The sequence below is a fragment of the Castanea sativa genome, chromosome 2 (assembly GCF_040712315.1).
Source record: "Castanea sativa cultivar Marrone di Chiusa Pesio chromosome 2, ASM4071231v1".
NCBI lineage: Eukaryota > Viridiplantae > Streptophyta > Magnoliopsida > Fagales > Fagaceae > Castanea > Castanea sativa.
Window position 1 is genome coordinate 30,410,181 of NC_134014.1, and position 71,879 is coordinate 30,482,059.

Sequence of the window (71,879 nt, forward strand, 5' to 3'; positions counted from 1 at the left end):
CGAATCCCATCTCCTCCACAGCGAGCTGAGAATGATGTGGGCTAATCTCCTGGCAATATTTTGCGTGGCTCTGTTAGCTTTGCCATTGTACATTTGTACTTGTTTCTTGTTGCTCTGTTGGTTTTATGCGATTAAATAGATAAGGTTCAAGGATGATGGCTGTTTATAAATTTGGAATAAATGCACCTTCGTGTCTCATAAATGCACCTGCCTAACTTTTTTCCTTAAATTGCTAATATGCCCTCAACTCCTCTCCTTCTTCCTTAAATTGCTAATATGGCTGTTTGATTGAGTATGATTTCATTTGTACTAATTCCTTTGGCATTTAATCTTTTAAAATGCAGCACTTTTGTTACCTTTTTGAACAAATTTAGACGAATCATTAGATTAGAGCCAGACTAATCCTTTTCAATTTTTAATGTACATGCATTTCATGGAGAAATCTTTTTCTCAATGCTAGCTCCTAAAAACAAAAAGTACGGACTTGTATGGCAAAAGCTAATAATTAAAGTGGATATGGAATTTTGTAACAATAATTTGTTGCACCATTCTCTTTCTCTCTGGCATATTTTAACCGTCGCGGACTTTGTCGTTGTCCCCATCTTTTACGTTGACAGACAGGCCTTTTTTGAACTACTACTTACTATGTGGTTTGATCTGTACCACAAATTGAATTTTGTTCACTCATTATCACGGATTTGGAACTCCTTCTTCTGTTGTCCCAATGTCTTTACTTCACATCCTTTTTCTTTTCTTTTCTTTTCTTTTTTTTCCTTTTTTTTTAGTACGAAAACCTAACAATGACATTTTTAATTTTATGATTTTTAGTTCTGCAAATTAAAGTTATGTGACATATTAATACAATTGTTGTTGACTGGCGACAACTATTAGGGAAAATAAAATAAAATTGATCAGTTCTTTTTGTTCATTTCAGCATAATCTGCAACACATGTTGTTTGAGTATAGAATCAAGAATTTGTCCTTGGTGAACCCAAAAGATTAACAAAAAAAATCTTATTTTTCATTCAAGAATAAAAAAAATATATTAAGATCTAAAACTAAATTAATGTATGAAAAGTAAATAAAAAAAAATTATCCATTTTATTTATTTATTTTTGATAATTCATAGTTGGGAGTGGGGGAATTTAATCATTGGATATCTCCATTAAAAATTATACCAATATGTTATAGTTAAGATATCATATAATACTCTTAGCATTATCCATTTAATATTAACAAAATATAAATGGTGCACAAATAAGTATTTTTTTAATACATTTCAACCCAATTATTTTTTATATATCAAAAATAGAACGCAACTTTTTTTTTAATCTTGAAAATCACCTATAATTAATTATGTACTCAATTTCGCAACAAATGTTCTTTTGATGTACAAAATCAAAGAGTCCTTAGAATAGCATCTTACATTTTGTTGCAAAAACCTAACTTTGAAGGTATTTATGATTGAAATGTTTGTTCCATATTTGCAATAAAAATTAGAAGAATATAAATGCAAATACGACCATTATTAACAAATTAGTAGGCTATTGAATTTATGGTTCTTACTTAACCATTTGTACAATTCAAAACTATTTAATAATTTTTTGAAGTTCATATATCAAACTATATTATGCTAGTGAGGTTACATTTCAACAAATAGTTTTTCATGAGTTATGAATTCTTGCATATAAAACTTATTTACTAACAAATAAATATCATCAAGTCTAAAAAGAGTCGTATACCTCTCAAAGATTAGAGATGAGTTAAGAATAAACAACTATACTATATTTTTACTAGACTGATTATTTAATTCTTGTAATTGAGAATTTATTGGAGCATAAAAATATAACGGTACTCAATTGTGTAGTCTTCTTGCTTATGTTGAAAAAAAAATGAAATAATTGTTTAAGTAGTGTTAGACAGCAAGGGTAGCACCCAAATCCTGAAATCCCAACCTTTAATTTTGGGTCTTAGATAAGTTAACAACTAAAATGTCATAAACACAGATTCAGATTCTCTAGATTTCTTAGGGTATTCTACGGGTAGAATTCTTTAAATCCTAACCACTCTTTTATGATTTAAGGGTCTAAATTTTGCCATGTTAGCATTCCACTAACAATACTTTTAATTGTTTTGTTTGCAACATTATTTTATTATTTTAAGAATATTGATAGTAGAATATTGACATGGTAGAATCTAGATCTTTAAATCATAAAAGAGTAATTAGAATTTAAAGAAATCCACTTCTGGAGTATTTTAGGAAATCTAAAGGATTTGAATCCCATAAACACATAGTTGTAATACATAAGTCATTTGCTTTTTTTTTTTTTTTTTCCTGACTTTTTAACAAAAAAGGATTTTCTTGTTAGTAAAAAAGAATTTTTTGTCTTGCATGAAGGTCACCAGCCACATATATAAGTTAAGTGGCCCCTTAATTTCTGGGTCTTTGTAGATTGATTTTCAACTAGAGATGGGGCTTGTGGGGACTAAAAGGACTTAAGTAAGTGTTTGGGCCTTGGGCTTTGTTGATGGGCGCTAGTTTGTTTTAGACTAAAAGCCTCCTAGAACTGTAGGTCGGCCCATGAGTCGAGAGTCCTAGGATTCATCCGAGGACGAATATCTCCTCGGACAGACCCACGATGACCCTGGGATTTGTCAAAAAGATCAAGACAGAGTTCTGGAAAAACCGTTGGTTAAGAGAGGGATTTAAGCACCCTCCAGACGCAACGGTGTGAGAGAAATATCTTAGAAAAAGGCTGTTACCTCCACATTAAAGACCCTGCACCTACCTCCCTGGCCGCATTAATGGGGGAGTGACCCTTGAATAGTAGAAGTCAGCCTTCTTGCTATAATTTAAAGACTTCCAGAGGGTGGTGGATGGGACAGGTGTCTAATAGGGTGATTTGTGTTACACGTGGATAAAGAGGGAAAAAGAAGAAGTATTTAAGGAGGAAAGAGAGTAAAGAAAGGGTGGAGAGACAAATATTAAGAACTGTGACCTTTGAGAGAAAAAAAGAGAAATAATATATAATTTGTCATCGGCTTACGTCCGAGGAGGTTTATTTTGCCCCGTTTGTCTATTATTTGCAAATACTGTAATATTTTAGCCTGTTCATCAAGTTTCAAATATCACTAAACTAGATTGTGAGCCCACACTCTACAAATTTCATTGTTTAAGGCTCATTGGGCCTGAGCCCACGTGTGTTTTTGGATCCAGACGCAATTGTGCACTTACAGGGCTAAGTATGAAATTTTTTGAATGAAAACTTGAAAATAGTATACATTATTATATATTAATAAAAGAAATTATGTTCCTAGTTCTATCATCGCATTCTACAAATATATTTCTCTTCATTTATTAGAATTACAATTCAATAATCCGTAAAATGTACAAAAACTTTTTAAGAAAAATATGATCTTCTCTCTCTCTCTCTAAATTATTGAACTTGATTATTATTGTAGTTGTTAATAGGCATTTATTATAACTGTGTTTGTATATGAAACTATCTATTGTACTATTTAAAAAATATATATGATGTGGCAAAATTCTAATAGAAATGTTTTATAAGAAATATTTATAAAATTCAAACTTCAATAAAAATTATATATTAGAACAATAAAGTAAAATATTTAGGGTTTTCAAAAGCTTAAATGTCAATGTTAGAAGAAATTAACAAAAAAGACAAAGACTTTTGATGTTACATGTATTATAGATATAAATTATAACATTTTAAATTATTAACAAAATTAACTTTTTTTAATTATATATTATATTAAAATCGAATCACAATCACAATCAAAATTCAAATTAATTTATCTAATTTTACATTATGTGTCCAATTTATTTTTATTAATTTTAATATCAAGTGAATCATTCATAATACTTATTGTAAAGGTCAAGATATGCAAGACCACTTAATTTGTAGGTAAGCTCGAGCTAGAACCTAGCATTAGGATATATAACAAGAATAATAAACAATATATATATAATATAATATAATAAGAAGAAATAAAGAGCATAAACTTAATACAGCAAGTAAAACTTTTAATCTAATTTTCAAAACCTCCTCTGCTCTCTTCTACCAATCAAATTTTCTTTTTTAATAAAAACATCAAATTAATAATTCTAGCTAAACAAAATTTGCCAGTTGCCAACTTGCGATCCAAATTCTTTATGACTTTTTATTTTATTTTATTTTTGGTTATTGTTTGAAGTCAACAATCTTGATCAAAGTCAATAAACAAATAATCAGTTCCCATACCTCTTAACAATAATAATCATTGCCCATTACCCAACTCAGAAACCAAACCAAGCCCCTCCTTTCTTGGTCTCTTCTCTCTCACCCCACTTTCCCATCTCCAAAACCAAAACCAAAAGCACCTCACCCCCTCTTTCGTTCTTTCTTCCCCATCTCTCGATAACCATACAATTACTTTCCCCCACCAAAAAAAAAAAAGAAAAGAAAAAAATGAATCCAGATCCACAGGAATCATCACCACAGACACCCAAAAAAGAGGTCCAAATCCAAGGTCCTAGGCCGCCTCCTCTCAGGGTCAGCAAAGACTCCCACAAGATCAAAAAGCCTCCACCACATCCACCACCTAAACTACCTCTAAAACCCTTCCAAAACCCATATCAACAGCAACCACAACAACCACATCAGCCAGTGATTATCTACTCAGTCTCTCCCAAAGTCATCCATGCCTCCTCAGCCAGTGACTTCATGTCCATCGTTCAACGCCTCACAGGCTCTTCTACTTCATCTTCATCTGCATCTGCATCATATTCCGGCGCCGGAGACCTCTCTCCGGCGGCGAGGCTGGCTTCCATCGAAAAGACAAGCCCTTCAGAAAGAGACAGAGAAAGAGCCAACAGTACTAATACAACTACTGCTATGTTGGAAGAAGAAGAAGTGGAAGTAGTAGAGATATTGGGTCAAGCTGCTACTCATCCGGGGATATTATCGCCGGCTCCGGCGACTTTAGCTCCGATCCCAGATGGGTTTTTCTCGCCGTTGATTGAGCCGCAGGGTTATTCGCTGATGCATGAGCTGAGTCCACTTTGGCATAACGCGTTCATGGCCAGTCCTTCTGGCTTGTTCTCAGCTCCTTTGGTCTCTCCATCTCCATCCTCCATGGACCTTTTCAACCATTTTATGGACTTTTAATAGTCTAAATTTGCTTTGAAATTGGTAAAGTTTTTGCATTGACTGACTTTTGGTTTTGGTGGAAGAATTTTCCACAGCAACTTTTTTTTTTTCTTGTAATTTATTGTAGTCGTTAGGACGTAGAACTTACTTTACTTGGGTCTTGGATGGAAATTGGCAAATGGGTTAGTTCCAATTTAGTAAAAATGTAAAACAAATGTAATTTGGGGAATTTTATTTCTTGTAGTGTGTTTTTGTTGTTGTATTGATCTTTAATTGAGGCAGCCGAAAATGAGATTGTATTTAATAAAATCTTTTTTTATTATTATTATTTTAAAGTAGGCCATGTGGTCGGAATTGTTTGTCATCTATCCAAATATTGCTCAATTTTTGGGGTGTGAATTGTAAGAAGATGACCCAAAGGATATCTCATTTTGTTTTGTTACTTTGCACGATGTAATTGGTGTTATATTCCCATTCTACACGACACAAGTCTTGGGCAGTATATGCTACTTCGTTCTTTTGTCCTTGTATTCTTCTTTGGGAAATGATTAAAATCGATGATTTTATGGGATGAATTGACAAAGACGAGAAAAAAAAAAAAAATCTAATTGAGGTAGTAATCGTAGTATTGGACTGTGAAGAAAAGGAAATACCGAAATAGAGAGAAGAAATTTTATGCTTTTGGAGAGAATTTGGGCAATTGAGAAAACTTAAAAATGCGGTAAAATATAAGTGTTTAGATATGTCAAAAGAAAAAATTTCAAGAGAAAATTTTAGACAGAATTTAAGGACTTTAAATTCCGATTACAAATTCCTTCTCTTTAGACCTTATTGCTAAAAGTCCCTTGTCTATTCTCTTTTGCTTCCTTCAAAACATAACTTAGATGACTCCCCAACTTCTCCTTCATTCAAAGGGTTATAGTTATAATGAAGCACGGGTGCGTTTCGGGATTCGGGTGCGGGTGCGGGAGCGGGTGCGAGACTCAGCAATTTTTGAAAAAGTAGGGTGCGGGTGCGGGTGCGGCAGGGTGCGGCGATTAAAAAATTATTAAAAATATTTTTATTTATATTTATAATATATTGCTAAACATACTTTTTTCACATTATATAAATATATACCAAATTTAAGAGCAATGGTAAATAATAACTAGAATACAAAGAATATGAGAGAGCCTAGCTGAAGAGTGAAGGTAGAGAGTGGGAGAGAGGCTCAAGAAAAATGAAGAGGGAGAGGGTTGGGTCTTGGTTTTTTTTCCAAACGGTGCGTTTGCACCTTTTTTTTTTTTTTTTTTTTTTTTTTTTTTTTTTTCAGCCATACGCACCTGTTGTTGTTATTATTTTTTTTTTTTTTGAATTTCGGCCGGTATCGGCCGATTTCGGCCGGACCGATTTCACCCGATTCGGGCCGAATCGGCGCGATTTCGCGCGCGTCGGCCCGAATCGGCGCGATTTCGCGCGCGTCGGCCCGAATCGGCGCCATATCGGCGCGAATCGCGCCGAAAAAAATGATTTTTTATTGCCGGACGCGACACGGACGCGCAGGCAGTGGCGTCGCCTGCGCGTCGCCGCGTCCGGCTGCGTCCGACGCGGGTGCGGCGGCCCAAACGCCGCACCCGTGCTTCATAGGTTATACTTGACAAAATTGATGGATTTGACTAAACCAAAACTAGAGATCGATCGATGCAATGGTTGATGGTGGGTTTCCTCCTTCAAAATCCGGCAAGCCCAATTCGACCGACAAATCCTTTCTACCTTCGTCGATCTCTATCATTCATCATCTTGTGCTGTCAATCATTGTCGATTGGTTGAGATTCTAGCGAGATCTCAACCAGAACCAAATTCGATGAGATCTCAACTAGACATGATAATTTCAACCGATCCAGCCGTTGCAATACTGAATTTATGGCAATCGAAGACCATGGTGCAATTCGACACCTGAACTTATCAAGTTGAGTGGCAAGTGCACCTCGAACTTGATCTAACTCGACACATGGACACCTCTTCAAAGCATTACTCTCTAAGACAAATTATTATAAACGACTTTAATCTGTCATCAACATCATTGGAGTAAGAAATGGTAACGAGACAAGATGGGATCAAATCAGTGGTGCCCCTAGTCAGAGTTGATAACCTCATTCCCCTTCCTTTGACTCCTTAATATGGGCACTTTGGTCTATTTATGGTTCTCCCTTTAGATTGAGTTACTTTCTCTTGACAACATGCTCAGATAGACCATATCTTCGATCATCTCATTAAGGCCATGTTGACAGATGTTTTTAGGTCTGTGCCACTAATAACCCTAGAAATCTATTCACTCTAATCAACCCCATCTCTTACAACATCATTATGATTGTTCAGATCTTAGCCTTGTCAGTTTTGGTAGACTCACTTGTATGTCAGATCATTAGGGCTCTTGGTTTAACAATGATGTTGAACATTTTGATTGATTATAGCAGTTCGACTGTGAATTCGGACCAAAAATCCCGACTTGCTCCCTTCCTTCTCAATACCATAATCCCATCATAACACAACTATATAGGCCCACCATTGCTTTTTATTGTTTAAAGGAAAAGGCTTAAACTTAGGGAGTGATGGAGGGTGAATTTGAGCAAGACGGATTGTTGTACATTGAGACCTTAGAGCATTCTCATCTAGTGGTGTAAACTAGAATTTTTACTATTATATAAGGCACTATAGCTAAAAGGAGGGGAAAAACTTGCTACATCCGGTTATGAATTTAGCAAAAAATTATACAAATGCTATAGTTGATTGGTAAATATACAACTTCACTATAAGTCCTCTGTCCCACTAGTTTTTATTTCATCCCTTTTATGTCCTCATTTTAAAAACTTCACAAATTCTATTTTCTCTACCATTTGCGTATTGGGGGGGGGGGGGGGGGGGCTATTAGGGCTGGCAAAATTTGACACGACTCGCGAACCCGACACTACATGACACGAAATTAGCAAGTTATGAGTTGAGGCTTAACAAGTCAGTATCATATTCAAGTTGACACAACTAACCCGTTTAATAAATGTGACAGGTTAGTATCCAACATATGGAACTTATTGAAATATGTTTTAATTTTGAATAATTATTTGTGATGCAGTTACACATTAGTTTTAAATTTCATAAATTTTTTTAATATAAAATTTGTATATATATTCTTTGCTTTGATAAAACCTGATATATTGGTTGATATGACTGACCCGTTTAATAAACAGGTCGTGTTAAGGTTAAAGAGTCTAAACCTGTTTAATAAACATGTCGGGTTAGTGTTGATCCATATAGTTAAATAATCATGAGTTGACACAACATGAATCTAACACACGAACACAAATTACCACCCCTAGTTGCTATGGATAGTTATCGATTCAAGTCGATGACATAGGTTCCGAATTAGCAAAAGAGCTTAAAGGCGGGGGATTTGGTTTCAATGGTGATAGGGTTCAATTGGCTTTCAATGGTAGTGATGACTTGGTTTCAATGATGGTGGGTTTCAATTTGTTTTTGACAATGGTGGTGCCAGGATTTTGATTTAGTGTGGGTTTGGATCTTGGTGGTAGGTGTTGCCTCAAATTTGCAACCTTATGGGTGGTTTTTGAATTGGGTTGGTTTGGGTGCCCTTTTTTTTTGATAAACTGTTTGGGTGCCCTTACCATCGAGGGTTGTTAGGTTTGGGCTTGGACAAAGGAATCGAGATGGGGCTAGATGGGTGTTAGATTTGAATTGTTGCTTTGTTGGTGAAAAAATTAAAAATAGCTATTTAAGTTTATTTTATTATCCTATATTGTAAAATGAAGAAGGAAATGTAGTGTGTGGGGGGTAAAAATGCTTAAAGGCACGTTTGGGTATTGGGCCTAGTTAGTTGGTATAAGTCTGTTCAATCAGAGTCTTCTGGGCCCACAAGTTAGTCCGCACTATAATGGTCCAAGGAGTAGTCCGAGGTGGAGTATCTCCTCGGACAGGCCCAGTAAAGGCCATGGGACTTGCTAAAGGGCTTAGAAACTGAATTCTGGAAGGTCTGTTAGGTAAAGGCGTGATCCAAGCACCTGTTAGAAGCAGGAATGTGGGAGAAATATCTGAGGAAAAAATTGTTACCACCGCATTAAAGGCCCTGCATCTACCTCCCTAGCCGCATTAATGGGAAAATGACCTCTACACAGTAGTATTCAGCCTTCCAGCTATTATTTGAAAACTTTAAAAAGGTGGTGGATGGGACAAGTATCTAGGAGGAAGATCTGTGTTACACGTGGATGAAACAGGGAAGAAGAAGAAGGATATAAAAAGACGAGAGAGGAAAGAAGAGGAGGATCTTTTTTTTGGAAACTAAAAATTGTAATCTTTTGCTTAGAGAAAGAAAAGTTATACAAATTGTCCTCGGCTTACGTTGGAGGAGGGTTTTTTGTCACATTCATTTATTACTTGCATAGACTACGACATTCTAGCCTGTTTATCAACTTTCCAATATCCCTAACCTAGGTTTCAAACACATACTCTACAAATTTCATTGTATAAGGCTCTTTGGGCCTGAGCCCATCACTCGTTTTGGGTCCGGGTACAAATTGTGCACTTATATAGTGTATATTATTAAATTAGTTATATATACTCCTAGGTAAAGTGACTTTTTGGAGCTGTAAAATAGTTAACTGTTTTACAGGAAAAAAAGAAAGAGAAAGTAAAATGTTACAAATGTTTTTATGTATTTTAATCAATTTTTTGTTGATTTAGATGAAATTTTCTTAGTCACGTGGTTTAGTGGTATTACATAGTCTTTTATATAAGGAAAATTACAATCATTCATTCCTTTGTTGTAACTGTGAGGACACTAATCGGACTTATCCGCTTTGGGTAGCCAGTCCCTCACGGTTTAATCTCAAGCGACATGGGAGGTACGGATCTTCACCCTCTGGGAGCTTTACACCGCAGTCCCACATCGGCAAGAAATCCCTCCCACTCATGGTTTATAAGCTTCTGGAGCGACCATGTGTAGTAGTGGTACACTCATGGTCGCTCCAGAAGCTTATAAACCATGAGTGGGAGGGATTTCTTGCCGATGTGGGACTGCCGTGTAAAGCTCCTAGAGGGTGAAGATCCGTACCTCCCATGTCGCTTGAGATTAAACCGTGAGGGACTGGCTCCGTAACAATTATATATATATATATATATATATATATATAAAATTCAACTATAACATTATTAAAAACATTTATGAGACATTTAATTATACAACAGCATAAAGAATATAGAGTTTGAGGTGAGTGTTGCCAAAGCAAATATCTAGTAAACCAAATCTTAGTGCAGGGATTAATTTATAATTTTTGGGTCATGTTAACCAATGCTCTTAGGAAAATTGTTAATGAACCATAATAAAAAAAATTTTATACGACTTTTATTGAAAATATAAAAAGTTGTCAATAAAATTTATTTTTTTATTATTTTTTTAATAAAATATTTATAAAAATAGCTCCTAAATCAATGCTCTAAAGTAACATTTCTCTAGAATTTTTTTATCCAAAATTGGTAGCAGATTTTCCTTCATGGGATCAAATCACATTGTGCCCACTAGCCCTTGCTTTTTTGACGTTCGATGATGATCTTGCATAATTGTCAAAGCATGTGCATCTTAGGAAGAAGAACGAGGAGGAAAAGTCAGCTCTCATTATCTCATCAATTGTCATAGTTAGCACCTCACCTGAGGTGGCAGAGGATTTGGGTAGAACTGAATTAAAAAAAAAAAAAGTTTAGTTAATGAACTATTTTAAAAAATTTATCATGCCATTTTTGTGAAAAATATAAAAAATGGTCAAAATTTTTTTGTTTTTCATAAAAAATTTCTAAAATTATTTCTAAAATTAAATTGCCTTTAAGACTTGCATTAACAAAATACAATTACAAAAGAATAAAACAGAAATAATAAGTTTTTCCATTATTGGTTTATTAGAGTAATCCCAGACTTTCAATGTAATGCAACCCCCCCCCCCCCCCTACCCTTTTTTTTAAGGTTATTCATAAAGAAGACTATCTTGTCCAATCATTGGACAAAGCTTGCGTACATGTCAAATAACAAGTTTTGAATTGACCAAGAGCAAGAAGGCATGAATTCTCGGGAGAGAAGCTGTTTTTGACTTCTAAAAAGTCAAATTTATTTCAAGCATTGTTAAATCTTCCAAATTCTGGGGGAATATCTACTGATGAATTGTATGTTAACAAAATGATGTTTGTGTTACATTGATTTGGGCTGAAATTCAAGAACAGAAACCTGGACAATTTTAGTTTGCCAAAATTCTGCCATAGATCTGCAGCCGCTACGACGAATTTAGATTTTTTCCAATAAAATCATTCCAAAAATTCTCAAGCAAAGAATGAAAGAATCAGGAATCTAACTGGTCTTCTACTCTTCGTTAAACCTAACCCTGGGATCTCCAAAAATGACACTTCATATGACAATAAAGACTGACCTAACAAGCAAGACGTGTGTCTAATAAGCGTGCACATGTTGACTGCAAGCCAATAAGTTTGATTCCAACACATCAAGTTGCATCATTTTGAATTGTCTAACTATAATTCCTACAATCTCATAAATAAATAAACAAAAAACTATATTTCCTACGAACATGGCATTAAGATGGATGTTTACAGCTTTGCAGGTGTTGACTACCTAAATGACATTTAAATGAGAATAGATAGTATGACCTAACAAGCAAGATGCGTGCCAACATGCTTGCTGGTGTTGTTGACTGTAACCGCATAACTTGATTGTTACATATCTAAAGGCACGTTTGATACACTATAATGATTATTACATAAAATTAAGAATAAATATTACAAGAAATATATTAGGTTGGAATGTAATAAATGTTACTATTCATTAATTTAGTGATCATATAGGAATAGAATCTTGAATATGCATCTACAATTTTGTAGAGTATAAAAAGAATGTGTAATTAAATCATTTTTAAGTCAAATTTCCTAAAATACACTTATTTTAAGGTGTTCAAAATAGAGCTAATAATTAACAAAAAGAAAATTTTATTTTCTTTCCTTTTGAAGATGTGACAACTAATGGCCTTTTAGGAAAAAAAATTTAAAAAGTTATTACATAAAATGAAAGAATAGATATTCAGTACTTTTGATAAAGAATAATTATATCTCATTTTGAAGAATAGCTATTCATAAGGAATAACTATTAATTGTAATAAAAACATAACCAAACAACCAAATAATTATGACATAAAAATATCTATTACATTATAGTGTCTATTACAGTCTACTAAACGTGCCCTAAGTCCATTGAATTGTCCAACTCTAATAGTTGCTACAATATCTTGAGAAGTGAACGTTCAAAAGAAGTCCAATAGTTTAAAAAGTTATTTACAAATATAATCTTTTACAACTACTCCTATCTCTATTGCTCTCATATTCGACCTTCATATGCAAACTCCACTTTGCTTTTGGAGCCGCAACTTAAAATTTTCAGGTTCAATGATAAATTATCCTCAACTCCACAATTCATACTTATATTAGAACCAGGGGTAAGATATCATGTCCTTGCCACTGGTGAATTGCGCGTCCCTCCAATCAATGTGCCAACCCTCTCTCCCTTTATGGCTTTTGAGATGTTCCCTGGTTCGCCTAGATTGAAGACAACAACTGCATCATGGAAAAGAAACTCATTTTAATACAGGGAAATATTATTTATTTAAGAGATGAAAGTGCCAACTTATAAAAACACAGAATCATTTCGCCCGGCACTTCTATTAAGTACTATTTTTATTTTCTAATCTTCACTTGCTTCCATGACTAAGATATGTTTTTGGGGGGGGGGGGGGGGGAATCTAAATACTACCTTTGTGGCTTTGATACCTGTTGATGTGAGAGAACTTGAAGTGAAGAACTTTAGGCTCATTAGCCTTGTGGGCAGCATTTACAAAATTTTGAACAAAGTACTAGCAAATAGATTGAAGGGGGGGTTTTGGAAGAGAAGGTGTTTGATACACAGAATGCATTTTTTCAAGATAGATGAATACCGAAATCTGTCCTAATGGAGGATAAATGCTTGGATAGTAGATAGAAGCCTGGCTACTAGGGGTTCTATGTAACTTAGATGTGGAGAAGGAATATGATCATGTCAACTTGGAATTTCTGATTTATTTGTTACAAAGGTGCAGTTTGGGGAAAATTAGCTCAAATGGATAGAATTCTGTACAGCCATAGTTAGATTCTGTCTTGGTGAATAGAACTCCTATATCCAACTCTGTTACTTAAGATGCATTCTCATATGCATTAAGGCAGTTTCAAGCCCGAGGCTTGACCTATCCAAAATTGTTCTAGTGGGAGAGGTGAGAGATGTAACAGAATTGCAAGCAATCTAGGATGTTGTCTATATTCTTTACCAATGAACTAATTGGATTTACCTCTGGGAGCTTAGTTTAAGGCAAGGCACATTTGGGGTTCCATTCTAGAAAGAATGCAAAAGAGATTGAAAGGCTGAAAGAGGATGCACTTGTCAAAAGGGGGTAGACCCACCTTAATCAGAAGTATGTTATCTAGTCTTCCAAACATTTTTTCCCCATTAGATGTTATAGTGGCAAATAGAACAGAGAAAATTCAAAGAGACTTCCTTTGGGGTGAAATGGGTGAGGAATTTAAATATCACTTGGTTGACTAGAATGTTGTTTTCACACCAAACTGTGATAGAGGTTTGGGGATCAAGAAGCTACTGATTTTTTAAAAAGCACTGCTTGGGAGATGAGTGTGGTAATATGTGATTGAAGAGAATGCATTTTGGAGTAGGGTGATTGATACAAAGTATGGTACTTCTTTGGGGATAGTGTTCTGATGAGGTAAGTGGGCCTTATGGAGTGAGGCTGTGAAAAAAACATTAGAAGAGAATAGTAAAGTCTCATGATTTATAAGATTTTGTGGGGGAAGGGTTATATATTTCACTTCTGGCATGACTTGTTGAATGGTGACACTAAACTTAAGGATAGTTATCTTGAACGTTTTCTAATAGCAAGGGACAAAGATGCCAGAGTGACAGATTAGCTACAATACAAAAATGGTTGCTCTTGTTGGAATCCATTATTTTCTTGAAAGCTTCATGATTGGGAGTTAGAATCTATGGAACAGCTTTTGGATGATCAATGATTCAATATGCTACAAAGATCTTTGGAGAGGAGATAGATAATTTGGTATGAATTCCATCAAAACCAAGGTTTTCAGGAGAAGAGTTACTACAAATTATTGAGAGCAAGAGGGGAATTTTTTCTCTCCTTGACAGAGCCTATGGAAAGTTCATGCCAAGGGTGCCCCTTTTTTCATATGGGGAACTGAATTAGGGAAAATTCTGATGACATACAATTTGAGGAAGAGAGTAGTGATTATTATAGATTGGTGTCATATGTGTAAAAATCAGAGTCGTTTCTTCCTTCATTGTGTGGTAACTCAGGAATTGAGGTCTCTCGTATTTTCTTGGTTTGGTATTTCATGGGAAATGCCTAGTCCCATGATGGACTTCATATCTTGTTGGAAAGGAAAATATGGAGCCAGTCCCCATACCCCTAAAAATAAGGGGATGGGTCCATTGTGAATGTGGTGCTTTTGGAGATAAAGGAATGCTTGCTGTTTGGAGGGGAACAAGTTACATATAATGAAGCTGAAGTTCCTTTTTTTGAAGACTTTACATAAGTGGACTTCAGCCTCTATTGTGTTTTCTACATCAAACTTACTAGAGTTCTTGGATGTTTTGGATTTTTGTTAATTTCTTTACTGTATCTTTCCTCTTTCTCTTTATTTTTCTTATTGGCTCTTCTTTTGTATAACCCTTGTGTACTAGGGTTGCATCCACTTTTTTTGTGCTTTTTAATGATATATAATTGCTTGCATAAAAAAAAGTAAAATTTACTTATGTTGAAATGATTGTCTAAACATACCTGGAATATTATTTTCCTGGCACAAAGTAATGGCTGTCATGTCCATCACTGAAAGATCTTTTGAAGTCACCTCATGGTAAGTTAGAGTATCAAGAAGACGAGCATTAGGGTTGCTCTTTGGATCATCATCATAGACTCCATCAACGTTTGTAGCTTTCAGCACAACCTCTGCATTAACTGGAGCCATTGAATGAAAACAATTAGCTCAGAACAGAGGATATTACTTTTAAGGGAAAATTACAACATACTCACCTGTGGTTTGAAATTTGACACTTTACTCACCTGAAGTTTGACTAAAATTTAAGTTGCTTACTTGTGGTTTGAAATCCCATGATGCAAGTGCTCCACTGGATTCTTTTTGATTTTATTTAACACTTTAGCCCTATTGTAGGATACGGGACTTTAACTGAGTTAACCTCAGGTGGGTAAAGTATCAAATTTTAGACCACAGGTAGGCAACTTAAATTTCGGTCAAACTATAGGTGATTAAGTTGTAATTTTCCCTACTTTTAACTTTAAAGACATCATTCATTACTAGACTTGATTTTCATTTTTAGTAATAAATCAGTTGTAAGATTCAATATCTATCTTAAGTTTTAATTACAAATTGAGTATAACTTGGAGCATCTTTTGAAATATAATTACAAGATTTAAGTGTAATAGAGTATTACCAAATTAAAACTTTCCAAATTAGATGACCTTTAGTAATGTTATGCCAAGCTAGCATCTTAATATTAGAACATATAACTTACTTTCTGCACAACGAAGGGCTGCAGCAGTATCTGTGGTGAAGAATGGATTTCCAGTTCCAGCTGCAAATATTACAACTCTTCCTTTTTCCAAATGCCTCACAGCTCTTCGACGTATATATGGCTCTGCAACCTCAGACATGCGAAATGCAGTCTGCACCCGAGTAGGGATACCAATACTCTCCATCGTTGCTTGAAGATATATAGCATTCATGACAGTGGCCAACATCCTATAAAAGATAACAGACGACGGATTAGCAAAAAAAAAAAAAAAAGATAACAGACAACGAAAAAGGAAGGGAAAAGGAGATACCTACATGACTCAATAAAAATAAGAATTATTTGGCTGCCTAGTGACAAGATACCCCAAATTATAGGAAGACGCAATATAAACATACACACACATATATATATATATATGCACACACAAGTCAATTTCTAGAAAGATATATTCAGAAGTTTCTATCGGGTATGTAATAAAAATTATGGGTTAATTGCACTTTGTACTCCTAAATTATTGGGTCAAGTTCAATCCCCCACTAAATTATAAAATCATGCTCCCCTAGATGATTGATTAGTTTTCTTTTATTGGTAAGTTACACACGCACCTAGTGGGTCGTGAATCCACAATCTCACACTCCATCCCATTATTATGGTATGAGGAAGTGCCAGTTGAGCTATAGCTCATTGGCAATTGATTGATTGATGTTGATATGGTAACTACAAGGATCATGATTATTTACAAGTGGCATATGCAATTTTTCTGAGGATTTACCGAAATTTGAAGAATTTTCTCGTTCCTTTTCATTTTCTATTCCCATTGGCTGATAGAGTTTGGGGCTGAAATTATGTTTTCCGTTTAAAAAATATAAATTGTGTTATGAAGGGCTTAATAGATATTTCATTGTTGTCAAGACTTGAATTTAAAGAAAAAAAAAATTACACTAACGATGTGCCTACATAGACAATGCGTCTACTTATAAACAAAAAAGACAAAATAAAAAAAGACAATATGCCTATTACCAAATAACTCCAAAAATGAACTGCTGATAAACCATACCCTAACGCTCATTTTGTGTAGGCAAACAAATCAAAGCTTGTGTCTATTTGATGTTATTATGGAGGCTTTGAGCCGTATGTTGGATGTGGCTGCAAATTCCGGACAGTTTTTGGGATTTTGTGTAGGCAATATGGCTGGTATTTCGATGATGGTGTCTCATATTTTATTTGCGGATGACACCCTTATTTTTTGTGATGCTGACCCTAATCAGTTAGTTACTTTGAGGGAGATTCTGACCAGATTTAAGGAGGTTTCGGGTTTAAGAATTAATTTGGGGAAATCAGAGCTGGTTCCAATTGGAGACGTGCATAATCTGGACGATCTGGTGGGATTATTAGGGTGTAGGCATTCTTCCCCTCCTTTAAAATATTTGGGCCTTCCTTTAGGTGCGAAATTCAAGGAGCTCTCAATATGGAATCCTATTTTAGAGAAGATGGAGCGGAGACTAGCAGGTTGGAAGAGGCTTTATTTATCTAAAGGGGTTATGGTAACTCTTATTAAAAGTACTCTATCCTCCTTACCTACTTATTTTCTTTCCATTCTTCCTATTCTTGAGAAGGTGGCTAATCGAATGGAGAAATTACAAAGAGATTTTCTTTGGAGTGGTATTAGTGATAATTCTAAATTACACCTAGTGAAATGGGCTAAGGTTTGTAGGTCTATGCAAGTTGGGGGGCTAGGTATAAGAAGTTTGAGAAGTTTTAACTCTGCCTTGTTAGGCAAGTGGTTGTGGAGGTAAGGCATAGAGACAGATGCTTTACGGAGGAAGGTTATAGAGGCGAAATATGAGAATGTTTGGGGTGGTTGGTGCACGAAAAAAGAGACAAGTGCGTATGGTGTTAGCCTCTGGAGGTTTATTAGAAGTGGCTGGTTGATCTTTTCTAAACTCTTACGGTATGTGGTGGGGGATGGTATTAGAGTGAAGTTTTGGAAGCATGTGTGGTGTGGGGATTGTACCCTCAAAAAGGCTTTTCCAGAACTTTTATGTCTTAGTAGGGCAAGGGATGCTTCGGTGGCAGAAGTTATGGGTTGGTCTGGCTGGAGGATTCATTGGGATGTTCGATTTTGTTGTCCACCTCAGGATTGGGAGCAAGAATCTTTTGATCGGTTTATGGGCATTGTCTACTCTTCGACTGTGAGGGGGGTTAGCCCTGACAAAGTTTGTTAGAAACCAGCTAGAAGTAGAGGTTTTGAGGTTAAAGGATTTTATCTTTCTTTCTACCCTCCTACTCTTACTTCTTTCCCTTGGAGAATGGTGTGGCAATCGAAGGTTCCTCCAAGGGTAGCTTTTTTTCTCATTATCTGCTTCCCTAGGTAAAATTCTTACAACAAATAACCTTCGCAAAAAGCATATTATTGTTCTTGATTGGTGTTATATGTGTAAGAGGTGTGGGGAGTCGGTGGATCATCTTCTTCATCATTGCCCCATAGCATCTGAGTTGTGGCCTTTGGTGTTTTGTTTGTTTGGAATTCACTGGGTTATGCCACATAAGGTAATTGAGTTGTTTGAATCTTGGCAATGTAAGTTTGGGCGTCACCGCAATATAGGCCTTTGGAGACTAGTGCCGCATTGTTCGATGTGGTGTATTTGAAGTGAAAGGAATGCTAGATGTTTTGAGAGATGTGAACGGTCATTGCTAGAGATGAAGTCATTTTTCTGCCATACTCTCCTTGTTTGGAGTGTGGCTCTATTGTATTTTACTTGTTCTTCCATTCCTATTTTACTTGATCATTGTAATTTTGATTCTTGATTTTTGCACATCTCCAATGTATTCAGGTTGGCTGCTTTTTTAATAAAATTTTTCATTATCTATCAAAAAAATAAATTAATAAAAGAGCCCAGTAGTAGTAACAGATTCATAGATTCATAAAGTTACATTAACCACATGGAAATAGATCTTCTGTTAGAAAAGAAGATCTATTTTCTTTAGTCATGTGGTGCACTATAGTTGTCGGAGGGACACACCTCATGGCTGTTGGTTGTGGAAGAGTATTAGAAAAGATGCGGATAGTTTCTTTAGTCATGTGGTGTATGCAGCGGGAGAGGGTAGTCGCATTCGGTTCTAGCACGACCCTTGGAGCGGTCCTACTTCTTTGAAAGAGTTATATCCGGAATTGTTTGTCTGTGCTGTGGTTCAAGAAGCTTTGATTTCTGATATGATTTTATATGCACTAGATGGGGGAGGTAGGAGTTGGAACTTACTTTTCCGTCGTGAATTTAATGATTGGGAAACGGGGAGATTCTACTCTTTTTTTGAGCATGTTTCAGCCAGAATACCAAGGGGGAAGGGTGATGATGTTATGATTTGGTAGTTGAATCGTAGTGGTATTTTTGATGTCAGCTCCTTTTATAATTCTTTATTAAAAGCCCCTTCCATTTCTTTCCCTTGGCAAAGCATTTGGTGTGTTAAGGTACCTAAAAGGGTGTCTTCTTCTTCTTCTTCTTTCTTTTTTTTTTTTTTAATTTTTTTTTTATGGACTACTGCTAGGGATGGAATTCTTACCAAAGATAACCTTGTTAAGAAGAACTTGCCTCTTGTTAATTGGTGTTGTCTTTGTCGGTGTGATGAGGAAATTGTGGATCACCTTTTACTCCATTGTAAGTTTGCTCATGCTTTGTGGAGTGAGGTTTTCCTTATGTTTGGGTTTCAGTGGGTGATGCCGTATACAGTTGCCTCTCTTCCTTTTGCTTGGAGGAGTTGGTTGGGGAATTGTTCTTCAAATGTTTGGAATATGGTACCGGCATGTCATATGTGGTTAGTATGGAAGGAACGCAAAGCCCAAACTTTTGAGGACATTGAGAGACCTATTGAACTGTTGAAGACATTGCTAGCTAGAACTTTGTTTGAGTGGTCTCCTATTTGGGGTCTCACGCATTGTATTTGCTTGTCTGATTTCCTTATTTCTGTTAGATCTACTATTTGATTTGTTTGTATTCTTTCTTTGCCGTGTGTTACAATCGTAAACACATTGCATTTTTGTTATCAATAAAACTTTTATACCTATTTAAAAAAAGATAATAGATCTTCTGTTTACAACTGAAAGGATTAATATGTGCATATTCAATCAATCCAGATAAAGGATTTACCCAATGTAATCAGCAGATGAACGGTCAAGGCCACTACTTCCTGCCCAGGAAGAACCACGGAAGATATTTCCCCCACCAACAACAATTGCAACCTGAAACATTTGCCTACGATGATTTAGACATCATGCATTGAAAACCTATATCAGACTCAAGAAAACAGTAATTCAGAAAACAGTTGACTTGCAAACATTTCAACTACTCCCAAGTTATTCAAGAAATTCTCAGATTATTCTAAATAATTCAAGAATGGAAAGCTATGCTTCTATTCATTTGGGCTTTTCATTTGTATACTTCCCGTGTACTAAGGTTCCGCCCCTTTAGCACTTTTTTCCTTCTATGGATTTTTATTACGGAGCAAAAAAAAAAAAATCTATGCTTTACTTTAAACATATAGGTGTTCTCTCCCACTCAAATTCATTCCAAATTATATTTTGATATTTTCCTAACAGTTTCTGAATTGCACAAGTTTTGCAGCATGTAAGAAAATCTGTATCCCCATAGCATTTTCCATGACTATAAACACATATAAAAAAATGATTATAACATGACAATGTAACCACAAGCATCACATCATTGAACTTATTCAAAGAAATGAAAGATTACGTTAAACTCATAGTTCTAAAGGCAAGTGTTGAAGGTTTACCTCAATGCCAAGGCGAGTCACAGCTGCAACCTCCCTTGCAATAGACATTGTAACCTATATTGTAACAAAAAAGTCATACTTCAAAACTTCAAAGAGAATAATACAATTATAAATTCAAAATGGTGTGTGTTTCTTTTTGGCCTGGAAAAAAATAATGTACTTTTTAGATCCCAACCTTCGGGTCTATATTTTGTAAGTGATCTCCCGCAAGTGCTTCTCCACTTACTTTAAGCAACACCCTTCGCCATTTATACGATGATTTAGACATGACACCTTCATTCATCGTCACTCCAAAAGGAGCCATAGATGACATCTGAGATTGCCTTTTAAAACAACCGAGTAAACCAAGCAGATACTTCATATTAGTACTTAAAACGCACAATGCTGAAAGTACAATTACCTTTAGAGAAAGAAGAACCTTCAAAATATTTTCACAATCCAACAATAACAAGAAGAAAGAATCCATATTTAGGTTCTTTTTTTTGGCTGAATCTTAGGTTCATTAACCTTGTACAAAAATGCAAGTAAAAACCAATTCTTTTTCCTAGAAAGGAAGTGAATCCTCCAAGGAAAATAAACCTTACAAGTTTTCACTGATGTCAGATTCAAACAGCTCATGTACATTACAGGACAAAATATTTAGTTCATGAGTCATGACTGAGAACCCTAATAAATAAAAAGTTTGGATCCCTCCTGTTGGAAGCTATTTTGAACCTGACCAGCCCCCCTGCATGCCGCGCGCGGGGGGGGGGGGGGGGGGGGGCAACATTCTTGGAAATGAAAGTCATCATACAAGCAATGGTCTGTGATTAATCTTAAAGTTTTCATAGCATAAATCCACATCACCTTTAAACCACTGATTTTTATAATCACTCCTGATGATATATCCAAATATGCCCTGAACTAATTTATACGATTAAAAGGGAAAACCTCCCAACAGGTGCTATTTTCACAAGAAAAGAATATAAAAACTGGTTTAGTGAGTGCAATTCAATCCTAATATAAAAGTGTGTCCTTTCTAAGTATTTGAGAAATTTCACATTATTCATTTTGAAAATTCATGTCCACTTCATTTGGAAGAAAGTGAGGTCAGTTGGTTATTTAGTCAGTAGAGACTTGCAAGTTGAAGTGTTGTAGACAAAATTTCCTATAATATCCAATTAGCCTACTTATTTCCTCTCTTTATTCCCTATTGCAGTTGATGTGGCTAATCGGATTGAATAGCTTCAGAAATTTCTTATGGGATGGGTCTGGGGATGAGGCTAAATTGCTTTTGGTGAATTGGGCTAAGGTTTGTGCTCCTCTTCCCTATGGTGGTTTGGCTATTAGGAGTTTAATGAAGCATTACTAGGTAAATGGCTGTGGAGGTTTGGGCTTGAGAGGATGTGTTACAGAGGAGAGTGATAGAGGTGAAGTATGGGTGTGAGTGGAGGGGCTGGTGTTCTGACTCAGTGTCTGGTTCTTATGGGGTGATATTGTTTAAGTATATTAGACAGGGTTGGCGTACTTTGTTAAGCTATCTCTAGTTTGAGGTAGGGGATGGTTCTAGAGTGATGTTTTGGCATGATCAATGGTGTGGGGATAATTCGCTTGCCATGTGCTTTCCAAAGTTATTCAGGATTTGTCGTGAGAATGAGGCAATGTAGCAGATCTAATGTAATTCACTAATAGGGTCCTCAATCGGGATGTGAATTTCATGAGAGCTAAGCAGGATTGGGAGTTGGAGTTCTTGTCGAATTTCAAGGATGTGATTTATGGTACATCAGTTACAGGGGGAGGATATAGTGCGCTTGATACCAGATGAGAAAAAGGGATTTACGATGAGTGGTTACTACTGGGTTCTACTTTGCAACCAAGACCAATCTTTTCCTTGGTGTTATATGTGTAAATTCAAGGGGGAATTAGTAGACCATCTTTTACTTCATTGCCCTATTGCGACAAAATTGTGGTCTATGGTGTTGGGTTTATTTGGAGTTTGTTGGGTGATACCAAAGACTGTTTTTGAATTGTTAGCTTGTTGGCCAGGTCGTTTTTGGCATAATTGAAATGGTCATTTGTGGATGGCTACCCCACAATTCTTGATGTGGTGTCTATGGAGGGAGAGGAACAAATGAAATTTCAAAGATATAGAGAGATCTATGCATGATCTTAAATTATTTTTCTTTAGAACTTTGTTGGATTGGATGTTAGTTTTGCATAGTAAGTCCCCATAGGCTGTTATTGATTTATGTATTTTTTGTGATTGATTGTATGGTCCCCAGTTGTATACTCCTTGTATGCTTGGGTGACTATTTTTTTACATGTAAAAAATTTTCATTACTTATCCAAAAAAAAAATCCTATAATATTTATGTTGGAGATCTTTATTGCTGATTTCATAATTACATACTAATGATCAAGCAAATATCTCTTGGATATATGTTTTCACAAGTGGGAAATTCCTTCTCCTTTTTTAAAGATCTATCAAAGGAATCCCCATATTTTGGATGGTTGAAATGGAACTAAAAGTGATATTGATAAAGACTATGAAGTACTAATAGTCAGACTCCAGTAGCGAACCTTTTAAAGGTCATCATCTTCATCTTCATCATATACATATATATATGTGTGTGTGTGTGTTGGGTTCAAGTTACACATGGTGTAACTCTAAGCAATGTTACACCACTCAACATTTTTTAATTGGATGAGAATATTAACAAATCCACTATTAGATTACATTATCTTCGCATATTCTTCATGCTTGCAAAGTTTCAAGGTGATCAAAGATTAATAGACATGTCGTCAATCAATTGTTAAAATTCAAATTTTTGTAGTTTAAAATAATGCATAAAAAATAAGTTTATGGATCAAATGGTAAATAGCATCCGATTGATATGAAAATTGGTATACATGTAATTCAATAGTTAGATTTTTAAAATATTAATTCAATAACAAGTTATTGGGTGGTGTAACATTGCTTAGAATTATTCTAGATGTAATTTAAACCTAACCCTATATATATATATATATATATATATATATATATATATATATATATTTGATAAATAAAAGGTCATCATCATTATAATTAGCTACATTCATTTCTCCACATGAACTGCAGCATCATCTTTGGTTTCCCCTTCGAACCAGGGATTAATGGGTGATGCATTGAGCCACATCCAGCATATAATTGTTATGATTGTGATGATGCACGCATGGACACACACATATATGGTTAGGTAAATAGGGGGAGGGGGGTGGATTTTGGGATGCTGTGGTTCGAACCCCACAACAGGTGCTGGAACCACTGGGGTATCTCTAGAAACTTGTGGTGATGATGCATATAATTCTTTGGTTTCCCCTTAGCAATGATGGTTTATAATAGGGAAGAGCTATAGACCCAAAACATCCTAGGTTCGATCCCCACTAGGAGTTTCCCATACACAGTTCTGGTGGATGGATTCATGTATCTGTGGTTTATTTCTCAAGTTTGAGTCCAAAGGGTTTTGCCTTGGTGAGGTTCCACATCATAAAAAAATTTAAAGAAAGAATTGATCGTTTGTAATAGATATTGTACAAAATGTGTTCCAGTGGTTGGCATTCCTATCTCTATTTGCTTTTAGAAAGCAAGCAAGAGAAAAAATATTCAAGAAACTATTTAGGAGCAAAACACTGTTTTTTTTTTTTTTTCATAAAACAATATTAGAACTTTTCCTTTGATATTGAGGAAAATTCATCATTGAAAAATATCAAATATTTTTTACATCATCTAATTGTAATATAAGGAGGGCTACACTGGATCAAGCCCTTTTTGGTCCTTTGTTATTTCGTTTTGCTTGAGTCCAGCAGCAACTATTTGGGAAAGTAATCCTCCTTATACTTCTTTCAAACTCAGATAACATGTTATCAGTATGCAGCTAAGAAACAGGAAAAATATGGCCAGCAAAAAGAAGGGAAAGGAGGGAGGGGGAAGATGACCAAAGTTCAATAATGTAGGCTTATAAACTCCAAATTAGAAACCAATCATAAACCTAAACATTATTGGTAATTCTTGATAATTGCCATACTATGTACTGAAGTTTTTTCAGAAATAACTTAAAAAATCTGTGACCAACCTCCTCTTCTTTGCATATAAATGTTCATCTGGTTACATTTATGAATCTGGTACACTTTAACACTACCATATTGAGTAAAAGAGATTTCCCATATATCAGGAGACATAAACATTGTTCATATAGAAATAAGTGTACCACCGGTTAATGCAAGCTGGACTTAAACTGCAAAATAGTTCCATTTTATTCCTCTAGTCAAATAGTTTTAAACAGTTCTTATGCTCTAGACATAGTAACTCAATCTTAATTCAACAAAGACAGTTGCTATTTTGGAAGGCATTTATAAATTTATTTCCAGAGAAATAGATAAAGAGCTTTCCTTTGTCATAGAACCTATATGGTGGAGAATAGTTGATATAAAAAAATAAAATGTAACTCATCAAAAGAATATAATAAAGTGCCTACCCTTGTATTCTTGAAATTCATCTTTCTAGAAAACAGGAATGGCATACTGCCTGTATGCCTTATTCTTCTCAGAAGTAAATCTAAGAACATATAGCTACCCAATGGCTCAATCACACTTGAAAGTCAACTCATTTAAAAGCATTGATACATCATCTTCATATTTATTTTAGATCTGTATGAATGGCTCCACACCCCCCCCCCCTTAAAAAAACTATAGTCTACGGCACATGAAAAGGCATTAGGAATCAATGGGAGAGATTTCCAGTTTTTATTAATTTTGCAGTAGGAAATGGTAGAAAGGTTAGAACTTTGCATGATGTATGTTCTAAGGAGGTTGGCCTTTAATCAGTTGTTCATCATCATCAACGTCATTTTGTCCGCATGCATATCACAGAATACAAAACAAAACAATTCAATTATTTAATAACAAACATAAATATCATCACACACACAACCAAATCATCATTATATGTAAAACACTTGGCAGTGTTTACCATCTGGTAATCAAGAATACCCAAACAAAACATGAATTTATTCAAACTCGGAGTATATAAAATTATTAAGAAACGCAATGCAAAAACATGAAACATCCTAAACGTGGAACAAACTAAAATCAAGATAAAAGAACAACCCAATTCCCGCCATACCACAAAGACATAATCTGAAACAAACAAAATCCAAAATTCTTTCCAAAATTCAAGGACAATCCACAATTCCTCAACACCTATTATACAAAGAAACAAAGAGAATCCATCAGTCACTGTCCATACCTCATATTGATGGGGTCAGAAGAGGAGCCCATTTCAGAAGAAGAACATTGAACCATTAACCGTCCATTTGAGCTGGGATTACCCACCACCAAAGCATGGTAATGGGGCCTGAATGGGGTCAGAGATGACAAAGAAAATGACCATGAAGAAGAAGTAATGGTATTGAAAGAGAGAGGAGGAACAAAGGAAGTGGAGATAGCCATCAGAATCTAAAACTGAAACTGAGACTGAAACAAGAAGGTGTTTTTAGCTCTGCCGCCAAGCACTCTCTGCTATGTTTCTCACGAAGGATAATTTATTTTTATTTTTATTTTTTTAATTCTTATTGTTTTGGGTTTTGGGAAGAGGGGGGGGGGGGGGGGGGTTTGGTAAGATAACATCATTTTCTCAAGAAAATGACATTTTTTCCTGTAAAATATCTCGTGCCAAATAAAAAAAGAATCCAAATTTTCTATCTTCTTTTTTGAATTTCTCACTCATCACCTCTGGGGTTTGGAGTTTTGACCATCTCATATGGCATTTTCTGCTGGTTGAGTTGAATTTTAATGAAAACTGTAAATTTTTCAATATAAACGTGTACAAATTATTTCTCTCTTAAACAAAAAAAAGTGTACAAATTATTTCTATCTTTTAATAAATACAGCCTCTATTTTTTTTGGTTTAGTATCATAATTTTTCGTTTATTAATTATTATTTTTTTGTGCATTGAAAATCTGTGGCAAGTTTGAGTTTGCTAAGCAAGGAAAAAAAATAGTGTAACTATTTAAATTTAAAAAAAATGGTAATTACACATAACCCACATGTGGTTTGGGCGAAAATTACTTTGCCTACCCACCTGAGATATGTTCAGTTTGTTTTCCATAACCCACATCTGTTAAAATCAGGGGTAAATAAGTATTTTTGCTCAAATTTTATGTCTCTCTCCTCCTAAAACAAAAAATTGCATAAAAATGTAAAAGAAATAAGATCAAAAAGTGACATTTGTCTCTCTCCATTCACACAAATGAAGAACATACCAAAAAAAAAAATGAACACCTACACAAATTTTAGTTTTCAATACAATAAAATAACATTAAAAAAAGAACACCCTCTCTTCCCTCTCTTTGACCCACAGCCCTTCACGACACCACCACCACTCACTGCTGTGTCAAACCAACCAGCCACCAACTCACAACCAACCCACGACAAAACCCACCATCAATTTGCTACCAGCCACGATCCACCACCACAAACCTAGCAAATGAGAAACAATATAGGAATATGAGATGGAAAGGAAACAAACCAGCTCGACCCATTGACAAGAATCCTCTGTCCACTCAAAAGCAGGGTCTTCAAGGAGCTTTGATTTCAGAACCGAGTATACCTTCAGAAATGTTAACTTCAGATCCACCATTGACATCTCCACAAAGAGCTTTCAGAGAAAGTGTGTGTCAAAGAAAGAGAAACACAAAAAGACTGAGGAAGAACAGACAAGAACAAAACCCAAAAAATTCAAAACCCAAAATCATCTAATGTGAGATGAGAGAAAAAACCCAGATTAAGCAGGAAAATAAAAACCAAATTGGTATTTTGAACGAACTCAATAAAAACCCACACTTCTTCAATCAGCAAAACCACTTTGAAACCCAGAACCCAACCACCACAGTTCTTAAATCACTCCCCATTTGGTTGGTCTTGAACCCACATGTCGCCACCGGCCATGCCGTGACAGCAACTGATCTCAACATCTCTTTCTAACCCAGATCAAATCGACTCAGCCTCTCTCTTTCTAACCCATATCAAACCCATCAAACCAAGATCCCAAGACCTTAGAGAGATAAAGTTTGAGCTAAGAGAGAAAAAGTTTGAGCTGAAAGTGTGGCCATGTGGTGTGAAAATAGAAAAAAAAATTGATCAGCCAGTGATGTTTTGAACAGAGAGTGAGGGTCGACAGCGAGTGGAGGAGCACGTTTGGGTAGGGGAGTTGGGCCGGTTTTTCTGTGGGTATATATCCACGACTCCATTCACACAATCTGAGTCATTAAGTCAGTGATCTTGTGTAGGTTGATTTGAGTTTTTTTTTTTTTTTTGGTATGTTCTTCATTTGTGTGAATGGAGAGAGAGACAAATGCCACTTTTTGATCTTGTTTCTTTTGCATTTTTTTGTTTTGGGAGGAGAAAGACATAAAATTTAAGCAAAAATACCTATTTACCCCTGATTTTAACAGAGATGTGGTTACGGAAAACAAACGGAACATACTTCAGATGGGTTAAGTGACACTTTTCAAACCACAGGTAGACAAAGTGATTTTCGCCCAAACCACAGGTGGGTTATGTGTAATTACCCCTTAAAAAAATGATAAAAGTTGTGGAGAAAAATATTATGTGTTTTTTTAAATTTCAAAAAGATAAGAAAATTGTAAATGGCTGAGAACGAGGGTTTAGTGGAAAGTTTTAAATTATGAGCTTTTATTTTACGAATTTGTCCTCCTTAATTGAAAATCTATAAGTGAACAAAGAAAAGATATTATGGGATATCTAAGACAGAACTCACGGCTTAAACAACAGTATAGAATATAGATATAAATACAGAAAAAGTGTGCAAATTATAATTTGTTGATTATGGTACTTTCCAATCTATATCTATATATAGCTCAGATAAAATCCAATTAAATTTCAATTGGATTATCAAATTTGCACCACATGTCCATCTAACTTTTATATTAAGTGAATTATTTGGTACAAAAACTGAAGAGTTTAAATTTAATTAAATTATGATTCTAAAAAAAAAATTAATTAAATTATAAATCATATATATATATATATATATATATATAGATGGATTCAAGTTACACCTTTTATAACTCTTATAAAGTTACACATTTTTTACACCATAGATTCATAAGAGATCTAACGGCAAAAAAAATATCATTAAATGCTATTGGTTTCCACCTCATTCATAATTAATACTAGCATTTTCTCTCTCTCCTTATTTATTGTTTTTCACTTGATTAAAGAGAATATTGCCATTTTTAACAACTTGCAGAGATTTTTCCTTAAAATCTTCCAAAGCTATGAGGTATTTCTCAACAGTTTATAAGGTATTCAAGCACCAGTCACAGCACGTTCTAGCTGTCCCATTTGGGAAGCCTGGGCAAATAATTGTCTTGTGATCTCTTTGAGTTCAGTTCGTGTCTTTCCTTCAATTGATAGTAATGGTGGAAGATGATTATGTGAGTGGCCTTGTGATTGAGGTCCTTTGGCGTGGAAATTCTTTATAGACTTGGTCAATAAATCTGTGCTGTTGAGATTATCCCACCATTTCACAAAGAACTGTCTGGTAACTAATATTGAATCCCATATTGCCATTAAGAAATCCATGGAACTATATTTATTGGAGATGAGTAATATGAGTGGAAACTATGAATGGTGCTCGAATACCTTATAAACTATTGAGAAATACCTCATGGCTTTGGAAAATTTTAAGGAAAAATCTCTGCAAGTTGTTAAAAATGGCAATATGCTCTTTAATATAGTGAAAAACAATAAATAAGGAGATAGAGAAAATGCTAGTATTAATTATGAATGAGGTGGAAACTAATAGCATTTACTGAAATTTTTTTAGTCATTAGATCTCTTATGAATCTACGGTGTAAAAAATGTGTAACTTTATAAGAGTTACACCAGGTATAACTTGAACCCGTTTCATATATATATAATGAGAAATCATTACATGTTTTAGAAATGAATGATTTAAAAAATGTAGTATAAGGTAATATCATGTATAATTTAAACCTCTTCTAAAAAAAATATATAATTTGAACCATGTAATTGTGATTATTTTTAATTGTACTCCTACATAAGCACGTAGTTAGAGCATCAGTACTCGGTCTTGGGAATGCTATATGTTGCTATATTTTAGCATCAAACCACTAAAATGATGCATTACTCAGATTGCCAATGGTAAAAAATTTTAAAATATTACTACAGTACCATCCTATATGTAAGATGGTACTACAGCAAGATTGTATAATAAAAAATTATTTTTTTATTGTCTGATTCTTCTCTCTTCTCTCTCCTCTTTTCTCATTATTTCATTTCATTTTCTCTTTCTTCCTTCTCTCTCTTGTTTTGCTCTCTCATCTTTAAACCCAAAACCTATGGTGGACATGAACACCATCACCAAGCCACCATGGCCAGACCCACTGTCATAGGCCCTACCGCAAGCCACCACCATCACAGGCCACCACAAACCACCTAACCAAGCCGTATGGCCCCGTATTCTCTCCGTCTTCTCCATGGATCGTGGCTCCATCACGGGTCATGGGTGCATCAAGTTCGACGTGGGTCATGGCTCTTTCAAGTCCGGTGTGGGTCATGTGTTGTGGGTCTCTCAAGTCCAGCATGGGTCATGATGGGTTGATTTATGGTTCATGGGTTTTTATTTGGGGTGGGTTCTGATGGGTATTGGGGTTGGAAATTGCTAGGGGTTTTGATTTATTGGTGGATTTTATAATGGATTTTGCCTTTTGGATTTAGATTTTGTGGGTTTTAGTTGTGTAAAATTTTGCTTTGTTTTTTTTGTGTGTGGGTTTCTATGCATTTGTAGGTTCATGGTGTTGGTCAAAGGGTGTTGTTGTGGTGGTGGGGTGGGTTGTTGTCGTGATGGTTGGGTGGGTGGTGGGTTTGGCGAGATGGTGGCTGAATGACAGTGGTGGGTTTATGAGTTTGAGTGTTGTGTGTGTGGATTTATCTGTGGGTCTGGTGGGTTTGCTTGGTGGTCTAGCGGTGGCACTGTGATATATTGGATGTTAGTCTGGTGGTGGTACTGTTATGTGGTGGTTGTTGGTTGCTTAAGAGGAAGAGGGAGAAAGAGAGGAAGAGGAAGAAAGAGAAATAGTAAAAAAAAGAATATTTAAATAAAGTGATAAAAAAAAAATAGAATTTGGGATGTTTGATGTGTTGTAAAATTATATGATATAATAGATAAAGTAGCTTTTGAGATGGTAAAATGAGATTTTTTGTAGATACCAAATGCTAATGCTCTTACATACTAATTCTTATATACAAGCCAAGCATAATATAAACTTTTTTGTATTTTGATTTTTGAAGATGCTAGTTCCAAACTTACAAAGTTTTGGGAAGATATGATACTTTTTCCATAATTTTTTTCACCGTTTGTCCTTGTTTAGTGTTTACTAAACATGAAATATGATATAAAAAAAAGGACAATTTTTTTTTTCTAACAACAACGAAAAGCCCAATTAAAAGAAATTGACTCTCTCATTTTCATTTCTGATTTTTAAAATAAAATTATATATATAAGAGGACTAAAATCGACTCCTATACTGACATTTCTGGCCAAGTTTACTAGCGCTACTTGCACTTCGGAGGACTCATTTCAACTTTCAAAGTATAAAAATAGTATGATACATGGGACTGTGGGAGGCTGGTCTTTCTCAAAATGGTCTATAGTACCCAAAAAAAATGTTTCAAATTGATAATATTAAGACAAATTTAAACTAGTTTTAGTATTGTAAGGACACGAGTTGCTCCTGAAGCCCAAATGGAGGGTCAATAGCCCAAAGAGCCCAAAACAATGAATTTGTTAGAGAGTGGGCTTAAAGATGAACTTTCATTGAGTTGGGTGGATAATAATCACAGTAGGTTAGCTATTATTAGAAAGAATAGAACAACAGTTTTGTTCAAGAAAAGTTCTCCTTAGCAAAGTCCAAGGATGGTTTGTTCTCATATCTCTCTCTTAAACTTATATAAAATTACAGTTCTTGAGTCTACAGTAATTTTTCCTTAGATTTTCTGATGATCTCATTTTCAATGGGGGTTTTCTCCTTTATATTCCCCTTCCTTCCTTCATCTCATCCCTCCACATGTAGATCAAATTACTGGCTTTGATACTTATCCCATTAGCACCTTCATGAAGTCTTTGTGGGTAGTTGTAAGACTGAATGTTATTATTCAAGTATCTCCTCCACATTAATATAGGCAAAGGGTTAGCTGCAGAGCATTCAATGCGGTGGTAGCAACTTTTCTTTTCAAATATTTCCGAACTCTTTTTTGTCTTATCCCTATCTGATGTTTATCCTTACCAATACAATTATCTGGTGCCTTGTTCTTGACGAAGGGTCAAACATTTGACATCTACTCTGTTAGCTGAGGAGCTACTTTTCCTCGGACAACATTTCCAACTCCTTATGACCAGATTTCTTCTACAACTCACTAACCTGTATGCCTTCATTAGTATCTACCTGTCCTCGGGCATGGCCCATGACCCAATACCCATATCTGGGCCCTCCATACCTACAATAGCCCTTCGAAATTCCACTCTTTTGCTCCTCAAGAAAAAGGGGGATTTCGATCTTTTAGCAATCACCCTTCCCACTCTTATATCACTTCTTTTTTTGCAGGTGTCTTTTCAATTACAAAGAGGCACGCTCCTTACGCTTCGACATCTGGGTCGCTTTAGCATTTATGTCATACGGTGCCTTATCCCCCACGTTCTACGGTATGATGAAGATCCAATGGTGGAGAAGTTTTATGGGGATTTGGGCGGGAATTCTTTTGCTCACTTTTTGTTAGGATTAATGCCCTTAAATCCTATTGTATGATATTATGTATGACATTATGTATGATTTAATGTTGTGATTAATAAAGTTGTTTTGTTATTATCTAAAATAATGGTAACATGAATATTTGAGCATTATCATATAGTCCATAAGATGCGTAGTATGTGATTTAGTCACAAAAGATATAATCACAATTTCTTTGTAAACTCAGAATTTTAGTTCGTAGTCGGTGATAAAATTTGGCATTTCATTTGCGAAAACTATAACATATAAACTAAGATGATTTGTCATGATCATGAAAGTGAAGACTTCTAGTTGATATGTTTTAAGAGTTAAGACATATTGAACTAGACCGTTGTGAGATTTATTATTCTCTTAACGACCATCAAATGAATAATAAATCTCACGACTTTTATTTACATCAACTCTTAATTCTGAGAGAATAATGGACCTGATCATGAAGTATAGGTTGCTTTAATATATCAAGAGTGAGATCTAAAGTCACGATCAAAACCTCAGTACATTAGGCAGCCACATTTAGTGTTGATGGAGCATATATTCTTAAGATGGAATTCATAATCTCTTAACGAAGATTTAAAATATTTCTTTGAGATAAGTTTAATGGGTTTGGTTATTCAAAGTATTAGGGCTAACCACTTAAGTAAAGAGTTACTAAAGTATATATTTATGAAATTGGATTTCATAAATATATGATGAATAACTTAAAAGATTAAATTAGGTACTGAAGGATTAAAATGTAGTAATCTTCAAAGTGGCAGTCTACATTCATGACTTTATATTACTATGAATATTTTATGAAGTGATTGTATATATAATAAAGTCTTGTGATATAATTTATTAATAAGGTCTAGAGTGCAATTATATTTATATAGTAGTATTAAATATAATTAGTAGTAACTTTGGACTTGTCAAGAGTTGATAGAAAAGCCCAAGACCCATTAGAGCTAGAGTCTTATTTGTTCCCTTTTGGTCTCACTTCAAGCCACATACTAAAGCCCAATTGGAATAGCCCAAAAGGCTAGTCCAATTAAATAATCAGTTAGTTATAAGGAGAGAAACATATAGAATTTTTAAGAGACACTTTTTTGTAGAATGAAAGTGTGTGTATATGAGTGAAATCCACTCTTTTATTCTCACTTGGAAACTGATTGAGAGACCACACTTCTTGGGCATTAAGTCAAATTAGAGTGAAGATTAAAAGTGTTCCCAAGTACTTCTAATATTTGGTTTTTGAATTTCACCACACCAAGGTCCGCTCTTTTGTTTTTGAATTCTGAAATTTACATAGTACATGTTATCAATCATGAATGAAGTAGATTCGTTCATATTTCGCTACATGTATTTGTATGAGATACAAATCTATTATTCCATGTATTTTTCCAACACTTTTCCCACTCCTATATATATTGATTGAAAACTCTGGTTGTTTTACTTTTTGCATCTTCAACTTTCAAGAATCATTTTGAGGAGCCCTTCCGTACTTTCATAAGTTACCTTTAGTGTTTCTTCTTAATTTTAGGACCTCTTCTTCTTCTTCCTCCTTAATTTACACCTCGTCACCCCAACACCTTCACTTACCTTTCAAATTGGTAGATTTGCTAGTTTAGTAGACACCCCAGAGGGTATAGAGAGTTTTAAAGCCCATTACCGTATTCCAACTGAGGTTTCAATCTGGTATTTCCACCAAGGGGACTGGCATGCCATGAGACAAGAAGAGGAGGTAGTAATTCCAATGATTGCCTTTATAGAGGGAGGGATGAGAATCTCCATGGGTAGAGTGACTAGGGACTACCTAATCACCCACAGACTTTGTCCTACCTAGTGCACTCCTAATGTATTTAGGATTCTAGGTAGTGTAGATGCCCTTAACAAGAAGATGGGTGTGAACCTTTCCCATCACGATGTTAACTGGATTTATAATCGTCAACGCCTCAAAGGCCAGGGGTATTATCTGAAAACTAGGGTCCCTGCAGTCAAGCTTATATCATGTCTTCCTGATACTAACAAGGGCATGGACAAGGACTTCTTAATTGTCTCAGGGGAGTGGCATGATGGACTTCACAACCCAACATGAGATGGGACACCAGGTAGGGTGTTTAGGTTTAGGCTTACTACTCTAACAATACCCATTTTCTCAGTAACACTTTTGTGCTTACTTTTTCTATCCCAACTGGTAAATTAGTTATCGTTTATCTACCTGCATTTTATTCTAACGATGTTTTTACTTTTGATGAATTTGTAGATAAGTACTTTGTAATCCCAAACTTTAGCATTGTCAACGAGCCTAATTCGACAAAAATTCTTAAGGCCAAGATCTTCGTCCACACCAACGGACAGTTAAGAGTAGCTCATATCATTCTCTGCTACACACCCATATCCACAAGTTTCCAAGCTCCCAAGTACGTGATCAAGGCAAAGGATCCTTGGTTGCACTAGATCAACATCGTCGTGCACGGTTTCTTCTCTAGTCCTTCTCCCGAAGGCACTCATTTGGTAAAACTACCTTTCCAGCACTGAGTAAGAAGCAACCTCCTCCCAACCAACTCCTGAAGAAACAACGAGGGTAGTGGAGGTTTTGGACTCCAAGGAAGATTTTGGAGTTTTTGACCAGCTTCAATCTCCAGAGCCTTCAAAAGTTAACTTCAGCCACCTTCCTCCTACCTAAGTTAACGGCGTTCAAGAAACCCCTAACATAACCGACACAATGGTGCTACAGAGGGAGTCCAACCCAAACCTGCTCGCCCTCCTCGAAACTCATGCAGGAGGGTTGATCCCTGATGTAACTATCCAGACCTGACCCCCTACTCCTGTTCTTGCCCACACTTCTTAACCTGAAAATGTAGAAGAGAAAAGAAAATGGGACAGGAAAGGCAAAAATGTGGTGGAGAAGGGGGAGGTTGTCCCCTCTAAGGAGCCTGAGCCCCAAAAAGTGGCCAAATAGTTCAGGGGGCACAGACGAGGCCTCAAGTGAGGGAGCCATTGTAGAGAAAGGACGTGACTGTCGTTCTAGGATCCAAATTTAGGATCCCCCCTGATACTGAATGGAGCCCCCTTTCCTTTAGACTCCTTCATAAGGGATTTCCAAAAGGGGAAGGTAGACTATGTGGCTAATGCCTTGGAGCAGCCACTACCTGCTACCTCAGGATATGACCGACCTAAGGACATTCAAGAAGCATGAGCTGTTTCTAACCCTGAAAAGGGATTTAGCTTTGGTAAGTCTTTCTTCATATCTTTTTTTTTTTTTTAAATACTTATACTATTCCTTCCCTTGAAGAATTTAACTTACCTTCTTTCTTTCCTTTTATGAAGGCTATCCAGGTAGCGCACCTCGCCAAGGAGTAGGTAGATGATGCCCACAAGCAGATGAAGGAGGACGAGGCTCGACACATAACTGTCATCGATGCATTTAACCTGGCAGAGCAAAGAATTAAAGACCTCAATGCCAAGTTGAATGAGGTAACCCATGACCGGAAGAGTGTCGAGGCAGCTCTAGAGGGGGCTGAGAGGCAGGCAGAAAACTAGCGCCAACAACTGTGCCAGATCGAGGATCAGCTTACCATAGCTAAATAGTAGATAGTGGTTCTAAAGAAGAAGCTGGAGGAGGCTAAGGAAGCTGAGGCCGAGGAAGAGGGGTATGATATTAGGGTGGCAGAGACTAAAGAGACCCTTAGGGCCCAGGTCACTTTGGTTTGCAGGGGCTACTGCCTCTAGGTGTGGAATGAAGCCCTAGACCAAGCTGGGGTGGATGCCTCTTCCACATTGAGAAGGGCAGAAAATGCCTTCTATCCCCCAACCCTCAGAGTAGCTGGCCCCTTAAGCTCTCACATCGAGGTTGATCCCAAGTTCCAGAGCCAAGCCAATTTGCTCCCACTGGTGCTCTCCCTACTCCAACCATTCCTCCTAAAGAGGTTGACCAAACTGGTGTAGTGGAGAAGGATAAGGAACTAGCTAAGCCCCTACAGGTGCCTACGGACCCGTCCAACGAAAAGGGGGCATCCTAAAGCCAAGTATTGTCACTAGCCACACTTCCTTTTACTGTTAAGGAGGACCCTAAGGGCAAGGGTGCAGCTCAAACCAAGAAGGACCCTTGTAGACACTCGATTTTGCACTCATGATTTAATCAAGAAAGATGACTGAAATGACCATCCATGTACCCCAAAAATCATGATTGCATTACATGCATCAATTGGTTCCTACATTACATGCATCAATTTGTTCTTGCATTACATGCATCAATTTATTCATTTCATATCATAAAAATGATCTTGAGATTCTAACGGTCACAATGGTGTGTCCGGTTTCAAAATCGAACCATTGGATTGAAAGATATTGCATGATCAAGTTTGCACGGTCAACATGCATTGTGTCTAGGAAGAGTCGACCACACACGATTAATTTAAATTAATTCTGATTGGTTAAACAATTAAAATTAATTATATAATATTGTAATTGGTCGATAATAGTGTCTAACATAGGGTTGCATGCATAGGAATAAAAGAGATGATTGGATAACAATAAAATTGTAGATAATTTGAACTTTATCAAGATTTATTTTTAGGGATTTATCTACAAGATAATTGTTCCCAAAAAGTCTGAATTATCCATAAAAGAGAAAAAAAATATCATAGATTAAGGATGAAAACACGTCTAAGTACAAGGACCGGATCAAAAAAACCTAAAAAAAGAGTCCAAAACACACTGGAACACGACAGTGTGTTTGGCGTCCAAAAGTACCATTTGACACTTTTGGAGTGTTGAACGGCACTTTTAAAGTGCCAAATTGACCCCTTTTGGGCTTTGGCCCAACGCCTTTCGGGTGACGATAAGACATACCATTTTCAATCTTTTCACAAAAGGATGAGTCCCAATTCATGTTCTACACATCATAGCTATTTTTTAGAGTTTTCTGGCCTCTATAAATAGAGACTGAATCTCATAATTCAGGGATTTTTTTGGGGGCTCTGAGAGGCATACGTTTTTAGACTCTCTAAGTGCATATATTTGCTGATCCTCTCTGATATTTGCTGCCAAAATTAGGGCTTTTAAGTTTCAAAGATAATTGAATAAATTTCTTTGAACCCTAAAACATCCTCTCAAGAACAAGGAGTGCTCATGCATGAGGTTGTTTTCAATAACCCTATTCTTTTTATGCTTCTTGTTTATGATGATACATGTTTTCCTTTATTCCTAAGATGAATTTTTAATCATTGTTTAAGTATGATCGTTTTTTTTTTTTTTAATATATATAATTGTTGTGATTTCTTTCTTAATTTCAATAATCTACATATAACTATTTTTTTTTTAATAAAAACAGATCTACATCTTTCTTAGATGTAGATCTGAATTTTTCTTAATAAAAAACAGATCTGCATATTTTTTAGATGTAGATCTGAATTTTTCTTCAAAAAAAACGGATCTACATCTTTCTTAGATGTAGATCTGAATTTTTCTTAAACAAAAACGGATCTGCATCTTTCTTAGATGTAGATCTGAATTTTTTCTCAATAAAAAACAGATTTGCATCTTTATTAGATGTAGATTTGAATTTTTCTCAAATCAAAAACTGATTTGTATCCTTCTTAGATATAGATTTGATATTTCTTTAATATATGCAAATTTTGAAACAAAGAAAAGATTATGCATGATTGTTTATTTTATTTAGTTTGTGTAGCATAAATTTATCTTATAAATGAAATTCTCTTTATAAAAAATCTCTTCCATATTTTTTGAACCTACAAAAACAGATCTGATTTTTTTTCCAGTTATCAAAAGCCATTTTTTAATTATCACAAAATAGATCTAATCTTTTACCAAGTTTAAAAAAAAAAAAAATTATTTTCAAAAGCAGATCTGATTTTTCTAAACTAAAAGACCAATTTTTTATCACCAAAACAGATCTGAATTTTTTTAAACAAAGAAGAGGATTCATTCATAAATAAATTTGTGTGATTTAGTTGTGTTCATATATACAATATGTCTTCATAGCGTGCATAGATGGTACATTGGTCACAAGAGTCTAGAAGACCTGACTCTGTTTGGGCGGAATGGGTGCCTAACACCTTCTCATTTCGTAACCTAGCCTCCGAATTTAGGTCTTTGGAAAAGTAGTTCTGGCTTGCCTTAATTTTTTATTTTTTTTTGGGTAGAATGTAACTAGGACAAGAAGCGATGTAATTATTTGGTAGTTTGTAACTAAGAACCAAAGCCATGTAATTTTCAATTTTTCAATTATGTATTTTATTATTTAGTCAATGAGAAGAACAATTCAGTCATGTATTTTATGTTTATATTTTTTCTTTTTCTTTTTTGGTATAAAAAATAAGTAGCGACTCCATACCACTTACCCAAAAAGAGAGGTACCCTAAAAAGCACTCTAAAAATCTCTCTTTTTTGAGAGGCACTTTCGGCGAGATCTATCACAACCCCAAGGGCAAGGGTGCTACTCAAATCAAAGGGCTGGAGGTGCCTGCCCAGACTGCAACGATGGCCAATCCACTTCCTCCCAAGACTACCTAGGATTTTATTTAGACTCTGTAGTAGTTTTCCCCCTTTTTTTTAAGTGTTCCTCTTACATGTATTTATTATCTTTTGTTTTTAAACATGTAATTTCTTTGCCTTTTCAAGGCCTTAACTAATGAAAAGTTGTTAAGTTCCTTTATATTTCATCGTGTTTATGTGAAACCAAATATTATTTCGTTCATGATCCCTGTTTAACTGATGTTGACATAACTTACAATTCCTTTTGATCAAAATGCAACTTTGCGCTTAATCTTGATAGATGTCTATATAACTTGTAATTTAACCCCTACATTTTATGCAATTAGTAATGCAATAAATTAACCCTCTAGGCCACTAACACTTAACATTTTGCACTTTAACTTAAATACACACCTTACATACCTGAGGTGTATGGCTCAAAAGATTATGTGTGGTCGAAGCTCCATCAATGACTTCCAGTAGATGTGAAGCATTGATTTAACCAAGGCACTTGGTCCGAGGAGTGCGACCTCACAAAATCAGGTTTACTACCCCAAACCATATCATGGATATACTTGCAAATGCTTTAAGTGATGCTCATGAGCGTTTCTTCAGTTAAGTTACCACAATAAGAGTATTGGTTATCCATTATAGATAGATCAGACACTAATTTACCCAAGGTACATTGTCCAAGGAGTCAGACATGATGAAGGTTCTGTTTAGTACTTGGCTTAGTAGGCAGACATTAATTTACCCAAGGCATGTGGTCCAAGGAACCAGGCATAACCAATGTTCTATTTAACGCTTAGATAACCGTAGAAGTATTAATTTACCTGAGGTAGGTGGTCCGAGGAACCAGCCATGCCCAAGGTTCTGTTTAACACTTAAAGAAATAAGAAGTATTAATTTACCTAAGGTATGTGGTCCGAGGAACCAAATATGACCAATGTTCTGTTTAACACTTAAAGGAATAAAAAATATTAATTTACCCAAGACATGTGGTCCAAAGAACTAGGCATGACCAAGGTTTTGTTTAACACTTAAATAAATAAAAAAACATTAATATACCCAAGGTATGTGATTCGAGGAACCAAGCATGACCAAGGTTCTGTTTAACACTTAAAGGAATAAGAAGTATTAATTTACCCAAGGTATGTGGTTCGAGGAACCAGGCATGACCAAAGTTCTATTTAATACTTAGAGGAATAAGAAGCATTAATTTACCCAAGGTATTTAGTTCGAGGAACCAAGCATGCCAAGGTTCTGTTTAACACTTAAAGTAATAAGAAAACAACATATAACAATAGAAACAAAAATATGGTAGAAATGTCTTTCATTAATAATAGTACATTCATAGGTTATTTACATTCCACAGGCGTGGTACAACATTTTCATCTAGATTTTCCAAAAATAAGTACATATACCAGCCACCGAGGTGATGTGGTACGGCCCCTCCAAATTGGGTCCCAACTTTCCCCAAGAAGGGTTCTTTGCAGTGCCCACAACCTTTCTCAGTGCCAAGTCTCTTGGGGTTAAGGGTCTTTCCCTCACTTTTGTATCATATCCTTGCTTAAGTTTTTGCTGATAATATGCCAGTTGAACCATGGCTGCCTGCTTCCCTTCGTGCATCTACCAAATCTAGACTCATTTCCAATAACTTATCATTGTTGTTAGGGGTGAACATGCTCGTCTTCAGTGTTGGGAACCCAGTTTCTAAAGGGAGCACTGCCTCGGTCCCTTAAGTCATTGAGAAGGGTGTTCCTCTATTGACTGACGAGGAGTAGTCTGATATGTCCATAAAACATGTGGCAACTCTTCTACCCATCTACCCTTTGCCTCATCCAACCTCTTCTTAAGTCCATTCATTATAACTTTGTTGACTGCCTTAGCTTGCCCATTTCCTTGTGGATAAGCTGGAGTTAAATATCTGTTTCTAATGCCTAATTCACAGCAGTACCTCCTGAAAGCTTTACTGTCAACCTGGAGCCCATTATCTGAGATGAGGGTGTAAAGAATCCCAAACCGAGTGACAATGTTCTTCCATACAAACTTCTTTATATCTAGATCTTTAATATTAGACTATGGCTTAACTTCCACTCACTTTGTGAAATAATTAGTTCTGACCAGAAGCCATCTTCAGTTTCCTATAGCCCTAAAAAAATGGTCCTACAGTGTCTAAACCCCATTGAGCAAATGGCCATGGACTAAATAGAGGATTGAGGACTCCCTCTGCCTGATGAATATTTGGAGCAAATCTTTGGCACTGATCGCACTTCTTCACAAATTTCAGTACTTCTTACTGCATACTTGGCCATCAATACCCTTGGGTGAGGACCCTATGGGATAGTGACCTGCCCCCTGTATGACTTCCACAAATCCCCTCATGCAACTCCTCCAGAAGTAGCTCCACTACTTCAAGATGGACACAGAGCAAGTATGGTCCAGAAAAGGAACGTCTATACAACTTTTTCTCCTCGGACATTTGAAAATGAGGAGCTTTCCTCCGTACTCTATCACCTTCTCCCTTCTTATCAGGCAAAGTACCTTCCTTGAGAAACAGGACCAAAGGATCCAACCAGCTAGGACTGACCATGACCTGGTGAACCTGGACCTTTTCCTTCTTATCCTCGGTAGGCTTATGCAAATCTTCAACGAGTATAACTCGAGGTAAAACTTCTCCAGAAGAGGTTGCCAAAGTAGCCAGGGAATCGACATGAGTATTTCTGCTCCTCAAGATTTGTTGCAAAGTGAAAAACTCAAAACTTGACTGCAAGCGCCTAGCTTTATTCAAATATCCTTGCATTCTCAAATCTCCAGCTTCCAACTCTCCCTTCATCTGGCCTACTACCAACCTTGAGTTCGAGAACACTTCCACTGCCTTTCCTCCTATTTTCTAAACCATGACCATCCCTACCAACAAAGCTACGTACTCGACTTCATTGTTCGTGGCTGAGAAACCCAACCTTAAAGATTTTTCAATAGTGATCTTGTTTGGGGATACCACAACTAGCCCCACCCCAGATCCTCTCTAATTAGCTGCACCATCAACATACAATTTCCAAGATAACGGTCCTTGTAGAGAAATTGCGCCAACTGGTTTTCCTCCCAAGTTTTGCTCCTCGTCCTCCATCTCTACTGGAGATTCAGTAAATTTTGCCATTAAATCTGCAGGAACTTGGCTCTTAATAGAGGTTCGAGGCATATACTTAATGTCAAAGGCCCCTAAAATTGTTCCCCACTTGGCAATTCTCCTTGTATAATCAGCCTTTTGGAGTAATGACTGAAGATGAAGTTGGGTTAAAACCACAACAGTGTAAGCTTAGAAATAATGAGGGAGTTTCTGTGTAGCATATACTACAGCCAAAATAGCCTTCTCTAGAGGCAAATAACGGACCTCTGCTTCGTATAGTGACTTGCTCACATAATAGATTGGTTGTTGTACTTCATTGTCCACCCTTACAAGTACTAGAATAATTGCATGGAAAGCTACAACAATATAGGCGAAAAGAACATCTTTCTCCTTAGGCTTAGACATAATGGGTGGCCAAGAAAAATAATCCTTCAACTGTTGAAAGGCCAAAACACATTATTCTGTCCACTCAAATCCTTTCCATTTGTGCAACAATTGGAAGAAATGTCTACATCTGTCTGCGGACTGAGAGATGAATCGATTCAAGGCTACAATCGTTCCTATCAACTTCTGGACTTCCTTGGGATTCTGAGGAGGTTGTAAATTATTGATTACCTTAATCTGATTTAGATTAACTTCAATTCCACGATAAGTGACCGTATAACCCAGAAATTTGCCTGAACTGACGCCAAATGAACACTTAGAAGCATTAAGGCATAGCTTGTGCTTTCTCAACACTTCAAAAATACTTCCGAGGTCCTTCACATGCTCGGACTTTACCTTGCTTTTCACCACCATATCATCTATGTAGACTTCAATATTCTTGCCAAGTTGAGATTCGAACATCCTAGTCATCATCCTCTGATAGATGGATCCGACATTCTTCAATCCAAAAGACATCACTTTGTAATGGTAGTTCCTAGTGGGGGTAACAAAAGCAGTCTTCTCCTGATTATCTAGAGCTAAAGGTATTTGATAGTACCCTTGAAAGACATCCAAAAAGCTCATCCGAGAATGACCAACTGTTGCATCCACCAACTGGTTTATCCAAGGTATCAGGAAGGGATATTTGGAGCAGACTTTGTTTAGATCTGTGAAGTCCACACATACTCATCGTTTTCCATTCTTCTTCTTTACCACCACTGGCCAGCCACTCAGGGTAAAATACTTCTTTTATTTCTTCTGCCCACTTAAGCTTGATCACCACCTCTTTAAAAACATTAGAATGTTTTTTTGGAAGAGCGCTGAGGTGGTTGCTTCTTAAGAGTGACAAATGGACTAACATTTAGATGATGACAGATGAAATTTGGATCCACTTCGGGAGCTTCATAAGCAATCCATGTGAAAACTTCAACGTTCTCCTTGAGGAAAACAACCAACACTTCATTTTCTTGAAGAGGCAACTGAACTCCCACTTGGAAAAACTTTTCCTTATCATTATCAATGATGATTTTCTCTAACTCTTCACACTTGACCCCTTCTACCACAACATCCGAGGACAGGATGGTTTTCCTTGATTGCTATAAATCCTTCTTTGTAGAAGCTAAAGGTTCACCTTTAGACTGATATCTAATTGCAGCCACCAAACATTGCCTAACCACAGATGGACTTCTGATCAACTCCTCAACTTGGTCCCCTAAAGGATACTTCACTTTTAAGTGCAAGGTGGAAGAAACAGCCCCCATGGCATGAAGTAAATGTCTTGCCAAAATAGTAGTGTAGGGGGAATATGCATCTACCATAATAAAGTCCACTTCCACGACCTCCGACCCTGCCTGAACATGCAATCTGATCTGGCCTCTTAGGATGACAGTCTTCCATCAAATCCCACTAAAGGAGAATCATAGCAGGCTAGGTCCTCAGGCTTCAGCTTGAGCCCCTTGTATAAGTCAGGGTACATGATTTTTGCACCACTGCCTTGATCTTTCAAAACCCTCTTCACATCATACCCTCCAATTCTGAGGGTAACCACAAGGGCATTATTTTGTGGCTGTAGGGTTCCCACCTTATTCTCATAAAAAAAAAAATGAGAGCTGGTCGGACTTCAATTCTTCCCCTTTTAGAATCATGAGTCAAGTCCTCAGCGTGTGGCCGGGCTATAGACATCACCTTGGATGGATGGGAACCAGTCCAACCTAGGGCAGCAAGAATAACACTAATCGTCCACAAGGATGGTCTTAAAGGAGCATCCTTCTGATGTGCCGAACCTACTTGGCTCCCCTGTCCATTGGGTTGATATAAGAATTGTCTTAGTTTCCAATTTTTGACCAGCTACTCCAGGTGATTCTATAAACTCCTTCACTTTTCTGTAGTGTGTCCTCGATCTTGGTGGTACTGGCAATAAAGACTTTGGTTGTGCTTCTTAGGATCTCCTCCCATCTTATTTGGCCACTTGAAGTATAGCTTATTCTTTATTTTCTCCAAGATTTGGTGCACAGGCTCCCTAAACACAGTATTGACTACCTAGGCAATAGTAGGTCCAGTATGCCCAGCAAAATCTCTCCTGGGCCGATTGCTGTTGTACCTCTGATCTGAAATCCCTTCGGTCTTGGGGAACTACTTTAGCCTTCCCCTTTCCTTGTTGTTAATCCTCCTCAACCCGTTTGTACTCATCAATTCAATCCATGAGCTGACGTATGCTTCGGGTAGGCTTTCTTGTCAAAGACTTCCTTAAATCATGCTAAGGTAGGCCGACCTTGAAGGTCTTTATTTCCATGTCATCAAAATTTTCTTCTATTTCATTAAACATCTCCCTATTGCTATCTGAATACGTCTTCAGGGTCTCCCCCTCTCGCATGGCCATAAACAGCAGGGAATCCAAGGGATGAGGAACTCTACTACAAGTAATAAAACAAGCTCCAAAAGCCATGGTAAGCTCCTGAAAGGAATTGATTGATCCTTCCCTCAATCCATCAAACCATCTCATCGCTACAGGCTCCAGGCTAGATGGGGAACACCTTGCACATTAAGGCTTCAGTCTTTGAGTGAACAATCATTCTTTGAGTGAACAATCATTCTTTGATTGATGTGGCTAACATGCTCCACAGGATCCGTTCTACCATTATATATGGTGAAGGTTGGCTAAGTAAACTGCCGAGGAAGCTTTCCTCCCTCAATTCTTTGTGTAAACGGTGATTTAGAAATTTGGCGCAAGGCCCTGCTTATAGCATCATTGCCCAAACCTTTGCAAGGTGGGCTTTTACTTCTCCACCTACAATGGCGATCCTCATCACAAGAGAAAGATTCACTGGGAGGAGTCACTGACCTGGCCGGTAACTATCATCATCACCATCATAGGGAGACTCTGAGCTTGAAGGAACCCCTCTCCGTTGCTTACAGCGTAATTTCCTCCGTAAATGGTCTATCTCCAATTGCAAGTTTTTGATGCTTTCTCCACGGGATGCATGACTCCAACTTCTAAAATGACTTCTACTTGTCTGAGTGGTGTGTATGCTAACTTCACGGTCTCTCCTTCGTTCAAGATTAAGAAATTGATCTTGATGTTGGGATCCCATAGTTTTTTCGCGATTTGGTCTTGAACTTACCATGGTTGAATGAACTCAAGAATGTTCAAATTCCCACAGACGACGCCAATTGTAAAGACACGAGTTGCTCCTAAAGCCCGAATGGAGGGTCAATAGCCCAAAAAGTCCAAAACAATGAATTTGTTAGAGAGTGAGCTTAAAGATGAATTTTCAATGAGTTAAGTGGATAGTAATCACAGTAGGTTAGCTATTATTAGAAAGAATAGAACAACAGTTTTATTAAAGAAAAGTTCTCCTTGGCAAAGTCCGAAGATGGCTTGTTCTTATATATCTCTCTTAAACTCATATAAAATTATAGTTCTTGAGTCTACAGTTATTTTTCCTTAGATTTTCTGATGATCCCATTTTCAATGGGGTTTTTCTCCTTTATATTCCCATTTCTTCCTTCATTTCATCCTTCCACGTGTAGATCAAATTGTTGGCTTTGATACTTGTCCTATCAACACCTTCCTGAAGTCTTTATGGGTAGTTGTAAGGCTGAATGTTACTGTTCAGGTATCACCTCCACATTAATGTGGCCAGGGGATTAGTTGCAGAGCATTCAAGGTGGTGGTAGCAATTTTTCTTCTCAGATATTTCCTAACTCTTTTTTGTCTTATCTTATATGGTGTGCCTTATTTTTGACGAAGGGTCAAACCTTTGACATCTACTCTGTTAGCCGAGGAGGTACTTCTCCTCGGACAACATTTCCAACTCTTTATGACCAGATTTCTTCTATGGCCCACTAACCTGTATGCCTTCATTAGTATTTACCTATCCTCGAGCTATCTGATATCCTCAGGCACGGCCCACGACCCATTACCCATATCTAGGCCCTCCATCCCTACAAGTATTAATAGTTTTATTTTATTTTACCTATAATTTGATTTTAAGTGAATTTATCGTTATTTGTGAATAACGAGGTTAATGAATGATTTTATTTTTTAGTAAACTACAATGGTGCCTTTGATATTTTGCTCAATGCTTTAAAATTATTTTATTTTAATCATATTATAATTATTTTATTGTAATTGATGTTTCTTTTATTTTTATATATTTTCAAATTATAAATATATACCAGAACAATATAAATCTATATATGAATAACTTAAAAACAATAATAGGAAAATTAATTGAAACTTAAAATGGTTCTATTGATAAATTTGTTGCTAATAAGAAGCAACAATGAAAAAATTTAACAAAACTATTTATGATTTTTATATGCTTTCGAAATTAGAAGTTTTAAAAGAAGTATTACAAATAAAAGAAAATATTTTCAATTAGCAAATCAAACCATATAAAGAGCATTTTTTTTCAAATGCATTTTTTTTTAAAGCTTGTGTTGTATATCCAAGAGTTAGACCCTTTTGGGTATACACCATTGTAAGTTTCTTTAAAATCTTCTCCCCCTCTCCTTGTGTGTAGGGATGACAAAATTGGACACGAATCGCGAACCCGACACAACACGATTCGAAATTATTAGGTGATGGATTGAGGCTTAATGAGTTCATGTCATATTCCGGTTGACCCGACTAACCCATTTAATAAATGGGTTGGATTAATGTTCATCACATGGAACTCGTTTGACCTGTTTAATTAAATGACATTTTACCAATACACCCTTCAAACCCTAGGTATATAAATTTGTCAATTGTTGTGATTTATTTTTTTTGACATATTATGATTGATTATATGTGATATTGAGATATGCTTTAATTTTGAATTATTATTTGTGATGTAGTTACTTGTTAGTTCTAAATTTCATATAAAAATATTTATTTGTTTAGGTTTTCAAAATTCATATCAATTTGTTTAATACTAAAACTATTATTATTATTATTATTTTCGTTTTGATAAAATCTAATAAATAGATCGACACGACTGACCCGTTTAATAAATAGGTTGTGTTAAGGTTGAGGAATCTTGACCCGTTTAATAAACATGTTAAGTTAGGGTTGACCCGTATAGTCTAATACTCATTACTCAACACGACACGAACCTAACATGCAAACATGAATTGCCACCCCTACCTGTGTGTGTGCACGCGCTAAAATACTTAGTATTCTCAAAAGAAAAAACAGTTGGTTAATCCCACATTGAAAAATGAGTGAGTTAAAAAGGTTTAAAGTATATGTTGTATATCAAAGAATTAGACCCTTTTGAATATACCCCATTATAAGTTTCTTTAAAGCCTTGTCCCCCTCTCCCTGTGTGTGTGTGTTAAAATACTTAGTATTCTCAACCAAAAAAAAAAAAACTTAATGAAGATTTTTCAAATTAAAATTAATAAAATCATATTTAAGATAGACTATGCCATAAGAAATACAATCAATTGAAAATAAGATGTTAATGAAATTTTAATACAAAATTTCATTATTATTTTGCATCTAAAAAATGGGAATATAGATCAATTAAAACATTATAATATAGAAATTAAATATTAAATATTTTTTTAAAAATTAATATAAGTAAAATGTTATTTTAAAGTATTGCCTTAAGCCTTAGATATTTGTATAGAGCCAGCCTTATAACAACATCAAACCCAAAAAAGAAAAGAAAAAAAAGAAGTTAAAAGAAGCCCCACAAGACAGCCCAATTTACCTTGTATTTTCCTTGAGATGGATGGCACCAATGATTGCTCTCAATTTACATTGCTTATATTCTTGCCAAAATTTAAAATTGGACACAACTAGAGATAAACAACTCCAAATATTGGGAAGGTATATCATGTATCAGGTACATGAGTTTTCCCTCTCATAGGAGATGAACCCCATATAAGAGGGAGGACTCATGTATCTAATACATTTTTTTTTCCCAAATATCATCATCGTGGGCAAAAGATTTTCGTTGAAACTGGATATGTCATTCAGATGAATTTGATCCTGTGATTGCAAAAATAACTATGTTGTTTGAAGAAAGGAAGGCTTTATTATTTTTTTTTTGAGGGAAAATAATTAAACTGAAGATTTTATGAAGATACAATAAATTTAAGTGGAAATTTTTTTACAATCTCTATACTTTATTGTCTAAAACGTTATGAAAGATTTTGTGTACATATACACATACATAGTGCTGGGCCATTTAAAATTTTAAGAGGATATTTAATGCAGTGTAATTCATTGAGGAGATTAAACTGCAAGCTCCTATTTCTCTATACTTTTGCCATTTTATAGTATAAACAACTTATTATATTTATCCTATCAAAAAAAAATAAAATTATATTGACGTCCTTTAAAAAAAAAAAAAAACGTAGTACATTTTTTTTTTGAAACAAAATCATTCCATTCAATTAATCAGAAAAATTAGCATCTTGATACAAAGCTTCCCTAGCTATTGGAGGTAAATCTTCCATCTAATACATGTCATCAATAATATTTCTTGCAAATTGAGCTAACACATGAGCCACCCTATTTCTCCCTCTCATAGTACACTCAATACTAACCCAATTCAAATTTCTAATCAAATGCTGAATATCACCTATCACATTCCTAAACATTGACTGATCATCCTTTAGAGCTAAAATAGCTTTCATTGCAAAGTTATTATCCCCTTCAATGACTAACTTAGAGAAGCCAGCATCCACTGCGAACTCGATGGCCTTTCTACATGCAAGTAATTCGGTCTTCTCACTACAGAAAACCTCAGGTCCCTTGGCTGCCATGGTTGCCATAACCTCTCCTTTTTCATTTCGTATGACTGCTCCAAGTCCTGATCTGTTTAGGCTCGAAAACAATGCTGCATCAAAGTTAAGCTTGAAGATCGAATGTAGAGGAGGTTGCCAAGTATCTTGATTAGTTTGCATCTCTGGTTCAGCTCCCATTTGATCTATTGCAGTCTGATACTCCTCTAGATAATCCCTTGCACGATTGTTCAACCAACCCGGATCATGAAATTTGCCTCCATGAATAAACCCGTTTCTTTGATTTCCATATCAACCATGCTTAGACTAACACTACCTCCAATTCTTGTGACTCTACTCGATCCAGCAAGTACTCCATTAATTGAAGCACATTAGTCATACCCGAAACTCCTTCCTGCAGAATTTTCAAGCTTCCAGCCCAAACATCTTGAGCTACATCACATTCCCATAGAACATGGATAGCTGACTCCGGGAACCTCATACATATTGGACACACAACATCATCAATAATTCTTCTCTTTGTCAGATTCAACTTTGTTGGCAAAATATCATTGCAAGCTTTCCACCCAAACACTTTAATTTTATTTGGTATTCGAAGCGTCCAAAGTGCAGTCCAAATTCTCTTCCCAACATAGCCCCTTGAGCTCTCGGCCACGTTTCCTCCTCTCATTACTTCATTCACCACCTTGTATGCTGACTTAACAGTAAACAACCCCTTCTTGTGATGCAATCAGATTATAAGATCTTCCACATATCTTCGGCTTAGCTGGATTTTGCAAATAGCTTCAGCATCCTCTTTCCCAAACATGTCCATAATAAATTCAGACCTCCATGCATACAATTCTAGATCAATCAACTCGGCAACAGCAACCTCTCTAACTTCATCCTTGACTAAATGCATAGGCGCATTTGTTGGATAATTCGGTATCCATTTATCCCCTATAACCCGAATTGAATGGTCACTCCCAACTCTCCAACAACACCCAAACTTCAAAATAGGTAAAGCTACCATAATACTTTTCCGCACAAATGAACAATTTGGGGACTCTTTGGCATTAAATAAATGAGATCTTGGAAAATATCTTGCTTTTAGGCATTGATACACTAAAGAATTATTGTCATGCAGCAACCTCCACCCTTATTTTGCTAACATAGCTAAATTAAATGCCCTTAGATCCCTAAAACCCATTCCTCCATCCTTCTTAGAGAGTGTCAACTTTTCCCACCTTTGCCAATGAATTTTTCGTTCATTCCCCACTTGACCCCACCAAAATTTCGCACACATTGCATCTAGTTCATCACAGAGTTTCATAAGGAGTTGAAATACACTCATGGTGTAAGTAGGAATAGACCGAGCAATCGCTTTAATAAATATTTTCTTACCAGCCTTAGACAACATCTTCCCTTTCCAACCCTGCAATTTTTTCTATATTCTGTCCTTCAAGTATGAAAAAGTGTGATATTTAGTTCTCCCTATTAAGGTAGGCAGCCCCAAATATGAGTCAAATCAATTTACCTCCTAAACCCCCAAAATCCTCAGAATATCTTGCTTCTGACTAGCTGAAGTGTTACTGCTAAAAAAGACCGAAGACTTATCCAAATTTATGCACTATCTCGAAGCATTCGCATAGGTCTAAAAAACCTCAAAAACTGCCTCCACCTCATTTTGTGTTGCCCTGCAGAATTAAAGGGAATCATCTACAAATTGTAAGTTAGAAACTTTCGGTGCCCTTCTGCAAATAGAAGCTCCATGAATTTTTGCATCATTCTTTGCTTTTGCCAACAAAGATGTAAATCCTTCTGCACACAACAAAAAAAAGTATGGCGAAAGAGGGTCTCCTTGACGGATTCCTCTAGATGGAAGTACATGCCCATACGATTTTCCATTGAGTAGTATAGAGAATAATGGGGTGGTGACACAAGTCATCACTCCATCAATCCACTTTTTTGGAAAACCCAATTTCTGCATTATGCCTTGTAAAAACAGCCATTCCACTTGATCATAAGCTTTGTTGACATCTAACTTTAAAGCCAAAGAACTTGTCTTGCCTTTCTTCTTGGCATGCATAGCATGTAGAGTCTCATATGCCACTATAACATTATCTGTAATAAGTGGACCTGGCACAAATGCACTTTGGGTGGGGGAGATAATATCAGGAAGCACTTATTTCAACCTATTTGCAAGGACTTTGGAAATAATCTTATAAATGACATTACAAAGGCTAATTGGTCTAAATTCAGACATTTTCTCTGGATTCTTTACTTTAGGAATGAGCACAATATTTTTATGATTTAAAGACAACATAACTCCATCATTCAAAAAATCTAACACAGCATTCACAACATCACCACTCACAACATGCCAGAATTTTTGATAAAAATAAAGCATTCATACCATCAGGTCTAAGTGCCTTTGTTGGTCCCATCTGGAACACAATTGCTTTGATTTCATTAGGAGTAAAATCCCTGGACAGCATATCCCGCATGTCTGGTGTTACTTTGGCCGAAGCTATACTTAAGCACTCCTCCATTTGATTACATGAACCTGCACAAAAAAGACTATCAAAATAATCAACTGCTACCCTGGCTATATCCTCCACCTCTTCCACCCAATGCTCCTGTGCATTCATAATACCCTTGATATGATTCCTTCTTTGCCTTTGTGATGCCTTTGAATGGAAAAATTTGGTGTTTCTATCCCTATGTTTCAACCAAGCAACCCTAGACCATTGCGCCCAGTAAATCTCCCGTTTCAACAAAAGATCATCCAGTTTTTTACTAACCTCCAAATACTCCATCTTACTCTCACCTGTACTTAGTACATTGATATTGGGATTAGTTTTTGACTTTTTAAAGTTATCCGAACTAATGTTCTTACGAGTGTCCAGTTGTATTAGATCCGTTAAGATGATGACATGTGTCTACGTTTAGACATGTGTCTACTTTTAGACACGTATCACTATCTGATCAGGTCCAATGCACTAGATGCAATGAACCTAAATCAAGTCCCAAAAACAAAATTACACAACAACATTAAAATAATAAAATTGGATTACTTCATGTGTAGTTTTTATTTATTAACTTATTTCTATCTCTTATCAACAAATAACTCTAAATTAATTAAAATATAAAAAAAAACAAACTTAGTACTTTCTGCATATTCTGGATTTTTTAAAAAATAACTATAAAAACCAAACTATATTATTAGTTAATCAAGGTTTGAAACTAATTTCGTATCTAACAAATCGAGTCCTTTAGACTCGATTTTGGAATGCTAAATCGACTATAGAGAACTCGATTTCAACATCATCTACAGCTAATGTGGATACTTTGTCCACGTAGGCATGGCACTCGAGTCAAATGGACTTGAGTTTTGTTAAGTAGAAATTGAGTTTGTAGGACTCGATTTGGTTGTTCTCTGCTTCAACATCTACAGAAACTTCCTTGTTCTTCCAAGCCCCAAAAACCCATGAACAAAACCAAATACAAAACTCAATACCTGATCGGATCGCTGCCTGGGTTTAGTTAGAATTGCTGCTTGGGTTGCTTCTCCTCGACGAACCTACTGGGTGATGCTTGCTTGGCTCTCACTTCAGATCCAAAGCCCCGACTACGATGGACTACCGAGCTCCACGAGAGGTTCGTGGACACTGTGACCCAGATCGGCGGCCCTGACAGTGCGGCAGCAACATCACTGAAGTGGCGGCAAGAAACACCCCTATTAACTCCGACGTGTTCAGCCTTTGCGCTTGAAGCATTCGCCGTGTGGGATGCTTCGTTCTCTGGTGCTTCGTTTGTCGGTGTTGCTGGGTATTGCTGGGTAACGAAATCGAGCATTACAGACTTGATTTTCTGGGTACTGAAATCGAGCATTACATACTCGATTTTCATCAGCTGTAGACGATGTTGAAATAGAGTTCAATGCAATCGATTTAGCATTCCAAAATCGAGTCTAAATGACTCAATTTGTTAGATACCAAATTTGTTTCAAATCTCGGCTAACTAATAATATAGTTTGGTTTTTATAGTTATTTAAAAAAAAATTCCTTATATTCCTCTCCCACGGTCAAACAGAAACTATTCAAAAATAAATAAATAAACCTAAATAAACGATTTCACTAAAATAAATAAACTACACTCGGCTACTTTCTATTCTATGATCTCTCTTCTCCACAAACCCATCTTAGGATTTGGCACAAAGAACATCCAGCAATTCTCTTCTTCCATTTCCAAGGTACAAAGTCTGCAAATTCCCTTTTTTATTTCGTTCCCTCTGTAATGTTGTCTTATACTAGCCAGTCTATCTTCTGGGATTTAATGCATCTCCTTAAAGAAAATGGAATTCTTTTATTGGTTTTCTCTTTCCTAATTAATCCTACAACTGTGATTTTTGTTTTTCATGAATTATGGATCTCATTCACAAAATGATTCTTGACTCATGGGGTATTTCTGGATTCAAAATCTTGTAGTTGTAATCGAAGTTGATAAAAGTATCAATTTTGGTATGATACTTTTGTTTCGGTGAGAAATTATTTGCCTGAGAACTTTCACATGAACATGATATATCTCTTTTTTTTTTTTTTGGTGTTGATGATGGGCTCACAACCTCAAATTTTACCCTTTTTACTGAAAAAAAAATGTGATCTTTGCAAAACAAAGGGAAGTGTGGTTGTTGACTTTAGTGCCCACATAAGAACATGGTCTGATATTGCAAATAGAGATGGATGCTGAGAATCGTGTGCTCGTGTCCTGACATGGGGTGCAAAATTTAACTGGGAATACTTGTTGCAAAGAAAACAACACATACCCTTGTGGGTTCTTCCTTGGAACTTTATGTATTTGTGGTTTCATGGATTCTCATGTTCACTGACACATTGAGAATATTTATATTTGTTGGCTAATTATGAAGCCATTGTTTAAACAAGCATGTAAAAAACATACCCTGTTGAGCTATACTTGAATATGTATAGGGTTGGGTTCTAATTGCATGTAACTTATTGGCTATTGCAATATTATGCCACTAAATAATTGTGAAGTCTACTAGTGCTGAAAACATAGCAGAAAAATTGGAATGAGATAGCGAAATCTATCAATCAACTTCCTCTGGAATTAATTGTTGTGTGCGTGCTTGTAATTTTGTATTTCTAGTTTTATTTTTCCCCAAAATATATCTTTTTAGTCATCTCAAGTCTCAACTACATATTAATTAGTTATGCTACTCTAACCATAGTTACATGTTTCTATAATTTTGATTGTATTTACTGCTGGAAACAGTGATAAAATTTTAATTTATAAAATTTTCAGCACTTTGCTCAAATGGCCCGATCTGCATTGGATGAGATGTCAGATTCTGGTGCTTTCATCAGAACTGCTTCAACATTCCGGAACTTTATTTCACGAGATCCAAGCTCCCAATTTCCAGCAGAAGTTGGAAGGTATCATCTGTTTATATCATATGCTTGCCCTTGGGCTTCCAGGTGCCTTGCATACTTGAAGATTAAAGGGCTTGACAAAGCCATCAGTTTTACGGTCAGTAAGTCTTTTAGTATTTCTTAGAGGTAAAATCAAAATCTTATGACCAAATCAATATTGTCTGTTTGTTGCTCAGTCTGTTAAACCCAAGTGGGAAAGAACAAAGGAAACTGATGAGCATATGGGATGGGTCTTTTCTGCTCTGGGTACCAAGGAACCAGGAGCTGAACCTGACCCTTTGAATGGAGCAAAAAGTATCAGAGAACTATATGAGCTTGCCAGTACAAACTATGCTGGAAAGTACACAGTTCCTGTATGTTATCACATGTCCTCCTTCCCACAACTCCATCCCAACTCTTTTCTCATTCTCCATTCCATTTTTCCTCCTTTTTACAGTAATTTTCTAAGTTTGAATCTTCAATGCTATTTAATAGATTTTTCCTCTATAATAGGTTCTATGGGATAAGAAACTCAAAACAATTGTTAATAATGAGAGTTCAGAGATTATCCGCATGTTCAACACCGAATTCAATGATATAGCAGAGAATGCAGCTTTAGACCTCTATCCTCCTAACTTGCAAGCCCAAATTGATGAGACTAATGAATGGATATACAATGGGATAAATAACGGTGTCTATAAATGTGGGTTTGCAAAGATGCAAGGACCTTATGAAGAGGTATGCAATTTTTCAGGCCATAGTTGCTTAAGGCTAAATGGGAGCTAGCTTGTTAAAGTATTCTTTCAATGGCTATGCTGCTTTAAGCATCCTAATGATTCTTCCTTCTGCAGGCTCTGAAACAGTTGTATGAAGCATTGGACAAATGTGAAGAGATACTTGGCAGGCACCGATACATATGTGGGAATACACTGTCTGAAGCAGATATTCGGTTGTTCGTCACTCTCATAAGATTTGATGAGGTATTGATATTTACATTTTAAGCAAGGAATTTTGCCTTTTTGGAATATCAAGCAATGTCACAGTTGTGTGGATAATTTAAATTGTAAAGCTTCAAGAAGATAAATCCATAATATTGGTTAAGAATTTTGTTTCCATGAAACTTCAAATAATGTTAGACTTTCAGATAGGACTAGCATCTTTCCTAATTTTCTATCTTTTGAGAAACAAAATTTCATGTTAGTTTTTAGACTTTCTTCTTAGTGATCACTTTAATTGATTGATGAAAGAATTGCCTTTTAGTTTATAAGTGAAAATTTTCCCTTTTGAAGTTTGAAAGAGAAGTATTTTGTAGGAATAACTGCCTCAAAGAATTGTATGTTTGCTGCTTCATGTCTTTTTTTTTTTGGGGGCAATTTTAAAAGTCACTAGTATGGATCGTTAGAACTCATTCTGATGTAAGGTCGGTACAAACACCTTCAAATTGTTGCCAACACACATCTTTTCTGTTTCCTGCATAACTATAGGTGGTTGTTATATATTTGCAAATTTTGCCTCTCTGTCATGTTGTGAGATTTTATTTGATTGTTATATTTTATGGCCCTCTTTCACCACCTTTTGAATTTAAAAGATCACACTTGACTTATGATTTGACTAATATGGGTTTTTTTTTTTTCCTGTAACTCTGAACTATTAAAAGCTGCACATGTACATTTACCATGGCTGCTCCATATATAGCTGTATGTCATTGCAAATTATTATATTTAATTACTTACCCAAAAGAAAATCTTATCTTTATTTCCACATAGCCTTTTTTCATTTTATTGCAATGGTTTGTCCAAAATGCCTTGGAAACTGTCATTTATTTAAACTGTTTCAGCAATTTTGTTTGTGCTTTTATGGGAAAATTCATGGGGCAATTTTGAGACAGAGTCTCTGAAAATAAGGAAGCATTTGTGATGTTCCTTTGTTATTATGCTGGGTCTAGATAAAACTATGGACATAGGTTAGATCTTTTTGGCCATGCTCAGATTAGTCAGTGCATTGGCTTTGTTTGTTCATCTTGGTCTTGTATGAAACTTTGGCATTTATCTCTATCAGATTCCTCTAGTATCTTAGAAACTTGAGTTTGTATAATGACAGGTTTATGTTGTCCACTTCAAGTGCAACAAGAAACTGCTACGTGAGTACCCAAATCTGTTTAATTACACGAAAGATATTTTTCAAATACCTGGAATGAGTAGTACAGTCAACATGCAACACATAAAGCAGCATTACTATGGGAGCCATCCTTCTATAAATCCATTTGGGATCATTCCTGTTGGTCCAGATATTGATTACTCATCTCCTCACGACAGAGAGAGGTTTTCGACATAGATTGTATATAATTGCAAATCATAAGATAAATTGTATGTATCTTGAAGTCAATAAGATTTTTCCTTGGGGAAAAATAGATTCTAAAAGGTCTGTTCAAATCATCTTAGATGAATGTACTTTATAATGAGGGTGATGTGACTGTCATTGTACGATCTTTGTATTATGTTGGTTTGTTTGTTTGTTTTTTTTGCTGAGGTTAATGCAGTATTTCCTTTGTGTTATTATTATTATTATTATTATTATTATTATTATTATTATAAGAATCCTTTGTGTTTTTGAAATTCAAGCATGGCTAGCAAATAAACTCTTTGAATTTGCTAATTATTGGCTGAAATTCATTTCATCATTTGTTGTGAAACGTCTAAATTCAATTGAAATTTCTGCTAAATGTCTGCATGATACTGACAAGTAAAAAAGAAGAGGATGATATTGCCCGGAAAATGCAGCTCTGGACTGGACCTTCCCACATGCAAGTTCAAATCGCTGAGGTTAATGGATGGATGTATGACGGAATAAATAATGGTGTTTATGAATGTGGGCTTGCAGTTTGGCCTTATGAGAACTAAAGAAATTTGGTGAAAATAGGTCATTGTCAATTTTTTTTTTTGAGTAAACAGTATTACCTATTGTAGGGACACGATTTTCAGACCAAGCCCAAAATGTAAGGGATCTTGACCCAGTGAACCTAGAACAATAAATTTGTAGAGAGTGGGTCAAAGAGGCTTTAGTGCATGGATAACAGTTAATATGGTTGTGGATGATGAGCCAACAAGAATTGAATCCGGTTTGTGCGAGAAAGTTTGTCCTCGGCACAGTTCGAGGAGCTCTGTTCTAGTATATATTGGATGACAATGGTTACAGGAGTTATTGAGATTGCCATAGTGCTTTCTCTTCTCCTTTTTTCATCCCCCTATTCTCTGGGATCTCTACCCTTATTTATATTACATATTTCCCTTCATCCTTACCCTACACGTGGACTACATGTGGACAGTTGATGATTTATGTTGATACTTGTCCCATTGGCCCTCTCTAAAAGTCTTCTGGGGTGGCTATAAGACTGCCATAATACTGTTCAGAGGTTACTTCCTCATTAATGCGGTGGTAGCAGCTTTCCCTTAGATATTTTTGAGTCCTTATCCCTCTTGTACGTTCATGATGTTCGTTGCTATCATTAGAACTTCCTAAAAGGTCATCCTTGATCATTAGGATATATACCAGATTTGCATTTAGCTTTATCCGAGGAGAAAGTACTCCTCGGACTTGGACCACCCATGCTTCTCGGCCAAAACTACATGCTCTCGGCCAAATCCCAAAATTCATGACCCCACACCTATTAGGACACACACGAAAATAATAAGTTATTGTCAATTTGGTTCTTTCATTTTAGTAGCAGTAAGTTGGTCCAAAATTTATAAAGACTAAAATGATATTTTTGTCAAGATATACATAAAGAATTGAAATTCAATAAGAAGTTGGTGTAAACCCGTCTAATTACTGAAAAACATATGCATTTCACTCACAATTTACTAAATAAACCCTATCACATATAATACTTTAGAGGATCAATCCCATTAAAAATCCCCTTCCCAAAACCACCGTCTCCAAGCCGACGGTGGTTCTAAGGAGCCTAGAAAGGATGTAGGAGCCACCTTTGCATGGGGGAAAAGACACCAGAGCCGCCTTTAGTAATGACAATGCTTCCCAAAACAACTACTAACCTTAAGGTTGTTCCAAAAACAAGCAAAACCTTATTCTGACTTTTGAGCGAAAAGTTATTAAGGAAATAAAATTTACTATAAACGGTAAAATCACAGTTTTCGGGGCCTAAACGGAGGAATCGTCATTTTCGAGGGGTACCTCATGACAAAGCTACGACTATTGCTCAAAAGACCTTTTCACTTCAACCTACCAAATTTCATACTATTCCAACTTAGAGGCCTGTGATTTCAACTAGTGCCTTTTTGTCTTACGCGATGATTTTAGGCATGCGTGAAAGTCCAGAAAGACTATGACGGTTTGTTCTACGTCAAAATGTGTATTCACAAATTCCATTTTTTCTTTTTTTGAGAGAGAATTAAATAATGATTTGTTGAAGGGAATGAAGTAATGGAAAACAAGATGCTGAGAGTGGAAGCCAAAAAAAGACAGAAAGGGGCAGGTGATGAATGTCACTCTATTTGATGTATTTCCAAGGTTTTGGAAATATCTCTGCCGAGTTGGAGGCGGAGGTTTTCAGTCACAGTGCCACATATTTGAACCCCGTGACTTTTTTTTTTTTTTTTTTGTGTTTCTAAGAGAAGGGGATAAGATAAGAGAATATACTCACACGCCAACACCAAAACTGCATGCAACAGTTACTGTCGCGGAGCAATTGATAAACCCCTTCTCAATATCACACCTTACCAATGTGGGACGACTTAACAACACTGAGTATCTTTTTTTTTTTTTTTTTTTTTTGTGAAACACACACACACACACATATAGGGGAAGAAGGATGAGATAAGAGAATATACTCATATGCCAACACCAAAACTGCATGCGGCAGTTAGTGTCACGGAGCAAGTGATAAACCTCTTCTTAATATCACACCTTACCGATGTGGGACGACTTAACAACACTAAGTATTTTTTTTTTAGCATTGAACCCCGTGACTTGGGAAACAAAAAATGTACATATAATTTTTTTTTTCACCTCCTTAAGATAAAAATTTGAACCCAACATCAACATTTCCTTTAAAAATAAAAAGAAGTAATTTTGAACAACAACCTTTATCATGACATTTTTAAACAAAAAGATAAAAAAAAAGTTAGGGTTGTGATGAGGTTTATATACTTAAAAATTATTTCATTGACAAATGCATAAATCTCAATACACTTCTATGTATTTTTGTGATTGAAAATTGCAGTAACTCCAAATTATGATGAATGGAAATTATTAATCTTTAGAAAAAAAGAAAAAAGAAAAAAAGAAGAGACTTAACCTCACACATGTGCTTAGAGAGTTAAGAGGCTAGTGTGAATACACACACATACTACTATCTAAACGGATTTCCCTTATTTGAGATCCTTATTTTAGATGCCAAATTACCCTCAAATTCATATGTTTAAACTGTTTAAATAATAAAGTTAGATATATAAAATTATTAATTTAAAAACCACTAAATTTTAGTTAAATCTTAAAAAAAAAAAAAATGCAATTTCTGTAATCCATGTCACACTTTAGATAAGTTTCTCCCTTTTCAGTAAAAAAAAAAAGATAAGTTTCTCCCTTTCACTTCTAGTTGATTTCTCATCCATGGTTCCCTATTACTCCTACAAAAGATGGTATATCAATAATCCCTTAAATTGCAAATTCGCAATATTCATTCAATTTCTTTATCATTCTTTTATCATATTTCTAATTGACACTATCTTATTCCGCATTCTCTGTTTCAAATACTGAATTCTTCTCAATAGCCAAACGTATTTCGATCAAAATTGGTAAGCCTATGAACAAAATTTATATTCTACTTTTTCAATATATATATATATATATATTTGGTGAGTTAGAAACTTTGTAACATTTTGTAATGCGTGAACTGTATGAAACTGAAAGGTGTTAAAAAAAGGGGTTATAAATGGAAAATTATGATACTAAACCCAAAAAAAAGAGCCTAGTACACATGGGTGTTAAATATTTAATATATATTTTTTATTTAACTTTTCAAATCATGGACTTTTCAAACACAGAGCAGTGTCTGAGCCTTACGAATCACTGAATAGAAAAGTGAATTTCATTTGCCTGATTGTGTTATTTCTTCAAATGTTACAAATTCACTTCTTGTTTTCTTGGTCTTTACCATCAATGGAGCCATGAAAATACCTTTTCTGATTCTATTCAGCTATCATTATTGACCACAATGGCTTCGGCATGTTTCAGAGAACTGGAGGCTCACTTATGCTTGCATTAGCTTAAAGAACACAACCACAAAAGCTTCTTTTGAAGCAAAATGTGAAGTGCCACACACACACGCAGAACAACACAATACAAAAGAAAGACAATATATAGAAATATAGTAAACATGTGTACATGGAAAGAAAAAGTGAATTATTTAATTTCATTTTGACAAATAAGAAGCAAAAGAATTCCTATTGTAGTAACATCGTCAATTCATACAAATAAACTCTTAGCAACACACACAAAAAAAGAAAAAGAGAATCACTTCATCTAAAAAAGAAAAGAAAACTGGAACAAGTGCCAAATTTAACCTAATGATTTCCAGAAGAAATATTAAAGTTTCTTTCCAGAAAATAAATTTTATATTCTGATATGAAGCAAGAGAGTAGAAGTCAGATTACCAAAAAAAAAGAGAGAGTAGAAGTCAACTTTAATTTATTTTACTGTTACGTCTAAGTTCTAACATTATTCTAGGGGATACGATTTAATTTAGAAAGTTCATGGACTAGCTGAAAGCTGATTTACTCTGAACTAATGACAAACCAATGATTCATACAAAAGGGGAGTAAGGTACGCATTTGACCTTGACCCATATGACCCTCATCAAAATTCACAGGACCCCAGAATCAAGTTTACAGGGCCAACTTCAAATTCACACTGGTTTAGTTAATACATAAGGTTCTCTTTTTTTTTTTTTAATCTATTTATATATTTATTTATTTTTGATGAATAATATATAAGCTTCTCTTTATCACCACAAGGAAATACTAGTATTCATATGCATTACTGTTTGATTAGAAGAAGTCAAAAGGGTATAGTTTTCTTTTCCTACTACTTTTCTTAACTCAAGTATGGATAGCCACATGCCTTGACTCTGCCCCGCAGGGTATCTGACTCAATCAGGATTCAGGAAAGAATTTTTTTTTTTTAATAAAAAAAATTGACTGAATTATATGCAATGAATAAAGTGAACATAATGCAAAATCATTTAAATTCGGTCAATTATCAGGTGAATATAACGTTCTCCTAGTATAAAAATGACTGAATTATGTATGCAAAAAATAGATTGATCTAGTAAATAGAATACTCGCTGATAATAAAGCTGCTATAAACTAGTCTCATGGACATCAATGGGATAGGGAAAGGTAATAGATTCATCCCAACGATATTGTCTATGATGAAAATAATATTAGTTTCAAATCATGAAATGGTTTAGAGAAAAGATTGATCCATACCTAGACGTTGCCTTGGTTTGGTTTTTGACAAACATTAGGAAAAGGAATCGTGATTGTTAACTAAGTATTTAATAAGGTCCTTTTTTTTTCGTTAGGGACAGGACTACTTTAAGAGGAAGTGGAGAAATTTTAAAATTTTAATATCAAATATAAATTAGACTTGAAAGTTTAGGTTCAAAACATTTCTTTCTTAAAAAAAGGTTCAAAACGGTTATATCTTGCTTCCTAAAATTGAAATCTCCCTCACCCAATGCTCAAAAAATCAACAAAATAAATTGGCCACCAGACCATATTTGTGATTAGTGAATTGGTGGCCTCCTCCTAAAACAAAGAAAATTAAAAATAAACAAAAAAAAAAAAAAAATCATCTTAGGAACAAAACAAAACAAATCTCATACTTGACTATTTTTCATTGTTTTAGTGTTATTGTTTGTTTTTATTATTATTCAAATAATTGTGTCTGTGATTTTAGTGTTATTGTTTGTTTTTACTATTATTCAAATAATCGTGTCTGTGATTAAGACAATAACGCATTTGGGTAAGATTAAGAATCTCTAGAGTTCTTAAATTAATACATTAGTAAAAATTTAGAAATCAACAGTCTACAAACTTACTTGTAAAATAGTTGTATTTATATTTATTTTTCTAGTTTCTATTGTGTATGAATAGTTTTAATTATGAATATTGTCAAAATTAGACTTTGTAACAAAATAATTATATTTTTCAATGAAATTTTTTGATTTTATATGTTAAGAGGGAACCTGCTATGAAATTTGATACAGATTCAATTATATATGATTTTCAGGATTTAAAATAATGTTGGGCTTAATTTTAATATACCATAGGTAATTAAATTGAAATATATTAATAAATAGTTGTTTTGCTCTTTCTTTTTGTCATATTAGATTAAATACCAAATAGATGCTCCATTTTTTTTTTTTTTTGAAACGGAACAAATAGATGCTACTCTATTTTCATATACTAATTTTATTTTGAATAGTCAAATTTAATTTATGTTTTAATCCCCGATAATAAAATCTTGGATCCGTCCAATGTTTTAATAAATCAAAACTTGATCTTTATAGTTTATAATAGTATAGACGCTTTACCAAAAAAAATAAACAAAAGTATAGATAATTTACTTCAACCCTCAAGCCTTAAACCTAGCACAACAAGCTTACACCAAACTAATATAGTTAAAAAAAGAAGAATGAAACAAAAGCTTATTATTTGCATTAGATCAGACACCCACTTTCTTAGTGAAGAATGTAAAGTAGACCAAAAATTCAATTGTATATATTTTTTGTGTTGTGTACATCAGGTATCATTTACAAAAGGTAAAGAAATGAAAAATTGCAAGGCCTGTCTCCTTGAGTGAGACCACCAGGTAAGCAAGTTGACATAGTGAGAATCTACAAACTTATGAAGCATGTTATAAGGGTAGTCATTCTACTAATTTTGAGTATGCTGATAAGGTTAGGAAAATATATAGGCTGAATATCAAGAACTTGCGCGCATTTACATCCTAGTGAAACTCTATATGGACAGACAGTGAGGTGGCTCACAAGTCACAAATAAAAGATCTTCATCAAGGCTGAACCAAGAATACTCCTAGAGCCTGATGGGCAATCCATAGTTGTAGAATGTCCTGATTGTTCCATCCCATCCAGCAGTCACAATCACTAGCCCCCATGTGTCTGATACAGCCATGTGTTTGTGGGCATTATTGTTGTGCTGCAGCTCATGGCCTAGATGGTGCTGATGATGAGATTCATCTTCTGAACCTAGAACATCCCACAGAGGAAGTTTCTCTTCAGGCCATGTTGCAGAGCCCCTGCATGGGCCATCCATAGAGAACCAATTACCAAGAGAAAAACGTTCTGAATCTCTGACCCGAGAAGCGGCCTCTATATGGTCCAGTGTTTGTGAGCAATATTTGGGACTACCACTCCCTGAGCTCCTTGGTTCCATTCCCAAACCTGACCAAGGTACTGCAACAGTCACACCTTCTGAGATGAAATGCTCACAGGAACGGACAGATTTTGTTTCTTTTTCCAAAGGGATGCACAACCCATTATGGTTCCAGACATAAACTCGAGAGTCCTCTCCAATTGAGATTATATGTTTTCCACTTGAAGCAACTGAAGCTGACATCTGACTTCCTGACTTTGGAAGACCTGTTGAAATCAGCAGTAATTCAGGACTTCAGATTGACCCAAAAAAAAAAAAAGTATCTCAGATTGGAGATGCATGCATGTATGGTACATGGTAAATCTTATGGGTAAAAATGCATAAAGTTAAGACAAGAAGTCATTAATTTAACCAAGGAATAGAAAACTGTGCAAACAGGCATATGCTAACAATATCCAAGCCAAGCACAGCTGTAGAGGCTGCTTAAGAAAGTTATTCAAATGCAATGTGTGTACAATGAATTTTATAGAATAGGGTGCATGCTTTCATGGTTAATGTTTATATAAGTGAACATGCATGTGGATATGTGCATGGCAACTTTCTCCACACTAATACAATGAATAAACTGGCCATAATTGAGGGGTGGCGCTTAACAGGTAGATACTAGATAGGCTTATGAAACTCAAAGGATCAGTATTGCATATAAAATTGGAGGTCCTTTAAGATAAACTTCTATAACTATAGTAACCTCATTGAGTTCTAACAGGGATCAACTTAACTGATACAGATTTCCAAACTCAGATAAAAAAACAATCCTCAAACATTCTAAAAGGACAGATCTGAAATATAATGACAGAAAAGGCAGTTAAATAAGAGCTGAAGTGTGTTACATTTCCTAAACATCTTATTAACATGATCCCTTCATCAGTACCATATCAGGCCACACATGCTGAGGATTGCCAAACACAACATACTAGATGTCAAAAGTCTCCCATATAACACGGAAACACATTACAATATACATATATATTGTGGAGAATGCAACCATTTCATAATAATTGATCCTAATATGTAGCCCATATGATGGAAGGGTTATTACAAGTACATCTCCTTAAACCAACTGATCTCTTATGTGCTGCAACAACCGACTGTCCAAATCACACAATCACTTGAAACAGTACTTAGTTAAACTAAGAACTCTATCAAGAAAACATGAGAAAGATACATCGTAGTACATATGATCTTTTAGAACGTAAACGCATAAGAAAATACTAGTCAAGGAATTCTGGGTAAAATAAAAAGATTAAATTACAGAGAATTAAATATAATAGGGAAGTTTAGAATGCAGGAATGAATGACAGTTTGTTAAATGCAGCATTTTTAATCCTATAGCACAGTATTAACTTAATGGTATATTGTAGTAAATTTAAATTCAGTTTTATTTACTTAACAAAGTTAATGCTGTAAGTAACATCAAGAATAAAATGGAATGATGCCTTGTGTGAATAAAAACAGAAATTCACACTATCAGTATCAACTTAATGTTATAAAATCCTCTACCTCTGTATTTGTGGATGATGTCAATCCCGTCAAATATACGAATTTTGGAGTCTTCTGATGTTACCATAACTCTCTGAGATATTTCCTGTGAGAACTGCAAGGAGGAAAGGATACCCAATGTTAGCAAATCATGTCATAGCAAGAATAAGAATTTAAGATAGCAAGAGCAGATTGGACCTGAATGCCAGTTATCTTGTTTGCAGAAGATTTTCTTCTACCTTGAATATGTATCTTAGCATCCAGCTCAAGATGTTTGCCTACACCAGCATAAGACCAATTTAGGCACTCCAAGGTTAAAAACAAAATGAACAAGTAAGACTCAACACAAATTAATGGCTCCATCCAACATAAAGATGTACCTGATGCATTATAGAAGCGGCAAGTGCCTGTAATTGAACCAACAATGATCCCCTGCTTGCATAACAACGTAAAATATGGTTAATTGCATGAACTCCCAAAATAGTAATCTTTAGAGCAGTTTATATAAATTATACCGAGATCAAGATATCCAGGTCATACCTTTCCATCTGGCTGGTAACATATAGCAGTTATTACATCTCGCACATCATCCCAATCAACAACTCGCTTCTTAGACACTCCCCAAATTCGAACTTTTCCATCTATGGAGCCACTGATGAAGTAATTGTCATCAACTGGATTGAATTGAACGCATGTCACTGGTTCCATTAAGAAAACAAGACTACTATATTAATATTGATTGACACAATAAAGCAAAGGAAAACAAGAACTAAAAAATATAGGATCATAACCTCAATGGGGGAGAAACAATATGTTCAATCTATTAATAATGAATACAAGACAGAAAGATAAAAACTTCTGTTTCTCATATTTACCGTAATCATTGTGACGGAAAACATTTAAACATTTGTTGCAACCCACTTGCCAGAGACGAACGGTTTTATCCTTGGATGATGAAAGAAGACACTGCAGCAAAACATTTAGATTAGCTTTAAACACATTATAGACTTACATACAAAGATAATCAAGTACTATCAGGAGACTTACATTCGAATTGGACCAAGACAGATCCAAGACATCACTAGAATGGCCATGAAATTCTTGCAGGGGTGACTCTTCGATGTGAAAAACCTTATCAGGAATGACAATGGAGGCATGGCTTGTCTTTTTTCCACCAAAAGTGAACTTGTCTCCATTCACTTTTATACTAGAATTGCCTTCAATAATTAAATCATTGTAAGAGGCATCTGCTGATGTAACACGCCAAATACGTACAATCCCATCTTCACCACCACTTGCTAGATACTGGCCATCTGGACTAAACTTCATTGTCCAAATTAAGCCTTTGTGTGCACAAATCTCTTGCCCATTATAAAGAGCAGTAAGCTCCATGTACCTCTTCTTGTTCTGCCACACCTTCGCTCGTTTTATCTTAGGTGTTTCATAATTTGTTTTTGATACCTCAGTTACAAATGTATCTCCTCTTCCCTTCCTTTTGTTGACAAAGTGTTTTAACCAACTTTTGAATTTCCTTTTACCCACATCTAACATATTATATGCTTGTACATTAGCAAGAGTATCATTCTCTACACATTTTCTAGCAGAAGTTGAAAGCAAAGTGTCCTCCCCATTGAGAACTACTTTCTGTTCATCTTCTTCTTTTCCTTCCAATACATCAAACATGGCATTTGCTTCATTGCCCCTCTCATTTCTACAACAAACCAAATTTTCCTCCGCAAAATCAGTAGATGAAATGCTAGAGCTTGAGACTGCTCCACTGCATCCCGTAAGCCTGCCCAGTCCCATCATCTCTGATGAGCCACCAATGTTCATTTCATTCTCCTCACCACAAATCCTAGCAGCACCAAATTCAGCTAAACCCATCCGATGTAGAAAACTCTCTCGTCTGTCCTTAACACTTAGCGGTTCATTCATCCAAATACCATACTCTAAATTTACAGAATCTAACTCTTCTTTACCTACAATTGATCCTTCAGACGACAAATGATCCACCGAGTCAAAGAACACATCAAATTCTCCCTCATCAGAGCTCAGCATGTCTTGTACTTAAGACCAATATTCCACATCAAAACCAATCCCCTAAACACTCCCTCTAGTATGCTCTTGAAGCAGAAGTTGGAATCCCTTAAATACCCAAAAAAACCCAAATTCACGGACCGAGTTTTATTAGCTAATTACACTAAAACAATAGGTATCCACAGGTTGTAATTGAAATGCATATATAATTATAAATATTATACAGGCATGGACAAATACTAGGAACCAACTACCAAACCCAAGAGGCCACCAATGAAAACCGTTTTTCACATGTTCTAAAGCTCCAATATATGAATCCCAATACTAAGATTTGCATTAAAAAACAATAGTCATAACCCAAAAACCCGGAAGTGCTAGAATAATGAAATACAGGAAACAAAGATCAAAGCTGCAAGGTTCGAAGGTTGTACCTCGGCTTCAGTGCAAAGCAACAGTGAAAATTCAACACTATCACCGACCCTCCTATAATTGAGGCCAATGCAACACCTCAAAGGTCAAATTCCACACCTTTACGCACATAACAAAACAAGTGCTTTGTATTGAACCCCTTATAGACTCATTGTGAGGTCGGCACATAGAGAGAGGTACAAGTATATAAGAATTTATAGAGGAGAGATTGGCGGAAGAAGGAAAGGTGGGAACAGATAAAAAAGGGTGTGCAATAAAAAGATTAAAACTTTGGCTGTGACAAATGGCACTTCTTAGGAAACAAACCTCGAGATCTGGGTTTTGGAATGTAGTATGTAGTACTGTAACAATTAACAAACTGAGACAAGAATTGGACTTTTCCCGGGAAACAAAAGAAGCTAGAGTGTTGTGTTTCTGCAACCACTCTACTCTACTACTGCTGTCTTTTGGTCCTTAAAAAGTTAGAGCCCACCACCAATCTCTGTGACATAAAAATGGAAATGAAAATCTCATTAATATTCATTTCAGATACCCAGTTAGTTTCTTTCTTTATTTATTTATTTTTGTTTTAAGTTTTATAGTACTAGGATTAACTTAAATTGAGAAACACTAAGCGTAAACAATCATAGAAAACCAAAATAGCAACCTCAATAATTTAATAATATAAACATATGAATCTTACATATCCAAATAAGGAAAATTTTAACATGTCCCTGAAGTTTTGTTTATAATTACACATCTTCCTAAAGTTAAAATAACCCATAGCAAGAAATTGAAAAACAAATCAATATTTTTGAGGCCCACTTGAGGAAATGTTGAGCTTAATGTAACTTTTCAGAAATCTAATAGAGAAATTATAATGAAATTCACAGACCGGCCCAATTAGCAAATAAAAAGAAAATAAGCTTAGAACCCCATGTCCAATTGAACCCATTCAACATAATTCAAGTTTAGGAAAAAATATTTTTTTTTTTTTATGAAAATAAACTTAAGATATGTCTTTTTAAATCTTTATGGAGTAGTAGAAGAGTATGAATTTTTGGAGGCCTGGCGGTGAAGTTATAAAACCAAGTCGGTTGTGCTGACATTTTATGAAGCTTTTTGAAAATTTCTATTAAAAAAAGCATTAATGGCAATGGAATTGCAAAGAAAAGCATCAAAAAGGAAAACGAACCAGACAGACAGCCTGTGAGAAAAACAACGCAAGCCCCTCTCTCATGATACCATTCCTACACTACTAGACTAGCACCCACAGGTATAATTACCACCACCATTATGAAAGCAAGTGCTAGTAACTGTGAGAGAGAGAGAGAGAGCGAGACTATGGTGTAGTGGGGTGGCACTTGTGGCTCATAGGTCATATTAATGGTGCCAGAAATCGTTTTTTCTAGGTGAGGATTTTAGGGTCTGACTCTTAGCCCTCTCTCTCTCACTCTTTGTGTGTGGGCCGCATGGAATCGGTTCTGATTTATCAAAAAAATATGTTGGGCTTTGTGTTGCAGAGTGTGTTTTGTGCCGCGCCATTAAAGATACAGGTTGTTTAATGAAGCTAGCTAGCTAGGCTGTTATGCTAAGCTAAAATCTCTTTGTTATGGTTTTGTTCTTCTTTTTTGTGTCTTTAGAGAGCAGACTTCCGGATTGTGGGGGCTCATGTTTTTGTAAATAATTAATTAAACCAAAGCAATTAAAGAAGGTTACTTTTTTTTTTTCAACGCACAGAAAGAGATCAAAAAGAAAAGAGGCATAAATTGGATCGGATAGACCTCATTCAGCTAAGCTTCCTATGTTTCTATCTCCTAGTATACATATACGTATCATCCCACAGCTTTTTGTTTGCTTTATGATTCCCTCAAATCCAATGCAATCCCATTCTGCTCTTTTCTGTAAAGGGTTTCACTTAAAAAGGAAAATATTTTGAAAATGAGTTTGTCTTTTATTGGTGAATTTTTTTGGGAATCAATAAATACCTTATAGTATATTGACTACATGATTCAATATACCCAGATGAAGTAGCCCACGTTATTTAAAGGTATAACTGAGAAACCTTTGGCAAAGTGAGTTGTGTATCTTTGCCATTGCAAAAATTTTATTACCGCAACCTCTTTTTTTTTTTTTGGGTTATGGTTTCCTTGGAACCATTCGGTAGAAACATGGAATTTAAGAGATAGATGTACGGACGGTTCAGTGGTAATGTGTGTGGTTGAGAGTTGAGAGTTGAGAGTTGAGAGAGAGAGATTTGATAAGATGGATCATAGTCGTCCACATCTTTATCAATGGCTGGAACATAGAAATATATTATATTATTTCCTTGCTTCTATCATTTTGAAGCTTCCAAAATTCTCGGTGTCAAACACTCTATGGACTATGGCCAATGGCCATGATTGTGAGCATTGTTTCTCAATTATCAACCATTGATTTCATACCATTTTGGTGGGGTAAGATAAGCACAAGAATGACCTTGTGAGGAACAAATTAAAGTTATAAGAAGAAACAAAAAAGACACAACAAAAAGAAGAAAAAAGAATCACATGGATAGTGCCAGAGCCACATTGAATAAAGTCTTCGAGGGTTTTTAATACTTTTAAGAAATTTATTAATATGTGACCTCCTACCATTCTGTTCAAATGCAAAACGATCCCTCTACTTTAATTTGTAATGAAAAGCACTTAATTTACATATATTTTTAAATAAAAAAATCTTTAAATTTTTTTTTAAATTTAATTGTAAATTACTCGCATATATTTTGAATTCTTTGTCAATTTTGGCACGAGTTTTACTATTATTTATCACTCAATTACCAACATTTATATAGCAACAAAAGACTAAATTCATATAGTTAAAGAAAAATATTAACACAGACAATCTACGACTCGCATAAGTATCAACCAATGTGTTCCTTTCATTCCTTCATATACTCTTAAATCTGATGATTTTGATTGAGCTCAACTTGTTAAATTCAAAATAGTTATACAAACAAAATGAAATAATTATCTTTTTTTATTTTATTTTATGAAAGAACAATATTTTTTTAAGCTATCATTAATGTTCTAATAAGTTGCTAACTTGCTAATTGCTATATTGACATTGAAACTTTACATATTTTTAGACTTCTTTTTTTGAGAAATAATATATTTGCATTAGATAATGCAAACTAACATATGTGACTCTTAGTTATTAATGCCAAAAAAAAAAAAACATATGCATTGTAAAGAAATGCTTAATCATATAATTCACATGGTATTACAATACAGAAAATTATTGTGTATTCTCGGAGTACCATAAATGCGTACTCTCTCATTTCACATAATTGGTAGGTCCCACTAATTAAATTTATGGTGGGACCTACCATTCATGTGAGAGGAGAGAGTACGCATTTATAATACTCTGGGAGTACCTAATAATTTTCCTCAGGCCTTCTAAACAAGAATATTTGAATTGATCACTATACATGGTGATAAATTCCTTTTAAGTTTCAACCAACGAATAAGAATTCTAGTGTAAAAAAGAAATAAAAAGAAATTATTATTATTGAAATCTTTTAGACTAATAATGCCCATTGCCCCCACATAATGCATTTCTTTTAGAAAATTATAAAATGAGTCAACTTTTTTTGATGAGTTAACTGACACGATTGGTATATGGTAAACTTCTCTATGACTAACGAAAATCTATGCTATGTTTGTGCTAAATGATTGGTGATATATGTCAAGCATACAACTGAAAAAGAAGAAGAAAAAAAAGAAGGAATATATGTCTCGAGCTAGCGTTCAGGTTGTTCAATAGCAAATTCCATGATTTTTTA

General features: G+C 35.5%; 6 protein-coding genes across 8 annotated transcripts; 2 read left to right on the plus strand and 4 right to left on the minus strand.

Annotated features, from left to right (window-relative positions):
• The first annotated feature begins 4,276 nt into the window (after nt 1-4,276).
• LOC142623603 (protein MKS1-like) lies at nt 4,277-5,472 on the plus strand. The gene has a single exon (XM_075797043.1). It carries the CDS (start codon nt 4,470-4,472, stop codon nt 5,166-5,168), a length of 699 nt encoding a protein of 232 aa, XP_075653158.1. The 5' UTR covers nt 4,277-4,469; the 3' UTR covers nt 5,169-5,472.
• Nucleotides 5,473-12,357: 6,885 nt separating this feature from the next.
• Nucleotides 12,358-26,231, minus strand: LOC142623594 (uridylate kinase PUMPKIN, chloroplastic). Its single transcript, XM_075797033.1, has 7 exons — nt 25,891-26,231; nt 20,801-20,948; nt 20,626-20,679; nt 19,983-20,074; nt 15,838-16,064; nt 15,086-15,262; nt 12,358-12,803 (listed from the first exon to the last, which is right to left on the minus strand). The coding sequence occupies exons 1-7, from the start codon at nt 26,091-26,093 to the stop codon at nt 12,694-12,696; spliced, it is 1,011 nt and encodes a 336-aa protein (XP_075653148.1). The 5' UTR covers nt 26,094-26,231; the 3' UTR covers nt 12,358-12,693.
• Nucleotides 26,232-41,265: 15,034 nt separating this feature from the next.
• Nucleotides 41,266-41,787, minus strand: LOC142625193 (uncharacterized). Its single transcript, XM_075798888.1, has one exon. It carries the CDS (start codon nt 41,785-41,787, stop codon nt 41,266-41,268), a length of 522 nt encoding a protein of 173 aa, XP_075655003.1.
• Nucleotides 41,788-48,957: 7,170 nt separating this feature from the next.
• LOC142625194 (uncharacterized) lies at nt 48,958-49,915 on the minus strand. The gene is made up of 2 exons (XM_075798889.1): nt 49,557-49,915; nt 48,958-49,462 (listed from the first exon to the last, which is right to left on the minus strand). The coding sequence occupies exons 1-2, from the start codon at nt 49,913-49,915 to the stop codon at nt 48,958-48,960; spliced, it is 864 nt and encodes a 287-aa protein (XP_075655004.1).
• Nucleotides 49,916-53,359: 3,444 nt separating this feature from the next.
• Nucleotides 53,360-57,211, plus strand: LOC142623438 (uncharacterized). The gene is made up of 6 exons (XM_075796854.1): nt 53,360-53,479; nt 54,550-54,774; nt 54,854-55,030; nt 55,170-55,394; nt 55,508-55,636; nt 56,757-57,211. The coding sequence occupies exons 1-6, from the start codon at nt 53,402-53,404 to the stop codon at nt 56,988-56,990; spliced, it is 1,068 nt and encodes a 355-aa protein (XP_075652969.1). The 5' UTR covers nt 53,360-53,401; the 3' UTR covers nt 56,991-57,211.
• A 6,224-nt stretch (nt 57,212-63,435) lies between these two features.
• Nucleotides 63,436-69,700, minus strand: LOC142623514 (uncharacterized). Of its 3 annotated transcripts, none has more exons than XM_075796955.1 (8): nt 69,252-69,700; nt 66,659-68,558; nt 66,487-66,577; nt 66,152-66,309; nt 65,992-66,043; nt 65,810-65,889; nt 65,633-65,726; nt 63,436-64,338 (listed from the first exon to the last, which is right to left on the minus strand). In XM_075796955.1, exons 2-8 carry the CDS (start codon nt 67,667-67,669, stop codon nt 63,773-63,775), a joined length of 2,052 nt encoding a protein of 683 aa, XP_075653070.1. In that variant the 5' UTR covers nt 67,670-68,558; nt 69,252-69,700; the 3' UTR covers nt 63,436-63,772. The 3 variants fall into 3 exon arrangements, with proteins under 3 accessions (XP_075653070.1, XP_075653071.1, XP_075653069.1); XM_075796956.1 differs by having other exon boundaries at nt 66,659-67,756; nt 68,080-69,700; XM_075796954.1 differs by having other exon boundaries at nt 66,659-69,700.
• Nucleotides 69,701-71,879: the final 2,179 nt, after the last annotated feature.

Bases quoted from the DNA above. Each gene is read 5' to 3' on its own strand.
- LOC142623603 (XM_075797043.1), top strand. From the start codon at position 4,470: ATGAATCCAGATCCACAGGAATCATCACCACAGACACCCAAAAAAGAG.
- LOC142623594 (XM_075797033.1), bottom strand. From the start codon at position 26,093: ATGGCTATCTCCACTTCCTTTGTTCCTCCTCTCTCTTTCAATACCATT. The intron at 20,075-20,625 runs GTAAACCTTCAA...CAAATGTTTCAG, and splicing joins TGACTCGCCTTGGCATTGAG to GTTGCAATTGTTGTTGGTGG. The intron at 16,065-19,982 runs GTAAATCCTTTA...TATCTTTTATAG, and splicing joins TCATCTGCTGATTACATTGG to GATGTTGGCCACTGTCATGA.
- LOC142625193 (XM_075798888.1), bottom strand. From the start codon at position 41,787: ATGAAGGGAGAGTTGGAAGCTGGAGATTTGAGAATGCAAGGATATTTG.
- LOC142625194 (XM_075798889.1), bottom strand. From the start codon at position 49,915: ATGAGAGGAGGAAACGTGGCCGAGAGCTCAAGGGGCTATGTTGGGAAG. The intron at 49,463-49,556 runs GTTAGTCTAAGC...CAATCGTGCAAG, and splicing joins TCACAAGAATTGGAGGTAGT to GGATTATCTAGAGGAGTATC.
- LOC142623438 (XM_075796854.1), top strand. From the start codon at position 53,402: ATGATCTCTCTTCTCCACAAACCCATCTTAGGATTTGGCACAAAGAAC. The intron at 55,031-55,169 runs GTATGTTATCAC...CCTCTATAATAG, and splicing joins CTGGAAAGTACACAGTTCCT to GTTCTATGGGATAAGAAACT. The intron at 55,395-55,507 runs GTATGCAATTTT...TTCCTTCTGCAG, and splicing joins TGCAAGGACCTTATGAAGAG to GCTCTGAAACAGTTGTATGA.
- LOC142623514 (XM_075796955.1), bottom strand. From the start codon at position 67,669: ATGCTGAGCTCTGATGAGGGAGAATTTGATGTGTTCTTTGACTCGGTG. The intron at 66,578-66,658 runs GTAAGTCTCCTG...GTTTTGCTGCAG, and splicing joins TGTCTTGGTCCAATTCGAAT to TGTCTTCTTTCATCATCCAA. The intron at 64,339-65,632 runs GTAGAGGATTTT...TGATTTCAACAG, and splicing joins CATCATCCACAAATACAGAG to GTCTTCCAAAGTCAGGAAGT.